At 39.2% G+C, this 72,089-nt stretch overlaps 2 protein-coding genes across 4 annotated transcripts; both read right to left on the bottom strand.

Annotated features, from left to right (window-relative positions):
- Positions 1 to 4,594: 4,594 nt before the first annotated feature.
- On the bottom strand, positions 4,595 to 7,780 carry LOC135081061 (uncharacterized). 3 transcript variants are annotated; one of them, XM_063975782.1, is made up of 6 exons: positions 7,027 to 7,780; positions 6,548 to 6,792; positions 6,276 to 6,329; positions 5,709 to 5,861; positions 5,151 to 5,237; positions 4,595 to 5,031 (listed from the first exon to the last, which is right to left on the bottom strand). In XM_063975782.1, the coding sequence occupies exons 1-6, from the start codon at positions 7,125 to 7,127 to the stop codon at positions 4,733 to 4,735; spliced, it is 939 nt and encodes a 312-aa protein (XP_063831852.1). In that variant the 5' UTR covers positions 7,128 to 7,780; the 3' UTR covers positions 4,595 to 4,732. The 3 variants fall into 3 exon arrangements, with proteins under 3 accessions (XP_063831852.1, XP_063831854.1, XP_063831853.1); XM_063975784.1 differs by lacking the exon at positions 7,027 to 7,780 and adding an exon at positions 6,939 to 6,977; XM_063975783.1 differs by lacking the exon at positions 6,276 to 6,329.
- Positions 7,781 to 52,833: 45,053 nt separating this feature from the next.
- On the bottom strand, positions 52,834 to 56,203 carry LOC135081378 (uncharacterized). Its single transcript, XM_063976098.1, has 4 exons — positions 55,933 to 56,203; positions 54,736 to 54,903; positions 53,201 to 54,363; positions 52,834 to 52,839 (listed from the first exon to the last, which is right to left on the bottom strand). The coding sequence occupies exons 1-4, from the start codon at positions 56,201 to 56,203 to the stop codon at positions 52,834 to 52,836; spliced, it is 1,608 nt and encodes a 535-aa protein (XP_063832168.1).
- Positions 56,204 to 72,089: the final 15,886 nt, after the last annotated feature.

Here is a 72,089-nt window from a genome sequence, read left to right as displayed (position 1 = left end):
TAGCAAATTACACTCTTTATCACTTTTATAATATAATATCAGCCCATAACCTGTTAGAATTAGTTTAAATGAAAGAGTATTTAGTAGTGATGGGCCGACTATGGTCTTTGCCGACTAACCGACTAGCCGACTAATCGGTTTTCAAATTGCCGATTAGTCGGCCGACTAATCGGCAATGCCGATCATTCTAATACCTACTTGTCCGAAGAATAATATCTAGATTTTCTCAAAGAAATATGAATATCTAGATTTCTAAAGAGATAAATATAACTTCTTGAGAAACAAGTTTTCTTTAATATGAGAAAAAATAAAAAACAACATTACAATCACCTAACAGTACCTAAGGTAGATGTCATAATTTTCGACGGCGGAGGGGTCAGAAGAATAAGAATAAGAATAAGAAATTTATTCATAATGTTCATTACATGTCAAATTTTCAATATATTTTGAAGTGACAATATGATCGCCTCCTGCTGGGCTAGGATGCGCGCCGTGATATTATCAAAACGTCAAAATGTATGGGCAAAATTGCGCTTATCGCGGCACACATCCTAGACCCACTGATTCCTTTCCACCCTCCACGGTGATGGTTAGCGAGCTGGGGGCGTGGGGGTACCTACCCCCGCCTGCATAGCACGGACTACCACCACCATCGGATAGGCAGAGCCCGCCATACAGGTGGGCAATTGCCGGGACAGACTGTGATAGTTGATGGCTTTGTCCGGATTCCCATAGTTCTTCACACTAAGGCGATCTCAGAGGTTATTTATTTGAATATTCTTCATCCTTCCGATGAGAGGAGCCCCACATAATCTACCACTTCCCCGTAGCATAGGCATGCAATTCCATGCATTTTCCCCGAAAAAAAGTGTCAAAATTTTTATATGGACAAATTAGAAAGAAAGAAATATTTATTACGATGAACATCACTCAGAGAACAAAAAAATTATACGTAAAAAAGACAGAAATAGCACATCGCATGAAAACACGTGTAAATTAAATTATTTAGTGCGATGGCCAAGTCAATATATTTATGTAAAACGTTAAAGATTTCCTGGCCTGGACTTGGTATTACATGGATCTCACAACTTTTTACCGTAGAACAACTGAGTTGCGAGACTTGGTTTTTTTGACAAGTTTGTTTTTGATGGGATAAATATTACAAGGTACTAAAAAGTGAACTAAGCAGTGCCACCCTGTTACAACAGCGATGCCCATCGCAATGGGACTCCACTCAGCATATGTCGTGGCCTACGGTGGGGAAGGCTACGACGCTGGTTTTTTTTAATTACATAAACTTAACACATTTTTGATAATTTCCTGGTAATTTTAACTAATCTTAACTTTGTATGAATGTATACTGATCGCCAAAATTTTTAATCAAGTGAAACCACTTTTTACTGATTTTTTGCAGTCAAAAGTGGTTTAGATAAACGCCCTTGGTCTACCTCATAACTATCATGGTGATTATGAGTTTATTTCATTCACTTATTTAATTTTGTAATGCGCCGATTATAATCGGCATATTTTGCCGAATAGTCGTCACTAGTCGGCCGACTACAAATGATGCCGAATAGTCGGCTTTCCCGACTAGTCGGCGACTAGTCGGCCCATCTCTAGTATTTAGTTAACTTATTTTATTACGTCTTGCACAGGTCAGGTTACCATAGAGAAGAAAGAATATCCATACAAATGTCATCGAGTCTTCTAGCTGTCATTTACAATTTACACAGTATAAAAATCAATGATGCCAACATAAAATATTATTATTTCTCAACTTTCTTCAGCACGCATCAGTACCTCTAGTAGGAAAAACTTTCGAGTTCGTTTCGTTGCGTATTCAAAGTGTCATCGAAAAATTTTGTATGAAAAATTAAACAGCGCCCCCTAGGGCGGCTATAATATAGGGGGCGCTGTTTAATTTTTCATACAAAATTTTTCGATGACACTTTGAATACGCAACGAAACGAACTCGAAAGTTTTTCCTACTAGAGGTACTGATGCGTGCTGAAGAATATATTATAGCCGCCCTAGGGGGCGCTGTTTAATTTTTCATACAAAATTTTTCGATGACACCAAAGAGCATAAAAGAGTAAGAGACGGCACTCCATAGATATTTTTTGAGCTCACGCACACATATGCATTTTAGAGAACGACCCGCAAATCTTTACCAACCGCACAAACTACAGGCGGAGCTACCAACATAATGCCTTATTTTCTGACAGTATTAGTGACGTTCGTAATAACTTATCGATTATCGATACTTTGCTAGGGTTGTAATTGCATATCGATATCTAGTATAGGAACCTTCAATATTTTAATGATTACTATTTTTATTTTATACTATGTGTAAGTAAAACGAAGTTTTGTAACGTAAATTATTTATTTCGAAATAAAATAGGTATATTACAATAAGTATTGAACATGACATAGCAGTTGTAGGCATGAGGAATTATTGAAAATTGTAACAAAGTACAGAAATGATAATTTTGTAAACTTTTATTTTCACAACTTTTTCTAAGAAAAAATAGGATTTTTATTTATAAACATCTTTAATTTTCTTATCAGCTGATCGAACCTCAGCCTCAAGATTACTTTTCAATGCTTTGTTGCTGTGCTTTTTTACTTTTGTCAGCAAAATTGTTTTCAGTTTTTATGAAGCTGTCATTAATGATTTTACAACTTTTTCTTAGAAAAAGGTAACTTAATATTTTAAACATCTTATCATAAATTTCTTTATTATGTTGTTGACATTTAAACCAACTAAAATTACAATTTGTACTCAACATTAAGAAAATGAATTTTCCAACATTTTCCATATATGTATATCTGGTCGGCAATATGGTCATGATAAAATTGTTTAGCTTCATTTACGGTGGTACATAATTGAATTGTTGGATAAACGAGACTTTTTTTATCATGCCACCATTCGCGAAGAGATATATATGCATACAAATCATTGTCAACAGGAGTTTTCACGCTCAAACACTCTTCACAAATTAAACAAGAACTGTTCTGTAATAGTTTGGCAGCTAAATACCCGCTTACATATACTACTGGTTGGTTTTCAAGGCTACACAAATTTTCAATGGGCTGTTCTAAGTTTTCAGGGTCCGGGATAGACAACACAGGATAAAATTCAGTGTCTGTGGAATCTTGAACATTAATTTTTATTTCTGTTGTTTTTAAATTAGTTTTTAAAGTGTCTTTATATTCCAGCATATGTTTATTGTTGTCTGCTTCACAATTAGCACTTCTGCTATGAGGCACTTTCAGCCCAGTAACCATGCTTGTTTTAAGCGCTGCAGTAAAGTGCGTGATAGTGGGATTTCTATTGGTTACACTGTGTTGCCTAATGATTCCAAATAAGTTTTCCAGAGAGTCTTGGTTAAACTGTCTAAGGTTCATATATTTAAACCCTTCATTCTTTAACTTTTCCCAAATATCGTTTAAGGATTTGATAGATATTTGATATCCCTTTACGCATTTAACATTTTTTAGTATCGTGTTTTCTGCTGTTATAAATTTTATGGTTTTTAACTTATCAGTATAAAAGGTCCAAGACTCAATGTGATTACTTGATGTGGAAACATTTTCCCGGATCCCTTTCTTTACGTCATTTAAAGATGATGGACCATTTGTACAATCAAATAGTTTATCTAACTGTTCAATCACAAATGCTGTATCATTGCAATCAGAAACTTCTTTCCATGCCATCATTTTTAAAATAGCTGCCACGGTATTACTCAGAGCATGCGCAGCATACTTCACCCTCATCTTAGTTTTGAATGTTGGATTTACAATGGTACTATTCAGTTTTTTAAAATTTAAAAAATTTCTGTTGTGTTCTTCTGCAACTACCAAATGCCTCCATTGTGCAATTTTTCCATCGAAAGACATATTTCCACTTTTAAAGAAATTGTTTCGTAATGATTTGAACAAGTGAGGGATGTCATAGATTATAAAAATTTTGTCATTATTTACAGAGAAAAAGTTGCTATCTATGCCTTGTCCACAGTTTCTTTTTAACATGTTAAGAGCTCCTATATTTGTAGATCCCTGATCACAAACTATTGTTAGAACCATAAATCCGATTTCTTTTAATTTTTTGATGATGTCCGATATAATTTTTGCCAGTTTTGCTGTTGATATTGTGCCTTCCACAAAATAGTGCGCAATATATTGTTTGTATTTATGTTTAGCACCCTGTATCATAAACACTAACGCATGGTCTGCAATTTTCTTTTCTCGTCCCATGTTCTCGCCCTCTCCATAATCCACGTAGCCATCCACTTTATCAGCAATTTCGTTACTAATATTATAAATGCGAAAGTAACTCTGTCTGTCTGTCTGTCTGTCTGTCTGTCTGTCTGTCTGTCTGTCTGTCTGTCTGTCTGTCTGTCTGTTACGCTTTCCCGCTTAAACCTCGCAACCGATTTTGATGAAATTTGGCATAGAGATAGTTTGAGTCCCGGGAAAGAACATAGGATAGTTTTTATCCCGGTTTTTGAAACAGGGACGCGCGCGATAAAGTTTTTCTGTGACAGACAAAATTCCACGCGGGCGAAGCCGCGGGCGGAAAGCTAGTTTCGTTATAAATTATCCGTTTCTTTAACGCCATCTCGTCAAATATTAACGAGCAATATTTATTTTCCTTTGGCATACTTGATGCTTTTGCCTCTAACATATCAATTATATTTTTATTTATACCAGGCTCCATTGGTATATTTTTTTAAATCCTTTGGAGCGTTTTAGTGCTTGGTAGCGTAAACAGCTTTTGCATATAGCGGTATGCTTTAGGGGACCGTTTAAATATAGCCAAAGCATATATTTTGTTGGCTAAAGTCCACCTTTTTCCTTGTGACTTTTTTTTGTTATTCTGCACTACATCCTTTACTAAAGATGTCAGCACTTCCGAATCTAACTTGTCTAAATTCACTCTTGACTTCGCTATATTCCTTATTGTTTTTTTTGCATTTTGTAACTGTCGCCAAAGCCTCTTCTCTTTAATTGTAAATGTTGATGAAGTGTCTGTAATAAAAACATTTCCATTAGTAAAAAAAAACAACATAAAAGCAAATTGAATTGAATATTGCTTAATTAATCAGCAATTTTACTTAGTTTTTTAAATTAGGTATGTTTTATCTTACCTTTCATTTCAATGTTTTTCTTAGGTCTTTTATAACTGTGGACTAATATTTCTGCCTGTGCATCTTGATGGCAAATGTTTTTATCATCTGAAATATTATAAATATGCAAATAAGTTTAAAATTTATTTTGTTGTTTTATGAAACATATTATTTCCAAATCAATCAATCATTATCAAGTTTTAAAAAAATGCAAAGACAGGATAATGATAGCTCTTCTCATAAAATATGAAGCGTGGGCCCACCTTCAATAACAATGACATAATATTAAATTAAAGGCATTTAGAGGTTTTAATGTTCTGCATTCTGGATGCGGTCTGCGGGTATGTCAAGACAATCTGTAAGTGGTCGTGATAAGGCAATCAGTCACGTGTGCTTTGCGTTCTTTGTTCGTATCCGCACGGTCAAATCGCATTAATATAAAATGTACAGAAACCTAGAATGTTGTACATATAAGTTCATTTTGACCTGACTGCAGACTGCAGAATGCATCCAGGGTGGCATTCTTTAGTTTGAGGGAAGGCATATTTTAGAAGGTAAATAATTAGTTTGTACACTTACCATGAGTAATGGGTTTATAGGTCATATGTTCTGGTGCATTGGAAGTAGAAGGAAGAGGTTCAAAAGTTGTTTTCGCAGAAATACCAGAATCTGGTATATCCACAGCTCCCAAACATGTTGAATTTAGTTGTTTGGTTGTAGTTGTAAGGGGAACTGAAAGCAGATAATGAAATGTGAATTGGGTAATAAAATGTCATGTTCTTACCCAACTTTAGGGTACAATCAGTCTAGTACATGTCTTGCTCACATTAAAAATTACTAGCTTATAAATATTATTAAACTAGCTGACCTGGCTAATTAATGTAGATTGCCTAAAATTTTTCAAATTGGTCCGGTACTTTTTTTGAAGAATTTGTATTACACAAATTACTAAAGTCCCTCTAACTCAACACACATTCTAAGCTAAATTGTGTTACGATACGAGTGGGTTTACTACAATATTCAAGCTGTGGGGTTCTAACCCGCACTTTAGGCTATCTTGGCTTCGAGTTACGGAGCCGATCAAATACAAACAAACAATTAAATATTTCCTTTTTATATTATTAGTATAATTTTAGATAAACATACCTCGTTCAACTGGATTTGACTTCTTTGGAATGCAATATGAATGATCATAAAGAACTGTAACAAAGTATAGATATAATTAATAATTGAAATTATATATTATTTATTGATAAGCATACAACACATGTTTGTGGTTACAAAGAAAGAACCTTGTTAAATTGCATTCGGTTGGTTTGTTTTGGAAACCAAAAATTAATTAAGACATCTAAATAATTCAGAAAAATTGATAGATAGTAAATTAAATTTAAAAAAAATAATTGAAGTCATCATCATACCTGTCTTGAGGTTTTCTTTATTGGAGTCTTTTACATGAAGAGGAAACTCTGTCAAAACTTCATCTGGCAAGATGGGATTGCTCAATTCCAGTGTTGGAATAGCTGAGTTCTTCAGCCGAGTTCCTTTGGCATTGAAGGATTCAGGAGTGAAGTGCCCACCACAAACAAACTTCAGTTGGTGTAACTTTTCAATAGGTACATATGCTAAGTCTTCTATGCCAGCATTTTTAACCCACATTCGACAACTGAAATAAGAAATACCTATTAGAAAAGAAAAAGAATAACAAACTGAAATTTATTCATCAACTAATTTCTTTTAGTATTGTTATGCAATTCATTTACAGAGTACGAAACAAAATACTGAAATTAAAAATTGGTTATGGTTATTTACTGTATGATTAAAAATATTAATCCCAGCCTTTAAGTTTACACAATCAGTAAAATTATCTTGTAATAAATGAGTGTTATTAGAAACTTACCGGTCAGAATCCAGAGGAAACCTACTCAAAAGTAAGGGTGATCCACCACGACTTCGCCTCTTATTACAAATAACGCACTTCTTGTTGTTTCTACTCTCCATTATCAGTAGAAGCCTAAAATGAAATAGGTATTAATTAAACAAAGCCTATAATTTCTCTCCAACCAGTGTCAATGCCCTGGTTCATGCATTTACCAGTTTTGAAAGTACATTTACATTTTCATCACATAGGGTTGTTTTTAATGAAAAATAGATTTGTAATAGATCTAATATTTCAAGTAAGTAGATAACATACCCATTAAACAGAAAAGTAAATAAGAGTTTAAACTTCTGTAGAAGTTGAAACACAGCTTATTTAAAAGAGTCTCTATCTCACAAAAAACATAACACTGAACAGCAAACTTTATCACGCCCGATACGGAGGAACTTAATCAACTCAACGTAAACGACAGAAAAGTTTATTTACAGTAATATTGCACCAAATCTGAGAAAATAACTTCACACGAATCAATTCGCCGGTTTAAAACTCAAACTCAATTGACAGACATTTTTTTTCATTTGTCAAACTAACAATACTACCAACATAAGGACACTAACAATTATTTTTAGTATGGTGGTATTGATCCGCGGGTTCCCCTGCTATAGTGAAATCAATCCAAAATGCACTTTATTACTTAAGGGATAAGGTTGTATATCAATTGCTACATATAGAGACTAGTTTTTGTATGAGAAGTGTCTACCCACTGGATGACACTTTGAATACGCAACGAAACGAACTCGAAAGTTTTTCCTACTAGAGGTACAGGACGTTAGGCAACCGATGATGATAGCACTCACTAATTGCACCCAAATGTCGCATGTCCGGCTTTTAGGGTAAAATGTCCGGCCAAATGAAGCACATAGTCCGGCTTTTGTGTTTTTGGACCTGGCAACCCTAGTCACCGGCAATCGGCTTCGGTTTGCAATATTATGCAGCACGCAGCAAGCATTTACTATTTTCCCAGCAGTGACCGGGTTATAGTGCAAGGCTCGTGCAACTAGCAGACATCTACAAAATAACGTTATATTGTATGACCTTGCATAATTGTTATTTAAGTCATTTATTATTTATTGAAATACAAAACCTGACCCTGAACATGTTCAGATGAACCTGCTGACAATCCCACAGGATTGTCACTGGGTGCACTTGTCTGCTCGCTGGTGGCTCCAGGTCCTCTAATTCCTCCCCCATGTCTATGGCAATTAGTGTTCCCGGGGCCTATAGGCTTTTAGGCCTAAAATTAAGCCTATTTAGTTCTTTTTTTGGCCATGATAGACTACTAGGCTTTTAAAAGGCTACTCATTATAAAAAGCCTATAGGTTTTAAAAAAACCTGTAGGCCTAAAATAGCCTTTTAGGCTTTATTTCCGACTAAAGTCTTTTTCGAGTAGTAGGCTTATTATGAGGCTATAGCCATTATTCAGGCTATGGCTTCGTATGAATTAAACAAAGTATTTTTGTATTGCATATAATTTCTTTTTTGATATTTTTTTTTTTTATAAAATTTAACTTATTTCTTGCTTTTTAGTTAACTAATTATTACCTTGATGTTACCACCGAAGGTAGGCAGTACATTGAGACCATATTCTTCATGTCTAGTGTAAAATAATATTCCCTACAAAATACAGGTTACCATATCGGCAACCTAAAAAGACCCCCACCTTAAAAACATGAAAGAATACAACTATTGGTCTATTTGTACCTATAATATTTAAATAATTATCCTCCAACTCCTAAGCATTAAGTAGTTTTACCTTCTATCATCAGCTCATCAATAATTATGAGATCATGATTAATTCCAGGAGCGAATACTTGAATAACTTAAAAAGTTTGAAAAACGATATAAGTGCCTATAAAATTTGAGGGTTGCCCTCGATTTCCCTAGGATCCCATCATCAGATCCTGACTTGGTTACAATGGGACCACCTCAGAAGTGTACCCTATCGAACAAAAAAATAATTTTGAAAATTGGTCCACAAAATTGACGGAGTAATCGGTGAACATACATAGAAAAAAAATACATACAGTCGAATATAACCTCTTCCTTTTTTGAAGTCGGTTAAAAATAAATAAAATAGACCTAGCCTAAAGGACTAAAAACCTTTATAGGCTTTTTAGCCTTTCAAGCCTTTTAAATATGCGCCTAGCCTACAAAAAGGCTAAAAGCCTATAGTAATCGGGTGGACAAAAAAAAGGCTATGAAAAAGGCCTAGCCTAAAGGCCTAAAAGACTTTTTAGGCTTTTTTCCCGCTGTAGCCCCTAATTCATAGGCTAGCCTTAAAAAAAAGCCTAAAAGCCTATAGGCCTCGGGAACACTAATGGCAATGTTATGTAGCACTGCCAATGCCACAGTATACAACTTGGCATTCTAGAAGTTGACCGTGAACCCTGTTAGTAAACAGCGGAACCTCTGCTTCCACATCCCGAAACACCTTTCAATGGTGTTCCGGGTGAGGATCTGTGCTCGATTGTACGCTTCTTCGGCTTGTCACTGCGGGTTATTCACTGGAGTGAATAAAAAAAGAGGGCATATCCAGCATCTCCAATGAGCCGCCCACAAAATTCCCCCCTTTCGAATCTCTCCTTGATGGTGCTCTCATTAAATATTCTTGAGTCGTGTGTACCCCTCCACCTTGCCACATTGTCCCTTATCTTCAATTTGGCATCGCATACCACTTGGATATTCAATGAGTAAAACCCTTTTCTATTAATGTAATATTGGCTGGATAGCCCACCAACTTTTTTCATTCGTACGTGTGTACAATCAATGGCACCTATTGTGTGCCGGAAACCACATATTTCACGGAATCCAGTTATAACTTCTTGCTCACTCAGATTTCGGGGCATGTAAATAAAATCCTTAGCTCTTTTTGCCAATGCAAGGGCTACACGACGACATACGTTAGTGACCTTCAGGTTCAGAATGTCCAATTCCCAAAATGTCCAACGGTTTCAAAATGACCAATTCCCGGAATGTACAATTCCCAAAATGTCCAATTCCTAAAATATCCAATTCCCAATATGTCCAATCTACTATTATGATGGGTTTGTTAAATAAGTCCTCATAGCCTTTCTTAAACATATTAAATAAATAACCATACTTAAACCATAAATAATCATTTATTTATTTACAAATTATTCTTTCCTTTTTAGGTCAAAAGAAAAAAACACAAATACCTACTTGTACGAGCATAAAGTGCAGTAGCTAAAATTTTTTTCTACATTTAATACAAATAATACAATTTTTCTATGTTTATATGCCGATTTGCAAAAACTAATCGTCGTAATCGCATTCGTACATAAATATATTAATTACTATTTTTTAAGAAAGGCTATGAGGTCTTATTCAACAAATCCATCATAATAGTAGATTGGACATTTTGAGAATTGGACGTTACGGGAATTGGACGTTCCAGGAATTGGACATTTTGGGAATTGGGCATTCCGGGAATTGGACATTTTGAAACCGTTGGACATTTTGGGAATTGGACATTCTGAACCTGAAGGCAAATATTTATGATGTTTTTTACAAACACGTTGTTTTAGGATATAATTACTTATAGCAATTTTTATTCAAATAATACACTGAATTTAGCAGTTGACGAACGAAAAGCATTTTTAGGAATATTGATAATAATGGAAAACGCAGCGTGGGACGTCCACCCACAGCATCGAAATAAATGAATAACATATTATTATAATCTGAAATTTCAAGTCATTTTAGATCGCAATTAGACAAATTAATTGTCAGGGTTAAAAAATATACCGGATAAATCGGTAAAATAAATTTTAATGATCTATGGGCACCACAGTATTATGTCAAACTTATTTTATTTTATGAAATGTTTATGTTTATTAACTGTTTTAACCAAGTAGTAACTAAGTTATTTACGTACTACTAAGATTTATGATGTCAACATGCCAATTTACCAACCTTTTATTCTCCAATTTGGCTGAGAATGTACCAGTCATATAAGGTACAAATTTCCCTCACGCCACTTACTCTCACGCCACAAATTTCACACCTCCATGTCTCACATCTTTTCATTATAAATATATTGTCCACAAATCATGTAATTTACACGTAGACGTAGACGCTCCGCACACAAACTAATTGACAAATCGCAAGAATACCAACATAAAAACAGTAAATTCGACCTTCGTTCATTCGTATAATGCGATCAAATTAAAATGTTATCATATCTTTAAGATTCAATGTAGAGCGGATACTTTTTAATTTTTTAGGATTGTATGTTTTGTTGCAATGTTGACGACAAAAATCAACCTAACTTATGTTGTATGGAGTGGCGACAACCTGATTAAACCAATTCGGCGTGTTCGAACAAAGTGTTCATCAAGAATGTGTCTACGACGTCCTCGGAGCGTTTGCTAACATACAACACAATGGTTTGTATTTATAATAATTTCCAAATAACAATAATTCGTATTATGGTATAAGCACACTAGTTCATTTATACGAGCATTTCATTTTCTCTGAAGTACGGTGCAGGCGTAGACAGAGAATCCTATATTAGACAACTAGCTAGCGTGCCACCGAGTAAGACAGAACATTAAACCAGATTAAACGGTGGTGTTGCTACATTACAGCATTTACCCGTTCCAAGCAATAAGCAACATTTTTGGGTAGGGAGAGCTTGTCTAATTTGAAATGACACGCGCCGTGCGTACATTCGAAAGACAGTGCATTGCATGTTATTTCAATTTAGACTCTACGCAAATACGTTTCAGCTCGGAATGACAACTTCTCAAAATGACAACCGGGGCGCAAAATGTCCACTGCATGTAAATTGCATGTTATTTCAGTTTAGGATCTGTTGTTTCTAGGTTCAAATTTACATCTAAAAGATCTGGACTATCTGTTCCCCTTGCACCTTCCGTAACCGTATACGCATTTAATTCTGCTTCATACCGAGCTTCTGTGTGTGTTAAATTTTTTTTATTCATCTAAAGGAATACAATTGCCAGAAGTAATACGTTTTACTTCTCCGTGCACTACCAATTTTTTAAAGCACTGAAATTTAAAAGCTGTTGGATTATTATTATTGCCGCTCTTTGAGCGTATGGAGCTAAAAAAATAAGCAAGCAGCAAGAATTTTAGTTTTCCAGTTAGGATGTAGTCAGAATAGATTTCTTTTAAAGATTTTATGCATATAAGAAAACCACGAAATCCAACTTTTCTGCCCGCATGCATGCATGCGTGTGAACCCGAGAAACTTTGTAATTCTTTATCACAAAATTCTATGGCATCAGCAACAGAATTACTAAATACTTGCGCTGCCAGCTTTACTTTCATAATTTGTTGTTTGAAATTAACGTGATAATGTTTCAGACTATTGGCTAAATGTAAACCTTCATTTTCTTGCTTGTAGCACATGCAACTCCTCAATATAAAGCCATTCAATTTTTTCGCCATTTTCACTGGTAAGTACTTTTTTCTGACTCAAAGTATTTCTAACCAATTTTAGCATATGTGCAGGGTCGGGAACGATAAGTATTTTTTGTTCGTTAACTTTAAAAAATGGTGTGATATTTTCTGAAGAATCAAAGCTGCATCCCAATTTATTAACCATTATAAAATTGGCTGGACAGCCATCAAATGTCAAAGATACTACATTGATGTCACAATCCATTAATTTTTCAATGCACTGTTTTACTAAATTGGCTTTTTGAACTCTGTTACACCCATCAATAAAAAGTAGCAAACTGGTATTTTCCAACCATCATTAATACTGGTTACCATGAAGACTAAAGCTCCTCTAGCTAAGGCAGCACTATCGCTATCTAAAGCATCCCCATAATTAACGAGCCCTACACACTTTTCACCATCCCAATGTACATGCTTTCTAATAGCCATTTCGTCCATACTCAGAGCACAATACAACTGCTTATTTTTGTTTTTAGAAATCAATTTGATACAATTTAATGCTTCTGTGGTGAACCCTAGATTTGCATCGACGCTTTCATACCATGAAGTAAGAGTGGACGGATGAGATAAACATGTATTAAAAGGCTCCCTTACATACCTATAAGCAGTGTTGCCAACTCGGATTTTGAAAAAGTCGTAGAACAGATAAGAAAATTACGTAGAAATGGTACAATTTCCATATAGAAAATACGTAGATCTACGTACTTTTTTTTCTGAGTGAAATGAAGAGAGTCGGGGAGGGTAAAAGTAATAAAACGACAATTTCTATTTACCCTAAAAGTAGTAAAGCACTTTTGTTGTGTATCATTTTCAGAAATGTTTTCAGACAAATTAAATTTATACATATATTTGTTAAAATGCATAATATGTTCCTACGAAGGCTCGCGGTTCTTTTTAAGCCACTTTTCGTTTAAAGTAATCCTGTGAGCGTGTCAGTGTGAAGCCTGTTTATTATGTTAGTTTTCATCAAATTTATCGCAGAAAACAGTCGCTCGACATTCGCTCTGCTATGTAGCAATGTTAATAAAATTTGTAAACATTTACTCAATAAAGGAAACATTTGAGACAAATCGCCTTTTCTTTTTGAAATATGAAGGCCTATTCAGACCTAAGCGGTATTCGCTACCGTCTGCGGCAGAGAAAACCCAGTGGGTATGCGGTAATAATACTGTTCGGACCTAAGCGGTATTCGCTACCGTCTGCGGCAGAGAAAACGCTCTAGCCGCGGTACTTGATACTAAATACCTGAGCGAAACCCGCGTGGTATGTACCTCTACCCACAGCGGCAGCGAATATCGCTCAGGTCGCTCTAGCCGCGATACTTGATACTAAATACCTGAGCGAAACCCGCGCGGTATGTACCTCTACCCACAGCGGCAGCGAATATCGCTCAGATTTGAATAGGCCTTTATTTCCTTGATACAAAAGAGAAGAAAAATGAAAAATAAAATAGTAGGGAATATTGGGTACATCCCATCAATAGGTAGTTGTAGGTTACTACAAAGAAAGTTTTATACAATTCATAGCAAATTATTAGATTTCCCTGAATTTTTTTTCCGTTTTTATCGAATGAGCATAAACAGTTTTAATAACTTGTCCAATTAGTTGGACCTTTAATAAAGAAGAAGGATACAAATTTAAGACTTTCGGTACCTATAGAGGAAAGACTGAGCGTTACACTACGGTAAGTAAAACCATCTATTTCAAGTTATAAAATTTTATTAGACGTCACAAAAATAACAATCACTTAACCATTTATGAGAATCACATTAGATGCCACAATCATTTAACATTTTAACCATTTCTAAGAATCGTAATACTATTTTATAAATCGTATGTTTGCGAATTATCTGAAAAATTTGTAATATAAGATAGTACTGTACTCGTATCATTGGAATTGCCTGGTGATTGAACGTACTGGTTAGGAGATGGTGATTGAACGTACTGAATAGGAGATGGCGATGGTGGTTCAATATTATACTGGTTAGATGGCGTAGAACTGGCTACATAAGTTTGCAATGGTTGCGGTCGTTGATATGTTACGGTCAAAGTGATAAATGTGAAAATTATGAATAATCGCCGGTTATTATGAATAATTACCGCATGATTTGGTAAATGTGATTAATATGAGGTCATTTATGTGTGTATAAAACTAAATAGGCGGCTTAGGGGTGTGAAATGTGATTAATTTATCACTTTTACCGCGACTGTCGGTAATTATTCATAATAACCGGTTATTATTAATAATTTTCAATTTATCACATTAACCGTAACAGATACACAGGGAAAGAAGAGAGAGGTTGTTGTAATATGCTGTAACTATTGTTTAATTGAGACGTAGCCTGAATACGCTTGGATTGTTTTATTTGTTTAAAAACTTTAAGAATAGCAATCTTGGCATTAAGTTTTTCTTCTGCGGTTAAATTCCTCAATAAGGGCACGAGAGATAGGGAAAAGTTCAAATCTTCATCTACTGTATGGTCCTTATTTAGTGCTTCTATTAAAGCTTTATCTAAATCTATTTGAATCGACGTTGCATTAGGTTTACTCTTTCGATTAATAGCTGTAGAAGTGGAGGGAGCAGATTCGGTAACATCCTCGTTATTTTCATGAGTAGCTTCTTGATCTGGGCATCCTTCTGATGCTCCCTTTTCCAAGTATGGAAAATAATAACTGTTGAAAGTAGACATATTTACGCCTCTTTGTTGCTGCTTGTCCCGATTTTGTATTATTTTGTAAGTTCAATTCCCGACGAAAACAAGTACGTAAATTCGTCCATTTTTCGTAAATTATTGTTTTTTTACAGATATCTGGCTACTGGAGCTAGTTTCAATGCGTTGTCTTTTGAATATCTGATGGGAGCTTCAGCTTCTTGAGCTATAGGTACGCAAAATTACTAAATCTACGTGTGAGCAAATATGGAACGTACTCCAACCATTGTATATGGAATAAAACAAGAAGATGACTGGATTAAAATTGCTGACGAATTCAACAGTCGCACGAATTTTCCAAACATCATTGGAGCCATAGATGGCAAGCATTTATAAGGATTGTACAGCCAGAACATTCCGGGTCGTCATATTTTAACTACAAAAAGTTCTTTTCTTGCGTTTTAATGGCTTGGACTGATGCAGATTACAAATTTGTATATATTTACGTTGGTTCGTATCGGCTTAAGGGGGGGGCGGTGGGGGCGGTCCGCCCCGGGTGCCAAGCATCAGGGGGTGACACAAGTCGCGCAGATTAGTACTCACTGGCGCATCTGCTGGCAAATCTGCGGTCTATGTCATGATACGGGGGGGCGATTATTTTTCAATCTTCGAATCGGTAGGTAGCCCCAAAATCCTGGGGGGTACCGGGGGTGCCTTAGGACGCCCCGGGTGATCGCCCCGGGTGCCAACCCATGCTACGCCGCCACTGGAATTCATGGGCTCCTAAGAATTTAAAAACTCCGGTATCATGTCAACTCAAAGTACCCAGAGAAAGTGAAGAAGGCTGGTTAAAAAGAAGAAGACCAAAAAAACTGATTGCTCAAGTGACGACGAATATGTTAAGGAAAAAATTCGCTTGGTAAAAATTTTACAGGAAAACGCTGAGAAAGAATCCCGTGTGCGATTAGCCATTCTCGAAGAACAATTAAATCAAGAAAAAATAAAGACCCAAAATCTTAAAGACAGTTAACTATCTTTAAGTTTTGGGTCTTAAATATTTTTTTTTAACTATATTATAATTTATAATGTAGGTGTGATGTAATTTGTACTTATTAATAATAAAAAAATAGGTTGGTTTTGTGAAATATAGTTTTATTTATTGGTGATAGGTACCGTAGAATGGGGTTACTTTGTATCACGGGATGACTTTGATAGAAACTTCCATTTCGTATAAAATCGCAAATTGCGTAAAACGAAACGCAATTTGGTAGCTTTTTTTCTATGTTAGCAACACTGAAGAACTGTCAAATCCTTTTCCGAGCACAAGCTGGAGATCCGCCATTAATTATAAGTAAAAAAGGTAAATATATTGTTATACTCTATTTATGGCTAAATAATTGTGTTGCAAAACTTCATTTATACTTAATTACGTGATGTTATAGTGAAAATTTTAGATAAGCTCCATCATGTGGCCTATAATTCGATTAACCAATACAGTGCTTATTGTTTTTCTAACCTCAAAGTTAATGCAATGACTTGAGTTTTTTTGATGTGGGGTGTCATTGATAGGTTATATGGTGTGAGATTGATCAAATGATCAAATTAACCCCAGAGAGTATACACTTCTTTTTCATATGCTTTCTTTACAAGCTTTAATTGTTGTTTTGCTAAATGAATAAATATTTTGTCATCCAGGAAAATGCCGCGAGTTTATGAAAAAAAACTGGGATCACATGATTATAAAAACTATTCACAAGCACGCATCGATGAAGCGCTTAATGAAATATTGGAAGGGAGGCGTAGCATTAGAGGTGCCGCTGAAACATACAATATACCATATGGGACTCTTTATAACAAATATAAAGGTATGCATGTCAGAAAACCTGGAGCACAGACAGTTTTCTCCGAGACCTAAGAAAATATTCTGTTGAAATCGATCGCAAAATGTTCTGTTACAACGTGCCGGTACAACTTTGATCCACCGCAAGGGCTTCCTCAGCCACAAGTGGTTTCACCTTGATTAGGATTTGAGGGAGTGTTCTCACCTCGTTCCTACCTCCTCAGCGCTGAGTTCTGACTGGGGATATCCCATTACATTACTTGATCTCAGATTTATTGCCAACGCATATTTGGATAAGCAAGGGCGGGTGGTCCCCAAGTTCGAAAACAATCTTCCCGGAGTGGAGTGGGCTTATTCTCTCCTTCGACAGCATAAGGACGAGTATTCTCAACGTGTGGCGTCCAATATTAAAAAAACTAGGGCCTAAGTGTCACCTGAAAGTTTGAATGCATATTTTGACAATTTAGCACCTCTTGTTGAAGGTGTGCCCCCATCAAACATTTTCAACTACGATGAGACTAACATAAGTGACGATCCCGGAAAAAAACAAGGCGTTTACAGGCGTGGGGTAAAATACCCGGAGAAAGTTATAAATCATTCTAAGTGCCACATCGGTGATGGTTTGCGGATCTGCAGACGGTGTCCTATTACCTTACGTTATTTATAAAAGCATCCACCTGTACGACACGTGGAAGGAGGGAGGCCCACAAGGCGCACCATGTTGTCAGAAGATCTGCTGCAGCCAAGGTTCCCGGTTTAATAGGACCAACAGTGGTTGGATAGACAGCATCGCTTTTCGAGATTGGTTTCGTAGTGCTTTTTTGCCTCACGCCAAAGCTTTGCCAGGAAAGAAAGTAATAATTGGCGATAACCTTTCATCGCACATTGATTTGGATGTGCTCAATGAATGCGAACAAAATGGCATTGTTTTTGTTTGTCTTGTGCCTTATTCCACGCACCTTTGCCAGCCTTTAGATGTGGGCTTTTTTAGACCATTGAAAAGTGCTTGGAGAAATGTGCTTACTACCTGGAAACAACAAAACCCCCGTTTATCGACTGTCCCAAAAGACACTTTCCCGCGCTTGCTGCAAAAAACACTGAAAAAAATAGATGCAGTGCAAGCAAAGCCTAATTCACAATTTGCAGAAATAACTCAAGGAGTTCAAAGGAATTTAGTAAGTGCCTTCAAAAGTACTGGAATTTATCCCTTTTCAAGTGAAGCAGTACTAAAAAGACTGCCTGTAGATGAGAATGCCGACCCAACTAATGAAGTTGAGAGCTGTTTAACAAATTATTTGAGGGAGCAAAGATTTGGCGGCCAGTCGATTGCTCCAAGAAGGAGAACGTGATTAAATATAGAGCCAGGTGCCAGCGTATCGACTGCCAACCCAGTAGAGACTGAAGAGAACGTTTCTGTTGCTTTGAATTGTGAAACGGAAGATAGTCAGCCGATTAGTGCTGACGATCCAACTAATGAAAATTACGAAATGGTCCCTGCAGAAGAAGAGAGCAGTGATTTTAGAAATGAACCTTCTGAAGCATATGCTGATTTGGAACTAGGAAGATTTGTTTTGGCGAAGTTTTGGTCACAAAGAGGCAAGAAAACTTACAGATATGTGTGTCGCATTATCGATCTAGACCCACTGGTAGTGGAAGGTTTTAAATCTTTAGGAAATAAAAAGGAATTCAAATTGGTCCGGGATAATATTTTCGGAATTGAAGAAAGTGACATTTTAGCCTACTTGCCAAAACCAAAGCCTTTCGCGAGTCGCGATACTAATGTTGAATGTGTAAAATTTCTTTTTGATATTGATATTGCAGAACTTAAATAATTGTTTATTGATTTTTCTGAATGTCTATGACTTAATGTTTTGATGCATAAGTTTAATCTTGTTGATTTTTTGAAGGATGTTGATTTCTTGTTGAAATTTTGATAATTATTTTATAGTTTTTTGTGAAGTTAAGTTCTTTTCGTTCCTAAAATAAACAAATAAGGCTGATTTAATGCTAAGTAGATTTGTTACCAATATTTTAAGGCATGTATTTAAATGATCTTTTTAAATTAGCAAAAACGGCAAATAAAAAAATCTAAATGGTCATCTATTTTAATGATTGATCCTCTTTCTTTGAGACCAGTGATGCCATATCTACCAACTTTTTGGTAGATCTACCACTTTTCACTTCAGTCTACCTATCTACCACCCTAGACCTAAAATCTACCTATTTTTTTAATTTTCACATATCACCACAATGTCGCATCTATAACCCGACAATAATTAGCCACCCTGTTCTCTTCTTACTACTTAGTCTGTGGCCCAAACGTGAGATGAGAAGCCAAGTTTATAAAAAAGTCTGTGGTAATTATTTATTTCTCTCTCATCTGTGATGATCTGTGTGTCGTTTGGATTTGGATTGTGTGTGTTATGCTTGTTATGTTGCTAACAGTGTTGCCAGAAGGTTACTTTTGTAACCTTTTAGGTTACTTTTGAACTGCTTTGGTTACTTTTGAACTGCTTTGGTTACTTTTAGGTTACACTAATGAAAAGGTTACTTTTAGGTGATTTTTCAGAAATTGTAGATTTAACATTTACAGGTTATTCAGTAAAAAATATTAATAGTGACAATTTAAAAATTATGTCATAAACTGCATTTAAACATGAATTTGGTTTATTGTTTGTTAAAAAAAATGAATTTTAGCGAATGTTTTTCGATAATAAAACGCAAATCCAGGAAACGTTTTTATACGACCGGTCACTTTTCGGTCTTCATGGAATGGTCATTCATTTTCGCTCCGCAACCCTCCCCCCCCCCCCCCCCCCCCCCCGTATGAAGGTTACTTTTTATTCAAAAAGGTTACATTTTTTTATATTTCTGGTAATTTCTGACAAGACCCGACTGGCAACACTGGTTGCGAAATAGAGTGATTTTAATGAATATTTTCTTTGCTCCTCGAAAACTCCGTTTAAACGGTGCTTGCATTAATTAGCGGTTGCGTGGCATGTATTTCTTTTTAATAATGGATTCTGATAGTAAAGAAAATAATAATAATAATAAAGTCCTATAATGCTTCTTCAAAATAGTTATTCTAGTTACAATAATATTCTAGTTACAGTAATGTTGATTGATTGACATAATATTATAAGGAAGCATTTGGAGGCACTAAATAGGCACCATGACCAAAAATATTCAAAATTATGGGAGAAAGATAAGGAATTTGCAGGTTGGCTTCAAGAAAGTACTAAGGGTGAAGGATATTTTTATTGTAAACCATGTAGGTGTGATCTAAAGTGTGCCGGTGGAAGATTTATTTTAAATAAACATGAAAATAGTTTAAAGCATGTAGCATGTGTGAAAGGTGACTTTCTATTCCATGGTTTTATGAATCTTAATTTTTTTTCTAAGTTGAGGTGGTAGATCTACCAATTTTGCATTTTACATTCTACCAACTTCTACCAACAATTGGCACATAATCTACCAATTTTCTAAAATTTGGGTTGGCATCACTGTTTGAGACATAAAATAAATGAAATCGATCGATATTTTAACCTCTTTTGAACTACGCAAAAAAAATTTGAGATGTAAAAATTATATCTGATCGTTACTTGTTGGTCCTCAAAAATAAAAGAAATGAGCACCAAATATTCAATATTGTGATACTTTTTTAAATAATTCGATTTGTATAAATTATTTTTTGTCTATAACAAATAATCTTCAAAATAATTATGTTATGGTACTTATTTTTATTAAGTTGTAGTCAAAGGATGGAAACTATTTAAAGGCACTTGATGTTCAAAGATTTATTTTTTATTAAAAAAGCATACTTAACACGTTCACACTGTGTTAGCGGGTCGAATTGACCTTAGGTGCTGGATGCGTTGGTGCGGGATGGATATATTCGGTCTTTTCAGTAGTACGAAAGATAAATATTGTTTTGCAATTGTTTGGTTAAACACAGTAAATATTTGGAAAAAAAAAAAATTATCAGGTCCTTACGACCCGATGTCGCACTAAAAGTAAACAAATATCGTTTAGTGCTTTTATCGTGTCTAATCGACCCGTTGACAAATGACTTTATGGTCACTGATCACGGTCGAGATCGGTATACTAAGAGAAAATCAACTTTGCGATTTGAAAAAAAAATAAAGAGGTAAAAATTATGATGTCGGGTTCAGGGATGTCAGAAGTAAGAAATTATTTTACATAGCGCCTCTAGTCCCAAACTAAGCAAATCTTGTAATTTAAACAAACATGGCAATGTACCATTCTGCTTGCTTATTGGCCACTAAGCCCTTGGCCAACTCAGTAAACGACCAATGACGGACGATTGTCACTCAACCACAAAGTACCGCGTAAATTAAAAGATATTTTTTAATTAAAAATATTAACCAATAATATTTTTAGTTAGATCAAATATATTTTAAAGTTAAGTTATACATAGATCGAAATGTATTTATTAGGTGATCAATATTAAAAGGCAAACTTGATATAAAAATCATCAAATTAACAAAATTAAAGATCAATAACTAAAAAAGAGGATCAAATATTATTTTTGTTTACCAAATATTAAAAGAGTATGTTAAACATAAATATTATGTTACCTTAAATGAAGATCATTCATAACTTATCTGTAGATCAACTAATATAGACCCAATAATTAATATAAAGATAAAATATAATAAAACACATCATTTATTTTTAAAAGTGCACATACAAAAAAGATCAATTAGTTTTTAGAGGATCAAATAATATTGTCCCATATTTTAATAAAGAAATGTTCATTATTTCTTGAGTTTTACTTGATCAAAGTTACCCCATATAACAAAAATATTAATATTTAGTTAACCCGTTGGCCGATTTTGATTTTTTAAAATTTACTGGCATTATAATCGGAGTTTCTTTCTAGCTACGCAATAAAATAGGGGGGTATCAAAGTAACACCATTTTTCATATAACTTTGATCAGAGAGTTTTTATTTTTTTTCTCAAAATTGAGCTACATTTTTTCACTTATTATTACAGTAATCGAGAGTGCTATAAAAACCGATTTATTAGACTTTTTTTGTATCTTTATACACCCTTAAATGTAAAAGATATGGACCTTCAAAGTTCAAAATTGGCCAAAGTAACCCCATTCTACGGTACCTAACTTATGTATCAAACAAGACTTTGGTAATAATTTGATATTAATGATCTCCTATTGGGATTAACATCTCTTATATTATTATCTAAAGAGCGCTGTACTCTTCCTTGCTGTAATATGTGTTCCCATGGTGCTGGCAGGGCTAGATTTGGGTCATCTAAAGGCATTTCATCCCCTCTCATTTGTAGGATGTTGTGTAATACACCTGTAGCTACTATAATAGGGGGCACATTTTTCAAATTAACTCTAATTCCAAGGCCTAACACTGGAAAGCGCCTTTTCCAAACCCCAAATAATCTCTCAATTGGGTTGCGAGTCCTGATTTGGGATTCATTATATAACGATTCTGCCGGTGTTGCAACTCTATCTAATGGCATCATCATGTAACTTCTGTTCATGTAGCAACTGTCTGCAACAAGCACTGAATCACCATACATTCCCAATTCAAACATTGCATGCCTTCTAGATGCACTGAATATCCGATATCCGTTCATCATGGTTACTTCCTGGCCACCTAACTACTAGGTCAGTTAATATCAACTGGGCGTTACAGATAGCTTGCACATTTATTGACATAATATAGCCTTTCCTATTCCTGAAGGTTTCAGCATGGCTTCCTCCTGGTGATATTATCTTTATATGTGTGTAATCCAATGCACGTATAACTTTTGGAAATTTGGCTATATTGTAAAGTCTATTTGCTTTTTTCTAATGTCTGTATCAGTCTGCGGGAACTTGATGTAATCACGGCTCAGGGATGCTATTGCTGCAGTTACTCGGTGGATAACACGATTAGCCGTTGGTCGACTCACTCCAGAGAAATCACCCATGGTCAGTTGATGACATCCAGTTGCGTAGTACCGTAGAGTCAATAGCAACTGGTTTATAGGTGACAGGGAATTATTCCTGCAATAAAGTAAAATGTTACAACAATACATTCTTAATCAATTACAGATTTGCGTGGATATAATATTGCGATAAAATAATACTTATCGTTGGGAAATTCTAATTTATTCTCTATCAGTTGCAGTATGTTCAGGGCAGAGGGTTTTGACAAACGGAATCTAATTTTAAATGCTTCCTCATCAAATTCTTCGTAATAATTACGACGCACTTGAAAACGCACGGTCGCCTTGGTCTGGTCTCTATATCTTCTAGATTTTTAAGAATGCCTAGTGATCTTGATAGTTATCAATTAATACATTGAACACTGTGCCGGTATGTATTTAAAGGGGGGGAGTACTGTACGGCACAAACACTGACTGCATGTTTATCTATATCATTCTCGCAAAGTCGAAAAAACCCCAACGTCAAACTGGAGAAAAGCAGACATTCAAAATTGGCTGGCGAGCAAAGATATCACTTTCGATGAAAGTGAAATAAGAGTTCAACTTTTGGAAAAAGTGAAATTAATTAAAAATAATTATCAAGCTTATCATATTGATGAATAATAATATGCAAAAACAAAAGATATTGAAATTTTACGATTACCACTGTTAGCGACGCGCCTAAAATTTAAATTCATTCGCGCCTAAAATTTAAATTCATTTGGTTCCGCTACCCGCCGCCCTGCGGCGCCACGCGCGAGGGGGGGCGGGCACGGCGGCGGAGAGGGGAAGGAGCGAACCGATTGTCGAAAAAATTGTCAGTCCTTTTTTGTCCGTCACTCTCAATGTACCTAGTATGTGATTCGTGTGCAATTAAAAACAGTGCAGTTTGAAAAAAGCAGTTTTCATTTGTCATCGCGTCCCCTGGCCCCTACACAAGCAACAACCACCCTATAATTGCGAGCTAAACCCTATTGAATTAATATGGGCTAATATTAAAGGGCATGTCGCACGCAACAATACAACTTTTAAATTGCCAGAAGTTAAAAGATTATTAGTGGAGGCCATGCAAAACGTAGACGCTGAAACTTGGAAAAAATGCATTGATCATGCAATAAAAGAAGAGGATAAAATTTTACAAATTGATGGCAGGGTAGACGAAGCTTTTGAGCGTTTTGTAATAAACGTCACGGATTCTTCCTCCGACTCGGAAAACACATCATCTTCGTCATCCGAAGATTTGTAATAAATATTCTAGACATAAGTTTTTATCTTTATTTTATATAAGACCGAAATAAATGGTATGACAGTGGGTAGGGCTTTGCCCAACATTGGGATACACTATAAGCCACTTGATAATAATGAAATACTTTTTATCCAACACATGGACGCCACGTGTTTGATCCGTATCCCCACGTATGCCCTAACTAAACGGAATAATTCCTGTAAATTTAAAAGAGATAATAATGATAATCTACCAACTTATTCATTATATCGACAAAAATAATTAGCGGGCCGCAATTTATAATGAGTTTAGAACCTCTGATATTTAATTTTTTTTACCAACTCTCGGCGAACAGACTTTAGAGCTGAAACTCAAAAAGTTTTTTTGTCATCAAACACATACGTGTGGGGGTATCTATGGATAGGTCTTCAAAAATGATATCGAGGTTTCTAAAATACTTTTTTCCAAAGTGGAAAAAAGTAGCCTCCCCCCCCCCCCTCTCTATCTTCTAAAATAAGAAAATGAAAAATCTAAAAAAACATACCTACATTACTATAAAAACTACCAACGAGAAAATTGTTTTGAACGAGATCTAGTAAGTAGTTTTTTTAATACCTCGTAAATCGTAAACCGCTTATTACCGCGTAATCTTTCATACAAATAACTTAAATTTAAAAAAAAAACATATACCAATGGTATGGAACCTTTTGTGCGTGAGTCCGACACGCACTTGGCCGGTTTTTAACATGTTAACCAGTAAGCCTGATCACCGGGAAGTATTCATCTCCTGAATTCCTCCTCCTCCTCCTATAAATTATGCGGCTATTAAAAAGTGGGTCCCGCTGACCACTAATGAACTTTTGTCATTTTTTGCCATAATCATGTTCCAAAGTTTAATACCTATACCCGTAGAATCTAAATATTGGCGGCCTAGGTACGATTACCTACTTGAAAATAGGCAGTTTTGTGCCTTCATTCGTTCGAACGAATTGGTAAAAATATTACCCATTATAAACCATCTAAACAACAGCTCGCTATACATCGCAATTGACGAGTCCACTCCACTAATGAACTTTTGACATTTTTTGCCATAATCATGTTCCAAAGTTTAATACGTTTAAGTTTAAACCTAACCTATACCCGTGTAAAAGGCTAATCTGGATATTGGCGGCCTAGGTATGATTTCTTGAAAATAGGCAGTTTTGAAAAAATGATGACTTTAACCGATTTAAAATCATTAAAAAATGCCTCCATTTCGTAATAGACTAAGAGCTAGTGAACGCCAGACCTACGTCCTTTTATAAAAGCTGAAAGTTTAACTTTTACGGTGGCTTTTTCTGTATATTCAATAGACTGTAATTCTACTAACGTTATACCATTAAATCGGATTTTTTTTGTATAATATTTGAGCAATAATAGGGTATTCCACTCTGTTTGGCAAAGTACTATAATATGTTCTTTTCATCGTTAAAAGCCACCAAAAAAAAATATTTCGGCGAAATAAACCCGCTTTCATGCCATAAAAATACTTAAAAAATTTGAATATATTTATTCCCGCGAAAACAGGCTTCTGCGCTGTCCGCCATGTTTATGACGTCATTTCGGCATGTAAACAAAACTTGACGTAGGTAGTTACATCTGCCAACTCCTCAATGCTGCATGATCAGCAACCAATATTCTAGGAATTGTTATGAAGAGTTGACAGAATCCTTTCGTAGACTAAACATCCCGCTGGCCTGCGAGCCGCGAAAGTTCCTTCAGAACATTTAGTCTTAAGCCGCATCTCTAGACGAATAAACGTCTCCTTAAATAAAAATTGTATTTTTTAAAAGACACTCCGGGCAGGCCACAACTTGACTGGCGCAGCCGGTAGGATTTCCGCGACGCGAAAACACTTAACTTCAGTGCGCGCCGGGCACTTTCTTGTTGCCTTAAACGGAAATCCACCGAACAAACAAATTTGTCAACTTGGAAAAGCCTCTACGACCGCACCTGGAGATTATTCGTCGGCAGACTCAACTTCGAATGATGGGCAGTTTGTGAGTAGACCAAAATCGCTATTCCTTTCTATCCTGTCATATTCGATCCTAGATAAGTGTCTGAATCTAAAATTGCGTATTTTTCAAACATCAAAAGTAAGTAATTTTATTTTCTTTGCTAGTTTAAGTTAATGTGAATTTTTGTGTGAAAAACCATATTTGTGAAAGAGAAATCCTAATCACTCATATAGGTAATAAAATAAAAGTATTAATTTATGAAAAGGCGAACCCGATCATAAAGTGAAAAAATTAATTGAAGTTAAAAGAAATTAATTAAAGTAAAAGGAAATTAATTGTGTTTATTAAGTGTTAAGTTTAGTTTAATAGTTTGTAACCTTTTACATATTACTTAGAATTTAATCGCGTTCGGACGTTTATAGAGTGATACAAAAATCGATCACATCCATTGACACCAACGCGAATAAATAAACAAACCTTGGACCGCATCGTTCAGATACCGCGTGAAATGAGTAGTGTCATCCCCGTCTTCAACGGCGATGAAAAATTACTCAACTTGTTTATTCAAAAGTGCGAATATGTAATCAGAACATGTAGAGTAGATGGAAACCCGGACCAAGACCTATACGTATACCACGTAATTACTTCAAGACTAACGGGAAAAGCAGCAACGCTCATTAGCGAGCGCCAAGATATTTCAACATGGACAGAGCTAAAAGCTAGGTAGCACTTGAACAGCACTTCGGTGACCCGCGATCCGAAGAATGCATAGCAATAGAACTAGAAACATTGAAAATTACCAGTAGCGAATCATACCTAGATTTCTGTAACAGAATACAACACGTAAAAAGTACTTTAATTGCAAAAGTTAATTTAATAGCAGATGAAAATTTGAAACGAAGTAAAGCAATAATTTATGACAACTTAGCTATGAATGTCTTTTTATACAATTTGCCCGAGGACCTTCTTAGAATAGTCCGTTTAAAAGGTTGCACTTGCAGCTCATTAAAGAGTGCCCTCAGTATAGTGCTAGAGGAAGTAAATTTCCTTCATCAATATAACTCACGAAACAAAATGCTTAAATCAAATTTCTTTCAACCAAGACCACAACCAATGGTCAACAACCCGTTTACGCCCAATCCAAACACAATGGGATTAAAACAGTTCTTTAATCCGCAACCACAATTTAAATTTGGCCTACAACCAAATAACAATACGCAACAACAATTTAAATTTGGAATTACCCCTAGCAAACAGCATAAAATACCACAACAGCAAAATCAACCGCAGTTCGGTCATAAACCCCAACAAAACCAACAGTTCGGATACCGACCACAAGTGAACCAACAATTCGGATACCGACCCCAACTAAACAATCAACAATTCGGATACCGACCCCAACTAATTAACCAACAATTCGGATACCGACCACAACTAAACCAGCAGCAATTCGGTTACCGACCCCAACTAAACCAACCTCAGCAATTTGGCTATAGACCACAGCTTAATAACCAGCAATTCGGATATAAACCCCCTACACATCAGCCCACTGATGTAACCATGCGTACATTACCCCAGAGACCTCAAGGCTTCAAGCTTATCGAGCTTTATTACCTAGATGAACCCGAAATTTCCGAATACCAGGAATACCCTGAGTATTTCCCTCAAGACCAATATGATCTTGAGCAACCAAATTATTCCGAATACCCAGAAACTTGCGATGACCAAGAATACGAGCATCCAGCCATAGAACAGAATGAAACAATAAACGAATGTGAAAATTTTCCAATACCAGCCTCGTTACAGGACAAAACGTAATACATTTAAATTCAGAAATAAAGCACATTTTAACATTGCCTTACATTAAAATACCAGAAATCGACGCACGCCTGATGATTGACACTGGTAGTGCACGATCATTTATTAGTCCGCGTAAAGCAGACGAATTTTTCGCCTGTCATAAACAATACGAGCCCTTTCAAGTTATCAGCACACATGCTTCAAGTAAACACGACCAAGTCATAGTAGTTCCCCTTTTTCCGACTTTTAACAGTCCAATCTTACACAAATTTTACGTATACGACGTTGATGGTCGATACGACGGTCTCATTGGCACAGACCTTCTTCTGCAATTAAATGCAAAAATCGATATGAAAGATCAAAATATATTATACACTGATACCGCAAACATACCTATAGTATGCAATCCAAATAACCTAATTAAATTGGCCCCGCGTTGTGAGCAACGTGTACAACTTCCGACCAACGTTGTCGAAGGCGAAGCAATTATGGAATATCGTCAATTTTGTGATGGTGTCCGTATGCCAGCCGCCTTAGTAACTTGCAAAGATGGTTATGCAACGACCATCATTCAAAACACATTAGAAAAGGAAATTACGTTATCCATTAACAGCCCATTCATTGTAAAACAATTAGACCAATTAATTCCCATAAATAAATTAGAGCTAAATTACACCAATATAGAAATCGACCAAATCCTTACAGAAAATATTTCCAAATTACGATTAGACCACATGAATCAGGAAGAACGTGATCGCATCTCGAAGCTTTGCTTGGAATATCGCGACATGACATGACAGGCTGTATCTGCGTATTCCTAATGGGCTTTATTTTTTGGTACATATAATAAAGAAACATACACATTATGTGTATGTTATATAACAGAACAACACATTTTGTTGTGCCTCATGAAAATTAGACTCAACAGAACATTTTCGCAACTGGCCGATGATTTTGGGTTGTCATTGTCACAAACAAGTCAAATCTTTCTGACTAAGTTACCATTAATAAGCAAAGCATTGTCTCCTTTTATAAAACCTTTTAGTCCTGTCTCAATAAAACGGAACTTACCTATAGCTTTCCGACATCGATTTCACAAAGTTACCTGTATCATTGATTGTTTAGAAATTCAAATACAGAAACCAACAATGGCAGTACGTCAAGCACTGACATGGTCAGAATATAAAAAAGCTGATACAATTAAATATTTAGTTGCATGTACACCTGATGGACTGATTAGATTTGTTTCTTCTGGATATGGGGGTAGGATAATAGGCGGATGTTTAGCTAGTAGAGAACTGTAAATTTTTAGATAGTTTGGAACCTGGCACTTGTATTCTAGCAGATAGAGGGTTCAAACACATTGAATTCTATTTAAAACAAAGAAACTTTTCTTTGGTGAGGCCTCCAAGTGTCAGTAGGTAGTGGTTCCAAACTAACAAAATCTGAAGTGAGGCTAACTAAACAAATAGCTAGCCTTAGAATTCACATAGAGAGAGTGATACGCAGAATTCGAGAGTTTGCCATATTAAAACCCCATTCAGTTGTTAACTCTAATTTAATTCCTATTCTTGATGAGTGTATTGTAACAGCTTGTGCTCTGATAAATATACAAGATTCCCTAATTAAATAATTGTAATTATGTTTAGTTTATAGTTTTCATCTACAAATATTTTCCTTTAGTATTTTCTTAATCTTGTAGTCATAATTTTGGTTAAGACAATGTTTGCTAATGTTAGTATTTTTTTTAACAACAGTGTGGGAGCACCTGTATACCTACTTGTCGTAATTTTAACTAACATTTAGGTATTTTAAGAGTAAAATAAAAGACTTGCTAATTATTACTTGCTAAAGTACTTTTTTTTATTTTATTTGTACAGTTTCATATAAAATGGGAAAAATATTTCTTTTCCAAAATGAAATAACACTGTGGAGCAGTTCTGACACATATATTTGATCATATGCAATCTCTATAATAGCAGCGTTTTACCTGAAATAAAACGCATATTAAAATACTTACCTCCCTGGAAGCTTTATATTGAGATAGCATTTCCGTTTCCTGTCGAATTTCTATGAATTTCCGTAGTCAATATCCGGTCCAGTGGCGACACCTGGTGGATGGACGCTCACTTTTTGTTATCTTTGGTTGAGCGCGCCATAATTTCCTCATTGGCTCAATTTCACCAGGCAGGAATTAAAGTGAAAGCTTCCAGGGAGGTAAGTATTTTAATATGCGTTTTATTTCAGGTAAAACGCTGCTATTAAATTACTTGACCGTCACTGGAAGCTTTATATTGAGACCTGTTTGTTATCGCCTGGTGATCGCCACTGATTTATTACAACAATAAATAAATTGTGTACCTACGCCAATGTGACTATGATTAGGGTAAAATAATAACACAGCGTTTTTTAAAAAAGAAAACATTTTTTAATCAACGTCATAATATTTTGATACAATAAAATTATAGTGTTTAAATAAATAAACCTTTTTACTCCACTAATTTGTTTTATTACCTTATTATTATGTATAATAAGTACATTTATATTAAATACTCTAATCGATAGGATCAAATAATCGAGTAATATTTTTTGTATTAATATTTTTAATTACCTCACGTTTATAAAACTGTTTAAAGGTATTAGCTGATCGCCAATTTCCACGGGTCAAAATTTCGTCAAGTGGGTGATTCTCTAACCAGCTTTTAGAAGCTACAGCAGACCGGACACTTCCTGGTGTAGCTGTAATTTCGGCTTCTTTGAACAGGGATTTTACCCAGCCTGCTATTATTGTGCGCGAAGCGGGTTTAGCCTGACCTCTCAGTGTAACAAAAAGATTGAATGTTTTGGCAGTATCACGTCTTTCGTGTAACAATGTTATAGTCTTATTTAACCAAAATACTGGATCAAGCCTACGATCTGGGGGCACGGCAGTGCCCCCGCCAAGTCGAGCGCGAAGCAAACACTGCCGTACCATCCTTTACTGGAACCATTTCGCCGTATTTTCAGGCCCCTATTTGAGAACCTCTGGATAAGACCAGAACGCAGAAATTTTCGTCATCTAGTAAGCTATAATCACATACTTAAAATCCAAAATTTCAAGTCTGTAGGTCATTTAGTTCCGAAGTTAAGCGAAAGCAAAGTTTCGCATTTATGACACTCACTCACTCACTGATGATCATCAAAATAGAACTAGTACTTCCCATAAACTCAGAGAGATGAAATTTAGTACAGAGTTAGGGTTTAATGGCCACATAAAGGGAAAACTATAAAAACTAGGAAAATCGAAGATCTGAAGTAACACCACATTCATAATCAATACTACTAGCGCCACACCGGCACCGTGGTGTTCGCCTGTACCGCTCACCGCTAGATGGCGCTAGCACTTTGAGCGTCGATTTTCTGCACCGCGGTGTCCAGATTTTTTTTCCTTTCTAGACCCCCCCGTCGATTAAGTTAAATGTAGTGTAATTTAAATTAGGTTGATTTCGTTTATTATATCGTGAGGTTCGCTAAAGGTTAAGTTATTATTAAAACAATTCTGATTCGTTGTCCATTTTAAAGGTCGCTTTGTAATATCGTAAAAAAAATGTCGATAATATTAAAGGACGACGACGTTAAATAATTATGCCACATTCTACAAAAAGAAGTGAAATCCCACCAAAAACATTCTGTAAAAAACTAGCCAAGTCTCGATGGAGCTGCTTGTTTATCTCTAAAAAGTAATGAAATCTAGACAAAGTCGTGCCAAGTCTATGGTTCTTTACTGCGATTTCTTTATTATTATAGTTAATGTTGTGTGACTTGGCCGTTGAACAATCTTTATTAAGATAATCAATAATCATGCATAAGTATTATTGAAATACGCAGCTTTATTAAGCCTACAATTGACTGGTTATTAAATCAACGTTTTCCAAGTGGCAATATTCCATCGTCAATGGGTAGCGGTTCTGGCAACAGATTGGTGCAATGGTGTCATGGCGCACCTGGTTTTGTACCCTTAAACGGCCAAGTCACACAACATTAACTATAATAATAAAGAAATCGCAGTAAAGAACCATAGACTTGGCACGACTTTGTCTAGATTTCATTACTTTTTAGAGATAAACAAGCAGCTCCATCGAGACTTGGCTAGTTTTTTACAGAATGTTTTTGGTGGGATTATTTTTATTAGAAAGAAGTTTCCAACCTGATTGTCTATAATTAGTACAGTCGGTTTTCGATCCGAATAGAGGCCAGAAGGTGATACTTTCGTCAGATCTGATGCAATGGTTAGGATCAATTTGGAGTAAAGTCAAATCGTGTATGCGACGACCTGAGCAAAGCAGTAATAATATTGCAGCATGACGCGATATTTGGAAAGTATTATTTTCATTCAAATTATAGATTTTTAAGAAATTGATTAATTCATCGACATTCCAAATTGGTGGTTTAGCACATTTTGGTTTGACAAGAGCAATAGACTTTAATATATGTTTCACAAGAACATGTGAGCTTAAATGACTCGACTTTTCAGCATCACATAATGTGGAAACTACAGATTTGTGCAAAAGAATAGTATTATAAGATAAATTATAAACCAAATATAAATCTGACAAAAATTGCGCCAACTGAGAACCTGTGGGATTTTTCGGGTCAATCTTTTTGTTTTTGGACCAATTAAGCCAACGTTTCCAAGCCACTTCGTAGATTTTTAAAGTAGATTTACGCCACGAATTTCTTAGTAATAGTAATTGGTCGTTGTTCCATGTTTTTGTGGCCTCGCTCCACCCCCACATTTCCAAACTTCGAGGACGATGTTCTCGACTTGTGGTGGTGGGAGACCCGTTGCCGTGTCCACTAGATATTTCTGCAGGTGTTTCAGGGTTAGTGGTGGTGCAAGCGCTCTGGTTTTCAGGTCTGCGCGCCAGAAAACCTTCTCCCACCGTGGAACTACCATTAGAAATATTCCTGTCGACTGATTCAAGTGCATCAGGACTTTGGGGATCAGGAATGGAGGTGGAAATACCCAAGCCAGAGGGTAGTGCCATAGATTGCTGAAGGCGTCGTGAAACAGGGCTTGAGGGTCTTTCAGGTCTCGGGACACATAATTGTGGACTACATGAGCCGTGGCTGACGCGAACAGGTCTATCATTAGAATCCCCCATTTGGAAAACACTCTTTCCAAGCAACCTGGGAGAAGATGCCACTCCGGTGGTTGTCGGTGACGTGACAGATGGTCTGCATGGCTGTTGTATTTGCCTGGGATATGATGTATATCGAAGTGTACTTGGTGTTTGTCTAATAAATTCAAAATTTTGTACGTTATTTCTAATAGTGCCACTGATTTCGTCCCGCCTTCCCTCCGTAGATGGGCTACTGCTGTTCTGTTGTCGCATTGAATGAGGATCGACGTGCAACTTAGTGAATGAATTTGACTCTGAAGTGCATATAATATGGCCAGCATCTCTTTTTGATTGGAATGGAGTATTAGTTCCTCTCGAGACCAATTTCCTGACAGGGCCACATTGTTTATCTGTGCTCCCCAAGCTAGATTCGATGCATCTGTGGCCAAAAACGTCGTTGGTGGAGGGTAATGCAGCGGTGTTGACGAGTGACAATTCTGAATCCACCAGGTTAACTCGTGTAAGGTACTTTCTGGTAGTTGATACTTGATCGATGGAAGATCTGGTAATGAGTTCATGAACATTAGAAGTTGACGATAGTGGAGTCGACCCCTTGGAATTACAAAGCTTGCAAAATTTAGTAATCCTATTAGGCTTTGTAGTTCTTTTAGAGACACCTCTCTTTGAGAGAGAATCTGATTCGATTTTTTGATTATGTTGGTGGTCTTTGTCTCTGGCAAGGATTTTAGATTGTCCCAGGTTTGCCACACAATTCCTAGATAAGTTATATTCTGTTGGGGACAAAGTACAGATTTCTCGAAGTTTACTTGCCATCCCAGATTTTGTAATATTTGTACCACAAGTTTTACATGAGTGCGTAATGTATTTGCATTTTGATGTACTATTAGGAAGTCGTCTAAATAAACTACAATTCTTATATTCCAGCGGTCTCTTAGTACTTGGGCAATCCAATTGGTCAAAATGGAAAAGGTTTTGGGAGCTGTGCTTAAGCCGAATGGGAGACACGTCATTTCTAACAATTCTTGGTTGTATATGATGCGTAGGAACCGCCTGTGAGCGTTGGCTATTTTCAGATGGAAGTAAGCTTGAGATAAATCGACTTTGCACATCCAGTCCCTTGGCTGAAGAAGATTTGGAATGCGGTACATGTTTATCAACCGGAATGGTTCGGTTATCACATATTGATTGAGATTGAAAATTGGCCGAGCAGATCCGTCTGGTTTCGGTACAAGGAAGAGAGGAGAAACAAAACTTGGTGTGCGATGCACTACTTTTAAAATGCCCTGTGTTTTCATTATGTTTATGATGTCCGACATTTCTACTGACACAGGTGTTTCGAATGGACTTTTCGTCATACTTGGATAAACAAGCGGAGGCTTTTGAAGGAATGGTATGCGATACCCTTGAATTAATTTCAGAATTATTTTTGGTGCTCCCATTTTTATCCAATGTAACTGGTATTTGACTAACTGACCTGCTCGGAATTGGTTCAAGTCATTGTTTATATTTCTTTTGATTTCCTCTTGATGTGGCATTATTCGAGCGTCCTCCTCGATAATTTCCACGATAGGGCCGCGAGCCTCGGTTGTGAAACGTATTTTTGTTAGTAACATTGTGGTGTTCACATGGTACATTAGATGTGTGACCTCTACAGGTACTTAAATGTTGATAGCCACCCCGCGAGGGTGGGTTATTGCAAGTGTTCATGTTTGAGGGTAAGCCGTGAGAAGGCATATCATGATACACGCATTGAGTTCCACGCGATGGAACTGTTGAACTTCGTGTGCCTTGCCCCCGCGAGGGGCGGCTACTGTTATTTTGATAAGATCTTGATTGTACAGACCCTTCAGCTTTAGGTGGCCAAAAAACTTTACGGACCCCACCAGCTTTATCGAGACACGCCGTGAAAGGCTCACAATCAAATATGTGGGTTTGTGATGGCGGTATTCTATTTAATGAAGCTTTTACAAACGGATCGCGAACTTGTTTTGTAATGCTTTCACGACGCATCTCGATACTTTCAGCTCTGTGTCCACAGACCAATTGCAAAAGATCTGATGAAGTTTTGTGAAATTCGCCCTTAAGGAATAGTTCTTCTACTTTATCACTCAAGTTGTTACAATTAACTTCAGTATTTTTAGCCCAAAAAAGAAGGTTACGAATGCCCTCCTGTAATGATTGTTTTTGTTTTAGAATGCAATATGTGATTGCTGCATAGGACTTGTCAGCATTAGCAAGATATCGTAAATTATCATATGATTTTACCTCATCATTCGCCTCCAGGTCTACAAAGCCCGGGCTATGATTATATAATTTCTGAGTGTCAGCATACCTTACATCTGACCAATTAGGACTACCAAAGCGTTGAACATCGTTTAACATTTTTAAAAAATCATCAGATGTCTTTGGAACTGAAGGCTCCTTTAACTTGGTTTCGATCTCAAAAGTAAAATCTAAATTTGGAATATCCTGAATAGGAGTCTGATTTTCAGTATAATTTTGTTCATAAAGTTCATTACTAACTCCAGAAATAATTGATATATTGTCGTGCTGATCATTATGACAGCGGGCATCGACATTTGAATCAAAAACATGTTTACGAAGTTCACTTATTTCCTGAACTAATTTATCAATTGTGCGGCTGGAATGCCGAGTGCGCTTACTTTTCTTGTGCCGGCGATGCCGCTTGCGTTTGCTGCCTACAGAGGACGAGCTGGAGGAGCTGTCACTGCTGTCGCTGCTTGACGAGCTGCTCCGGTTGCGGCTGCTCCGAACCCGCTTACGAGCTTCGCCACTTGGCCCAGCCACAGCTTGTGGCTCGGTAGACGGCACAGTAGTATGATCCATCACTCTACACAAATAATTTTGTATTACTATATTTGCTTAAAATTTTTCACATCTGTTTACATCTACCCACAAAAATAAAAATTATCAAAACTACGGAAGCATGTAATTAAAAGTTGATCGTTTATTTCACAGTATGTAGGTACTGTATAAATAGATCAAACCTCATTAATTTCACGAACGGCAAAAACCGTTAAAAATGTAGAAATAAAGATTTTTCACTTACTTGTAAGTGTTGCTGTTTGTGCACTTTTATAATTTTTATCACTTTTTCGATATAATTTTCACAACGACTGCGGGGACTGATCGTTGTTTTAAGCACAAGTTACTTCGACGGGAATCAAAACGCCAATGAGGAAATTATGGCGCGCTCAACCAAAGATAACAAAAAGTGAGCGTCCATCCACCAGGTGTCGCCACTGGACCGGATATTGACTACGGAAATTCATAGAAATTCGACAGGAAACGGAAATGCTATCTCAATATAAAGCTTCCAGTGACGGTCAAGTAATTTAATATACACTTTATTGTCCTTTTCGAAACCACTACTTGCGACACAGAAATAACTTTTATTCACTTTTGCACAATACATTTGTACTTGTACTTGAGCATAGTATTGTTTAATGATAGCACCGTCTTTAATATATTTATTTTCAGTTTTTTTGGTACTTGGGCACTTAATTTCAATTGTAGTATTTTTTTCACAAATGCCATCTGGCGAACCTGCAATCATAGGATTGTCTTCGGAAATAATTATTCCACATTTTTCTATTTTTTTCCCCAATTTTTTCTTCACACTTTTTCGCACACTGTCTTCCAAATTTCTGCCTCGCTTTATTGCAGTAGTTTCGATGGTTCTTCCTCCAAGAATGGTGGCAACCAAAGAACCATCAGTGGTTTTACACCTACTGACTTCAAAGCATTTTGAAGCCGTGATTCTCCCATAACGTAACTCATACCATAATTCACTCTTATGTTGGTTTCTAGTTTGTTTCTCAACATTTCTGATATTTATATCATTGAAAACTTTACCTATTAGGTTTAGGAAATCATCACATTTATTGGTGTTGTTACTACACATCAGGTAATGTAGTGACAGTGTATTACTTTTTTTGTAAACAAAATCATTTTCATGCTTTAAATATTGACAAGAAGTAATTTTTCTTTTTTAGATTCAATTAAAAAATCTTCAACTACACTGTCACCTATACTAGTTTCAGCACTTTTTAGCTTCTTTTTTGTCATTTCTTTCGTTGTCATAATTTTTATTGAAGATCCGACCTTTGATAGTGTTGATTTTTTCCAATAACATTGGACTGAAGTGCATGATGGCTCTTCACTTCTATGACACCACATTAAAAATGCTACAGCATGTTTACATCCACCGGCAGACGCAGGACAATCATGGCATGTCACCTGTAGCACATCATCTTCTTGCTCATCTACAATGAGAGTTGCAGAATATGGTTTGGAACGAACTTTATGTTCCGGACATATTGTACACTTTATAGTACATAAAGCTTGGGTCCTTTGTAGTTGCATGTATCCGATAGCATCGTCGCCATACGATTCTCTTGCAGATCTGTGGATAACCAAGTCTTAATTAACATTGGAAAACAAAACATAACCTATAACTTTCCGATATTTTTCTTCAAATAAGGTAATTATATAATAAGGTAATTTCAATAAAAACAACATAATAAAGGTAATACTTACAAAGATGTTTTTATATTCCGGAATTCGGCAGAACAGAAATCTGGATTACATCCATCATCGTGTCGATTTTTGGTAAGTTCGTACTATCTGCTTTTACGAAACCGGCTTCCATTTCGTGTTTTTAGTAGTATTTAACTTATTTCGTTGATATTCAACTGAATAATTTTGACGAAGAGCACTGACGAATAGAATGCGAATAGAAAATAAAAAGTTGTTGACAGATGACAGCGAATGATTATTGCCAATATGACGTCACAGCATGGCGGCTCGTGTTTTTAGTCACGTGATATACAGATTAAAAATATCAATTTTAATTTTAACATAATAAATAAAATCATGTATATTTATTTACGACATAAAATCAGTATAACTATGTTTATTTCTACACAAAGTTCATTGTGTATTGATTTTCATATTTTTTTATTTACCACCCAGAGTACCCTATTAGAAGTATTTTCCCCAACAGCCAGACAGTTTTGACAGTTCCAACTCCTTGCCAGACAGTTTTTTTAGGGTAGGTCCCAAAGCCACGATGACCCAAACTTCATAATTCACCAACATTATATCCTATATTGGGAGCATACGCTGAAAAACTTTCAGCTTTTATAAAATGACGTAGGTCTGGCGTTCACTAGCTCTTGTCTAGTAGATAATTTGACAGTGACACATTTATCGTCTACAAATATCCCGAACAAATTGGTAAAATTTTTACCAAAAAAACGTCCTAAACAACAAATTTAGCTCGCTATACCTACCCGAACAAAACATCGCAATTGACGAGTTTTTATTGTTGTGGACGGGGAGGCTCTCCTTCGCACAACTGATTAACACAGATACCCAAGGTACCATATGAAATTGCTATGCCCTCCTTACCGTAAAACTGTATCAGGATCCAACTCCCCTGTTTCAAGACTGTGTAAGTCATATAATAATCTCAGCGCTGATGTTAATTTGTTTGGCACAAATATTACTAAATTCCGTCGTCAGATTAACCAAATAACCTAACTTAACTAATTATCTAACTATTGTCTATCTTGGCACTCACTAGCTGCCTTGTGGTTGCTTGTTGCTTTGCAATTCAGTTTTTAGACTAAGTACTTACTTTCTTTGAATGGTTTGGTTTATATAAACGCATGCAGTGTTTACCTACTATAATATATTGTACTCTTAGAACATAGTACCTATTAATGGATTTTTTTCTTATATTGTATGTATTATTGTACAATTGTTGGTAAACCAATAAATAAAAAAATAAAAAATAAAACACCAAAGCTGCTCGGGTGGGTATAAAAATTTACGAGCTGTGCGAGTCCAAGTCGGGATATTTGTGGAGGATGAAGCTCTATGCCGGCAAAGGGAAGGTAGTGAGGGCAATAAACAAGAGCCAGAGGGTGCCACCAGCAAGATTGTTTTTGATCTTGTCAGGCCATTACTGAATCGTGGGCACACTCTGGTGATGGATAATTTCTACACCAACTATTAACAATACTTTAGATTAATTATGGCAAATACAGATTACGGATCTATGAATGTCAGTGCTTTAAAAGTGGAGTTAAGAAAAAGAGGTGCAAAATTAAACGGTCTGAAAGAACAGCTAATTCAGAGGTTAGTTTTTTTTATATTTACAAACAATATCTTGTCTAAAGTTGGCTTGTTTATCCAGATTACAGCTGTGTTTTTCGTTTTACAGGCTTCAAGACTATGATAGAAATAATAATTTTTTTGGAAACATAACAGATGGAATAAAAAATGTCGATTTGGCGTATACCGTTGAGTGACCTTCGGACAGTTCATACATCAGCGTAACATCAAAAAGTGTATCACCTGACTTAGATATAGTGAATATTTCTACTTACTTTTTAGAGGTTTACAAAGACAATGTGGGTATGACGGAGTGTGCTGCACAGTTCATAGAAAAGGCTATAATATGATGATAAATGAATATAATTATGGTGGCTCTAGTGACATGTACACAAAATAAATTGCATTTTTATAGGGGACAAGTCCACTCTGAAAACACGAAAGCATTGTCATATTTTATGAGCATTGCTTTTGAATCTGATGGAAAAATTGTTCAATCCATCGGTGAGTGTGCAGCTGGTATGGGACCAAAAGCAGTGTGTAAGCATATAGCTTGTGTATGTTATGCAATTTTACGATTTAAAGAGCATTCTGAATGGCGTATTAAGAAAACACCCACTGAAAACAAACAGATATGGCATGAGCCGACAAAAAAGAAAATGAACTTGTCTCTATGTCGGCAAAGGGAAGGTAGTGAGGGCAATAAACCAGAGCCAGAGGGTGCCACCAGCAAGATTGTTTTTGATCTTGTCAGGCCATTACTAAATCGTGGGCACACTCTGGTGATGGATAATTTCTACACCACTAAATTTTTACCACCGAAAAAATTTTAACAGGTTATGTAGAAACGTGTGAAAAATTTAAAGCAAAAGAAAAATAAATTTTTTTCATAAAGTTATTTTTTTTATTAAATTTTCTTTAATCCGTATTTTACGCGTCACAGCTTTGTCACTCCGCTGCTCGCTAGAGTAGTCGTACGCGCTCGCACGTTGCCTCGGTCTGTCCATCTCGCTCACGCCTCGACCACGCTTCCAGTGTTATTATTACATACTTAGCTAACTTAGACCATTTTGAATTCTAATAAGTGTTACAATATCGTACGTAAATAGTACTAGCGACGCGTGTTTCCATAAATTACCAATTTTAGGAGGAAATTTTGAGTCACTTTATTTAACTTTTTTTTGCACAATTGGGATCAGTATCAATAACTCATTACCCAGAATTTTTTTTTCGGTGATAAAAATTTAGTGGTGCATAATAGCTTTGCTGTCGAGAGCACTAAACCAGAGCTATAAAACTGACACAATGGGCACATTACGCATTCGTATCCCTCCATCCGAGATGACGTCGAGTGATTTGCTGCTGAGAGGTGTAGAAGTTGTAGCAGATATGTTAATAGAAGAAGTTGATAATCACGAAAGGGAAAAATAACGAAGAAAGAGACAAATTTGGACCCGAAAATGGGTTTTAAGACGTAATGAATTCGGTGCATCAGATAATTTTTTACGTGAAACTGAAGGAGAAGATCCAAAAACATATAAAAATCATTTGATATTAAGTAGCGAACAATTTGATTATTTACTAGAAAAAATAGCACCTAAAATACAAAAAGCAGATACCTATATGAGAAAAGCAATACCTGCTAGACTTAAACTACAACTACACTCGGCATCAAATAAATCGCACCTCCCGCGACAAGCACTTATCAAACGTATGCATCCGTACCATTTTAAAGCCTAGTTCTAAACTTCATTTCATTAAAGGAAAATTTTTTACCCCAAAAATGTGTCTTTACAAGGATCCAGAGTCACTTCTTCAAAAAATAGGTAGTTACGCTATACCCATTTTTAATGACTATAAAACTGTTAAGTTGGGATTAATCGCTATCCATCTGTTAAAGAGGACACGTGAGATCTTTATTTGGTTTTATAACCATAAAAATTGGTCTAATGGATCCCAGAGGTGAGCCCAAAGTGAGGTCTATTTTCAAGTCACATTTATGGTATATGTTAATCATTTATTTAGAAATGAAATGTATTTTTCTTTAAGGATATTTATTGGGCTTTCAAATAACACCAATATTGTTGGGGTACCATGATTGTGTCAGAAGAAAATCTTTAAAGTTCGCGTCGCGGAAGGTGCGGTTTATTTGATGTTAAGTGTAGCATTGAGATATTTGGCAACTGGTGATTGTTTTCGCAGCTTAGAAAGTCACTTCAGGGTGCCAAAATGCTCTATATCCCTGTTTTTTCCATCGGTATTAGATGCTATTTATGATGCCTTGGATGAATTTATACAGGTAAGAACAATTAAAACACAAGTCATTAAATTAAAGAACACATCAAGTTATTTAATTAAACAAAGTTTAAAGTAAACTTTATAAAGCTGCAAACTGAATTTCATTCAAGAAACCTTAACAGGTTATGGGCCCAGTTAGGCGAATTGTAAAGTCTGTACAGTGACAAAGTGCAAAAATAGCAAGCACAGGACGCCGACAAAAATGGCTGCTGCATGCCTAGACAAAGTTTCCATAGAAAAGTTGGAGGGCGAATCGAATTGGATCTCATGGAAATTCGATGTTGAACTGCAGTTTACTTTGCACAAAATCAATATCAGTGCACTGACCGAAAAAGGCATAAAAGAACATGACGAAAAAGACGCCATAGCAAAGTTCATAATTGGGTCGTCAGTAAGCAACGAACCCAAGCAGCACATTTTGACATGCAAAACCGCAAAAGAAATGTGGGACACCTTACATGCGGTTTATGAGCAGAAGAATGAACGTCGTCTTGATCTTTTATATTGCGAGTTATTCTCTTACAAGAAATTAAACGAAGATAACATAGCACTGCACGTGAGTAAATTGCAGAGGTTATTTACTCAGTTGAATCATGAATTACAAACTGAGGGCAAGTTGCCAGAGTCTTTATTTATAAACAGGATTTTGAATACTCTACCAACTGAGTTCTTAGAATTTAAGAATGCATGGGAATCAGTGCCGCTCAGTGATAGAAAAGTGAGTATCCTCATGGAGAGGCTGCGCTTGCATGAACAAAGATTAACTGAGACAAATAAAGAAGACACAGAAGCCGTGACTAGCTTTAGTTGTCAAGAATCATAAGCCAAATATGTCTAAGGGACCGATCTGCAATTATTGTAAAAAACGTGGGCATATCAAAAAGAATTGTTTTAAATTGAAAAATTTAAAAGAAGCAAAACAAAGTCAAGCTTTTATTGCTAACAATGCCAATGCCAAAGTGAAGACTGGATTATTGACTCCGGAGCGAGTCACCATGTGACCAGTTACTAAAAAAATTAGGGACTGATGGTGAAAACGGGCATAAGTCAATTCTGTTCCTTCATTCCGACCGCATGTGCTATACACGTTTCGTTCAAAAATTAATAACCGGAAATGAAAGCTCACGTATAGCTTAGTGACATTTTCGTACAACATTTTCGTGAACTAAAACAGCAATGGCGGGCCATGAAAGTAGAAGCAAAAAAAGGAATAGTATTTACAAGAAAGCTTTGAAGGCAACTGGTGGGGGTTGTAAACCTCCAAGTCCTCACCCAGATACAATAAAAATTATGGAAATGGTGCCGCTGGAGTTTGAAGAAGGTACAAATGAGTATGATTGTGATACCGTAACTCAAGTAAGTAGTTCTTTATTAAATGATTGCATTTTGGTTTGGGTTCTCTATAAAATCTTTTTAATAAAATTACATGATACAAATCATTAACTTAATTAAATACTGATGATACCTGTTTATTTTAACTTTTTTCAGGTAGAAAATCATCCAGATCCCAACTTGGAAGTTGAAGATATTGTGGAAGAAAATATTATTGAAATTCCAATGGAGGAAACACGATCTCCTTTAGTAATAATTGTCTTGATTAATCATGAATCAATCTTTTATTTAAATTTCAGTTGAATCTAACTCTTTGTTTATTTTTTAGAAATCTACAAACTCAAACTTACCTAGCTCCAACACCAAGAACAAAGAAATGTAAGGCAAGAACTTATCGAATTTTATTGTCCGATTTGATTATTATTTTTCGTTTAGGTTAACTAGAGTTTTGTAAACGGAGCGATGGGAGTGGTGAAGGCCTTCGAATGGCCTACTCTTCGGCGCGATCAGTTGGAACAGGGAGAACAGCCAAGCGCTGTTCTCATACAATTTGACGACGCATCCATAAAAGCAGATATTAACGGACTTATCAGAATCGAGCCATGTCTCACTGAATTTGTCGGCTTGAGGGAGTCTGGGAAATTCAGCGTAAAATGCTCCCGCTGATTCTTTCTTGGGGTTGTACTGTACACAAATTACAAGGTTGTACTCTAGATAAAGCAGTTATCGATCTAGAAAAGTCATTGTTTGCTAATGGACAGGCCTATGTCGCTCTCAGTAGAGTCAAAACCATAGAGGGATTGTTTATAAGTGCCTCGGATCATAATAAATTACATAAAAATCCACATGACAGTCGATCGTTAGCAGAATTAGATAGATTAAGAAATCTTCCCAGGTCCTCTTAATATATGAAACATTCAATTTATTTATACTAACGACCTCATCCACTAATTCATGACCCATTCGCTGCCATCGACGCAAATCTGCATCGCTACTACGAAATACTGGGAGCTTCATACGGGGAAACCGTTGCTATAAGCGCTACGATCCACGCGCTACGAAATAGTAAAATAGGATATCTCTACATATTACTACATACATATATACGCCGATACATAAGTCAAAAGAGATGTCGTATGTCAACTACCTAGTAGTTCATCAATTTAACTTTTGTTAATATTATGCGCCACAAATACATTTAAACATCAAAATAGTACAAATAATAAAAAGTAAAAAAACTAAAACCCAACTACGACAAAAAACGACGCTGAAAAAGTATAAAACAAGATTTTCAGAATACTGAACTGAACAAAGTTGCTAATGCAGTTGCATAGTAATTTTCATGTTTGGAAAGGCGTAGTCACACGTTACATATACCTACCTACCGTAGCACTTTGACAACGTGTGACTGCGGTTTTCCAAACATGAAAATTTATCTCTACATAGTGAATATTGCATACTTCAGAATAGTATTGTATGACATTATTGTCAATTTACAACGAAGGCATCTTGGTAGAGTCTACTGTGTCCATTTACTTGCAACTTTGGTCAGTCCAGTATTCTGAAAATCTTGTTTTATACTTTTTCAGCGACGTTTTTTGTCGTAGTCAGACCTCATGAGTCTGCATTAGTAAGGAGTGAAAATTCCAAGCCTCGCGCGGATTGGCCAGTGTTGCCTTGTTATGTGAAACGGACGGGTTTCTTAACCTATGCCGATGCTGAAGAGGAATTGTCAATTATGATGCAGCATAGCGACACAGATACCGGCCCCGGAATTTATGAAGCCCAAAGAGAAACCCAGCTCGCAATGTCAGAATTACCAGATTTCAATAACATGGCCGACCAACTAGTAAGTAGTAGCACAGTAGATATAAATCACATTATATACTGTGTCTATACAGTGTGTCCGACCCGTTAGGGCGCAGTAATATGATTAATTTTATCGACAAATCCACTGGAATAAAACATTTTATCCCTACTGTTAAAAAAATACAGCTTCATATTTTAATTTTTTTAGTTTCTGAGTCCGGGTGGATTCATTTATTAAACAAAATCTACCGATGTACAGGACTATAAGTATAAAAGTGAGTTCGTTCGACAGCTGAAAAAGAAAACAATAAGTTGACATCTAAAAGTTTACCAAAAGCTCCCATTTAAATGTCTTAGAAACACTTGAAACGTAAAAAATAAAGTAAAAAATGATGCTTCTTTTTAAATTTTTCAATGTTCAAAAAACCTAGCCAGTCTTTCCCAAAGTGGGCGATAACGCCCCCTTGTGGGCGCTGCAGACTTAAAGGGGGGCGGTAAGAGACCCCGGAAAAAAATCGGGGCATTATGTAGAGGCTTGAGAGGCGATTTATAATTTCATCTACTAGGAGGACTCTTAGACACCGACTGAGCACTTGACTACAAAAATGGGGGTGCTAAAAAAGAATTTATTCTCAAAGTGGGCAGTAGAAAAAATAAGTTTGGGAACCGCTGACCTAGACCGTGAACTTACCTTTTTTTATTTTATTTTTTTAAATCGACAAACGCCCGTTATTCATCAGGCTGAGGTGAAGGTTCCAGCTGTCCAAAAATACATACTGCTCAGTCACATACGAGTCAGTCAGCAGCTCATCCTGCAGGTATGCAAACTATCCCACCGGGAAACTACTCAGTCAGATTGCAGCAACGTAAACAACAAACCATAACATCATACGTACCTCGAAAAATAGACGACAAACGGAAAAACCGCCTCTGTGGTCTAGTGGTAAGACCACCTGCTTCAGACGCAGAGGTCCCGGGTTCGATTCCCAGTGGGGGCAGATTTTTCTGTTCGGTTTGGTTGGTGGTAGGACTTGTTCTAAGTCCGCCTGGCTAGCTACCACCATCTTACCTAAGTCTGTCGCCATAACAACAATGTTAACAGCATTGTTGTGTTCCGGCAGTAAGAGGTAAGATAGCCAGTTCCTCCGTGGTTGAGGATTCCGGGTGAAGCTCGCTTCCACCTTCGGCCTGATCATCACTTACCATCAGGTGAGATACAGGCCAAGAGCTTCCTCGTTGTACATAAAAAGAAAAGTTAATTGATATAAAATTATTGCGAATGATTACGCAAGATTATCAGCCATTTTCTGTTGTGGAAGTTTAGAAGTTTTGTCGAAGCTTTAAACCCAAGCTATGAGTTGCCGAATAGAAAATTGATATCTGGCACTTTGATATCAGGGCAATATCTAGATTGTAAGAGCCAAATAATGAATCGAATCTTTCCAAGCCCTAAAATCCAAGTCAAATGTTAATCAGCATCGACCAATATGCTCTTTAATGTTCGATGAAATTGCCATAAGGCTCCAAAAAATTTGGGATGGTAAAAAATAATAGGCCTGGAAGATATGGGGACGGGTGTTGAATAAGGTGCACCTTTGGCTACGCAAGCTTTAGTTTTTCTTATTGTTGGTATAAATCACCGTTTTAAACTTCCATTAGGATATTTTCTATGTAATGGTGCACTAACTAGTGAACAAAAATGTAATTTAATAAAGTTGTGCTTAATCAAATGTTTAGAATCCGACGTTGATATTGTTTCATTGACATGTAATGGCCATTCTACCAATTTCAATGCGCTAGAATTATTGGACTGCAATTTTGAGCCAGGTGTCCTTAAAATTACATTTTGTCACCCAGTAAATAATTCTGAAATTGCTTGTTTCCTAGTCCCAAGCCATATGATGAAACTTTTAAGAAACTTTTTTTTATGCAGAACAAGGCAGGTATAGGTTAGAGTCGAAAAGAGAATTTGTAGATGGTGATGGAAATATAATTACAAGAAGATGAAGGATTGCACCTTGCTAATAAATTGACTAAAAACACGTAAATTTTTAAAATAACATAATGAAAATGAAGCTTGCTACACAAGTTTATAGTAAAAGTGTCGCTGACGCTATAAATACATGTAAAGAAGTTCTAAAATTAGATAACTTTCAAGAAACATAGGCAACCGTTCAATTTATAAGAAAAATTAACATGTTTGATATTATATTCAATTCTAAACAAATGAGACAATTAGATTAAAAAAAGAAACTATTTGTAATGATAATAAATTTTTCTATAATTAATGTTTTTTCATACTCTAATTTTTATCTTTATCTGATCGTCATGAAATCATTAAATCTGGGTATTAAGATTGTTTGCTAACTGCACTTTTGAATGTTTGTATTATTTGAATGAATAAATAATTAAGGCGATTATCACACTGCACCGCGCGCAGAAAATCCCGCGCGCAGAAAATGTGTGCATAAAATTTAAAGAGTTAAAACCCCGAACCCTTTTAAGGATGATCGCCTGGTCAGACTTGGTATCTAAACTTTCTGAAAAGACATTCTGAAATATCAGTTAGATCAGCAGAAGGAATCAACAAAGCTCGCGCGAGGGTGACTGAAGAATCTATACGATTGTGGTTCCGGGACCTTAAAAAGATTTTTTAGCGCAAGAACGACACTTGGACCTCACAGATTGTTTACGCTAAAAATTAACATGAACCCTAAAAATTACAAAAAAATACGGTTATGTTTTTAATCAGGGTTCGAAAATATCCGATATTTATGATATATATCCGATATATATCGGATATATATCATAAATATCTGATATTTATGATATTTATCAGATATATATCTGATATATATCATAAGGATATTTTCGAACCCTAGGTTCGAAAATATCCGATATATATCCGATATTTATGATATATATCCGATATATATCGGATATATATCATAATATCAGATATATATCCGATATATATCGGATATATATCATAAGGATATTTTCGAACCCTGTTTTTAATATTAAAAAGTAGTATCATCATTAATTGAATGTCATACAAATGTCAGAAAATGATTACGAATCATTGAAATAGCACAAACATAGGTACATTAGATTCAAACAATGTCAATGATACATAATGTCATATTTTAAGAAATTTTTAAATGTCAAGTACAAAATGTCAAAAAGATTTTTCGGTCAGGAATTCACTGACTGTGTAATACATCTTTTGTTTTAGGAATTCTAATAAATTCAATTGTAGCAGGAGAGGAATGTCCACATTTTGAACTAGGAACTATAAATATCGTCTATAAACCTCTCGAAAACCCGGACTCTCCACATATCCCAGAAACCCCAATCACCCCAGATGGTTCAGCAACACCCAACGCTACAACTGCGTCAATTTCACCAGGATTTAGTGATAGGTTGACACCCGATGACGGTACTGATGCTTTTGTTCAAAATGTTAGGCCAACGAAACGAACTCTTCCAATTGAAGAATCAGAAGACTGATGCTTCTTTGGATTTTATCCCCAAAAAAACGACCACTACCTCGCATGAGCGAAGATTCAGGAGAAGACACCATATTTTAATTTGTCTACAGAAGTATACCTATGTCTGAACTGTAGGCATTATTTGAATTTTTTTGACCTCCTTGTAAGTTGTTTTTTGTTTTTAATCAATCAATAAAAACTCGTTTTTTCTTAACCGTAATCATACGGTTAAGAAAAACGAGTATTGGTTACTATAAAAGGAAGTATTTAAATGATTATCATGTTTAAACTGTTTTAATGGTTTATTTTTGTTCCTTTCTGTGGACTAATCGATATTTTCTGTAGACGTGATTTTTTGAAAAGGCTGTTTTTTTTTTCATAAACAATAAAGAACTGACCTATGCTGATAATTTAGAAGGTTGATAGTAATAATTTTGAAATAAATGCCAAATTTGAATCAATTCTGACTTTTTTTTATATTTTTTTTGTCTTCATTTTGAGTATGACCCATTTATTATTTCAGCTTTTCGAAAGCACCACCAATGCTGGGAGCGACGTGGGCACCCAGACTGACGACTGCGGAAGTCCGCAGCCACAGCTCACCAGCCGGTCGGGTCCAGCGAATCGGTGCGGAGCGGGCGTTATGTCGATTCAGATATCGACATGACATGGAGCTCCACAAGTTCCATTTATTTTTAAGTAGTTTTAAGTAGCTTTATTTTTAAGTCATTTTATTTTTAGTGTTTTTTATTTAATAACAATATTAAAAGTTTTAATAATAACTTATGTTATTATTTAACGACCTTACAAAGTGGTAAATGCAAAAATAAGCTTACCGGTCAAAAACAGCGCAAAAAGCTAAGGAGCGCAAACAGTGCACTCATCCGGCGTGTAGTGGTTGTACGAACTGTGTATAAACAATCGTGAAATTTTCTAAATTGCGCCTATAATCAATTTGAACCACTTTATGTTAGTGATGGACTATGACGATATAATAATTGACGTCACTATATCGTTTTATCTACCGGTGCTAACATGGCATCCCAAAAATTATCATATCATCTGTCAAAATGTGATAGTGATATTTTTTTTTTGTGATAAACCATGGGAAACCCTAACATGGCAGCTTAGTTGTATCATATTTTGACACTTCTACGTAATCTTTATAACGATTGTTATCGTCGTCAGTGCTTACCCACGATAAGGAAAAATATAACTTTTAAAAAAAATAAAACCGACTTCAAATGCGTGAACACAAAAAAAACTAAAAATTGAAAATATTGCGTATAAAAAAGTTCATCCCCAATTTTCCACCCTTGGGGGTGAAATATTTTCTTCAAATTCGCATGAAACCACCCTTTTGATAATACCTATTCAACAAAAAAATAATCGTTCAAATTGATTTATAATCGGCGGAGATATTGCGTATAAAAAAGTTCATCCCCAATTTTCCACCCTTGGGGGTTGTTTTTTCTATTATTAAATTTAAATGGGACCACCCTTGAGGTATTACCTATACGCAGAAAAAAGATTTGTTCAAATCGGTTCATAATTGGCGGAGTTATCGCGTAACAAACATAGAAAAAAAAAAAAAAAAAAAACATACGGGTCGAATTGAGAACCTCCTCCTTTTTTGAAGTCGGTTGAAAATCATCATGCCAGTGCCTTATTTTAACTCACAAATTTCGATATACGAGGCACGAGAAGCCAGAAAATTACAAAGAAAGAGGATCCGGGATATCTGTGATCCCTTCGATATTGACGATGCCGAATTCCAATATCTATGGCGTATTTCAAAGCAAATAAGGGAAGACTTGGAGCCGCTAAATGCTCAGGGCATTCCTGTACATCTGAAGGTAAGTCCATAAAATCGTCAATCTTCAAATTGACTACAAGAACTATCATAACAAGATGACACGATGAAAAACCGGTACCAATTAAGTAATTGTTATATTTTAGGTTCTATGTTGTGTCCAATTTCTGGCAAATGGTGGCTACCCGTGGCAGATTGGGCAGGACCATAGTCTTTGCCAAGCCCAGACCACCGTAAGCAGATTTTTAAGCCAATTTTTGAAGGCATTATACTTAAGGTATGTACTTAGATACATTCATGTACTTCTTCCAAATAGTCTTTATTTATGAGCTTTATAAGAAACTTAATAAGAAACACATCCTCAAAAGTGTCTAACTTCTATTGAAACCTTACCGTACTAAATACTTAATACATTTATTACAGACTCTTTTCTGAAAAGGTTCACTTCCGAGGTTCAGAGCCTGCCCGAAGAAGTGTGGCAGCAGGCTTTGAAGAAAAATACCGTGGGGTCGGAATTTTAGGGCTCATTGACTGCACACACTTAAAAATCTTCCCTCCACCTGGGCCAGAAGGCGCACAGTACAAAAATGTACGAAAAGGAGCACATACACTCAATGTGCAACTGGTAATGATTATTGCAATAAATTATTATGTCTGCTTCTTAAAGAAAATTAAAATCCTTAACTACATAAATAAAATTCTTGTCTAACAAACAAAACTTCATAACGGCTTAACCGATCCTTATGAAGTTTTGCTACTTATCAACATTTACTTTGTATTACAGATAGCCGATTCAGAGTGCAGGATTTTACATGTCAATGCTAGGTAGGTACCCAGGGAGAGTGCATGATACATTTATTTGGGCTCATAGTAATTTAAAAAGTAAAATGAAGAGATTATATGATGGAGGAATAGGAAGTTACTTCTTTTTGGGTAAGTCTTTCGAGATAGTAATGAAAATCCGATTCAAGTTAAAATCATAACAATTTTTTTTTATTTAACAACCAGACTCGGAATGGCATGATGGCATTGCCATAAACCCTTGTAATATGTAATTAACTAATTCAACAGTTATAAATCATTTATAATTAATTATAACAATCAATGTTCAGTTTAAACATTCTTATCATAATATAACATTAAAAAAATTTACAACAAACAAATGTGACATTTATTTTAATCACTGAATCAATAAACATCAATATTTTTTTTATATGAAGCTTTATTATATAATCAGTCTTAAGCATTATTATTCAATCACTCTCATAAAAACAACGCAACTAGCACAAACTAGCTGCTTAATTAAAAATTAAATAAACGTAGCAATAAATATGATTAAATAACATGGATAAAATGCCAAAATATGGGAAAAATTTAAATGACAGAAAGTAATTGGAATATATTTTCTAAATATGGTAATTTCTCGTATATGGCAACTTTCCGTCGACTCACACAAACGTAAGTCTCCGCCATTGTTGTGCTTCACTCAAAACTTAGACCACACTCCGTCCGCCTTTTTTTGTGAAAACATAACATTTCACATGTAAGTAAGCCTAATTTATATTATATTTCTTATGGTTTACCTATGAGACTGATTTTCAGGACACACTGTATAAAATGTATGTATTTCATCAATGTTAAATATATTTTGAAATAAACAATTTTATAATAGATTTACATAAACTTAAAATTACTTACAAACTAAAATTTAAAAATTACTAATAATAAAACTATTTACAAAATAAAAATGTATAATTTTAAAATGATATTGGTACACACCCGTTATGCTTACTGTTGAGTGAAACAAACAGAAGCTAGTTTGACACTGGTTTATTTTTTCTTAATAATTATGTAAATCTATGGTAAATCTATGGTACAAAAAAGTATGTAAAGGTTTATAAAAAAGGTGGTCGTGAACATGGCCCCCGGCGGTGTAAGCACCAGGTTTAGGGTGAAACGACCAGCTTGGCCAATTTTTTTACGGGCCTACGCAGGACACCCCCTTTAGTTTGAACATCCACTACCCTACTAATACCCTAATTTTACTCGTCTGACGAAAGACAAAACAAGAGTGGAGTCCCACAAGGGAGTGTATTGGGACCCACTCTATTCTTATTATACATAAATAATTTATCTGACATAACAAATCATAAATGTATTCTATTTGCTGATGACATTACAATAATTATAACCACTGACAAAAAAAATAAATACAATTAAGGACCATGAAATTGACATAAACAATACTTTACATAATACTATCCAATGGCTTGACAACAATAATTTGACAATTAACCTGAATAAAACTAATTACATACAATTTAATCAATCCAAACACTTACAATATAATTTTAATTTAAATATAAATGTTGGAAATGTAGCAATCAAGAAGGCATCCGAAACAAAATTTTTAGGTATAACAATCGACCAAGACATTAATTGGAAGGCACATGTAGATGATCTCTGTAAAAGAATCAATCGGTTTGTATATGCATTGAAACAAGTTAGGAAAGTGACTAATATATCAACAGCACTAGTGTCTTACCATGCCTATGTTGAATCGATTCTGCGCTACGGCCTCATAGCGTGGGGAAATAGTACAGATTTTAATAGAGCCTTCATCGCGCAAAAAAAATGTATTAGAGCTATAGCTGGGTTACCATCCGACAAATCTTGTAGACCCTTATTTCTAGAGTTTGGTTTGTTACCACTACCGTCTTTGTATATTTTAGAAATATGTACTTTTGTCAAGAAGCATTTTACTTTGTTCAAAAGAGTCTGCGATATAAATTTGCGAACCCGCAGAGACCCAGATAGACTTGTCCTGGAAGTTATACCTAGATCTGAGAAATATAACCGAAATTGTGTAGCAATGTGTGTTAGAATATATAATAAAATACCAAAAAGTATAAAAACATTAAATTCTAGCCAATTTTCAAAAAAAAATGCGTGGATGGCTTAAAAGTAAAAACTATTATAGTGTCACAGAGTTCCTTAATGACCGAGAGTTTTGAATATAATAATTATGTAACAATATTTAGCACTAATGTATGTATCTTTAACATGACTGGGTTTTTTGGCCCAAAATTAATATTTGCATGCTTCGTGTAAGCAAAACATGACTGAACATTTTTCTGTGTAACATCTGTATATACCGTGTTTTAAGCAAATAAATGTATTCTTATTCTTATTCTTATTCCTAACTATCCGATCCTTGCCGGGGTAAGTAGCAACGATGCGGCCACGTGGCCAGCAACGCCTGGGTAGAGTTCCGTCCACTATGACCACCAGATCGCCAATGATGAAGCTCGCGGAAGCCGTCGGTGAAGAGCGGCGAGGGACTAGGCTGGGCAGGTATTCTTTGGTGAAGCGCTGCCAAAAATGGTCGGCCAGACGCTGTGCCTTCCGCCACTGTGCCCGGCTGGACAGATCGGTGTCGTCGAACGGCCGTGTTTGCAGATCGTACGAAGGGGTGCCGATAAGGAACGTAAACGGCGTAAGCGCCTCCTCTGCATCGGGTTCCGTTGACACGTGAGTCAGCGGCCTAGAGTTAACTATAGCCTCTGCTTCAAGGAGTAGGGTGTGGAGTGTCTCTTCTCTGGGTGACTGTTCTTTCAAGGTTGCGGATAGCGCAGACTTGACGTTCCGTACCAATCTCTCCCAGCATCCACCCATGAAAGGAGCCGACGGCGGGATAAATTTCCACTGTATCCGCTTGGTGGTCGCGAACTCATAGACTTCCGCTAACATCTTAGAGGCCCCAACGAAAACCGTCCCATTGTCAGAATAGATGCAAATCGGGCAGCCTCGACGAGATATGAAGCGGCGTAGGGCCATTATCGCAGAGTCCGCTGACAGGTTATCGACGATTTCCAGGTGAACTGCTCGGACAGTCATACAGGTAAAGAGCGCGACCCATCTTTTCGCATGCTTCCGGCCGATCGTGACATTGAGAGGGCCAAAATAGTCCAAACCGACGTAGGAGAATGGGCGCTCATAGATGGCCATCCGCACGTCTGGTAAGTCGCCAATGGGCGGCGGCACAGGTCTAGCCTTCCATACTCTGCAACGCTGACATCTTGAAGCAACTTGTTTGACGGCAGATCTCAGGCCGATGATGTAGAACTTCTGGCGCATTTCGTTGACGACGAGTTCATTGTTTGCGTGAGCGTATCGTATATGGTAGTCATGAATCAACAGTCTTGTTATCTGATGCTTTCCATCAAGGACAATTGGGCGGGACTCAATGGCATCTGAAGCGGATGTGCGACCGGATAACCGTAGAAGACCGTTACAGACGAGCAAGGACACGTTCTTAAGTTTACTTAATCTAGAAACGGGGCGTCCTGCGTTAACACAATCAAGCTCTTCGGACAATGAATCGCGTTGTACAGACATGAGTAAATGATGCTCTGCCGAGTTTAAGTCGTCGGCTGATAAAAGAGGTAATTTTCGATCGCAACGAGGCGAGTTTAGAAATAATTTACAATTTAGAGGTAATAAGGTCCTAAACATTTTTGCCGACTGGTGTGCTCGAGCTGTGGCTCTGAGCAAGCAAATCCATCGGCTGAATCTCCGATGGTCTGCGACCACAGGCGAAAGAGCCGGGGATTCTGTAGAAGGTACAACCAAGCATTCAACCATTTTTATTTCACTTGTGGTTGAAGAATCAGTGTAAAGCGGTTCGCGGGGCCACGTAGCTTCCGGTGAAAGAAGATAAGTCGGGCCAGTGAACCAACGTGAATGTAGAGAGAACTCCGCTGTATCGCGCGTGGCGTCGTCAGCAACATTTAAGCCACTAGGAACATATCTCCAAGACTGTACATCAGTAAGATCCGAGATCTCGGCTACACGAAAGGACACGAATGGCTTAAATGTGCAGGCGTCGCCACGTAACCATTTCAGCACTGTAATCGAATCAGACCATAGAAACGTTTTAAAAGGCTTATTTTTGTGAGCCTCAATAATGTAAGCAGCAAAACGCGCGCCTATCAACGCCGCCTGAAGTTCCATTCTCGGAATAGTCGCTGGTTTTAGTGGCGCGAGCCTAGCTTTGCCTCCTATAAGCGCCAATTTGACTGAACCATCCGATAAAACAAATCGCCAGTAGGCAACGCAAGCGTAAGCTAGCTCGCTAGCGTCGCATAAGACGTGAAGCTGACTTTCTATAACTTGCTTTCCCTCCGAATAACATCTGGGAATAGCGCTCCCTGATACGATCTCAAGTTCCCGGAACCACGACTGGTATTTTAGAACTAACCCCTCAGATAATTTTTGATCCCAATCCAAACCTAACTTCCATGTCTTTTGGAAAAGAATTCGACCCTTTATAATAAGAGGCGTTATCAACCCTAACGGATCGTACACCGACATAAGCAAAGACAAGGCAGAACGTTTCGTAAGCGTTGGGGGAAATTTCGGGATGGACTTAAGAAAGGACAAGGAGTCATCGCCAACAAGCCAAGTCAATCCCAAAACTCTAATGCGCGATGGAGAAGATGGACCTAACCCTACCTCAGAAGCTTCAGTGGCGCAGAGGTCTAAAGGTAATAAGGTAAGAGCCTCAGCATGATTGGAGACCCAAGATCGCATTTCAAATCCTGCAGCCTTATGGACGGTGACTATTTCCGAAGCTAAGCTAGCTGCCTCTTCTACACTATCAAAGCTTTCAAGATAATCGTCCATGTAATGATTTTCTATAATGGACTGAGCAGCTTTCGGATAAGAATTCTGAAATTCAAGAGCATTTTTGTTTTTCAAGTAGAGTGCTGTACACGGGCTAGACGTTGCTCCAAAAATCATAGAAGACATCCTATATTCTAAGAGAGGGGACTGAGGGTCATCCCTCCACAAAAAGCGCTGAGCGTCGCGGTCCTCAGGTCTAATTTTTACTTGTGGGAACATCTCCCTTATATCCCCCGTAATAGCGATCTTACCTTCTCTGAATCTCATGACAATAGCAAGCAGGGGTTGCAGCAAGTCTGGACCTGATAATAGCATAGAGTTCAGGCTCACCCCGTTACATTTCGCTGCCGCATCGTGCACCACACGTAACTTCCTTTTGTGTGGGTGTACGACCCCAAAATGCGGGAGGTACCACGTGATGTTACCAGTTGGTGGTCCAGAGCAAAGCTCCGCGTATCCTTTGTCAATCATACCCTGAATGTTCTGTTTATAGGAAGTCGCGTAAGTTTTGTCTTTAGCCATTTTAGATTCGAGACTTTGAAATCGGGACAGCGCTAAGCGCTTACTGTTGGGGATGATTTTAATGTTGTCCCGCCATAGAAGACCAGTTTGGAAGCGACCAGAGGTTAACCTCACCGTAGTCTCATCTAGAATTTCTATAGCACGTTTATCGCTAGCCATCATTACCAGCTGTCGGCAGAAGCGCACATACATTACAGACACTATCCCAGGCTCCCGTCGACTCACTAGTCCAGGTGCCAATATCGGTGAGACTGGCAGGGACCCCTACAACCATAAATGTCATTAAGTCAAACAACAGAAACGTGCTCGCAACCTTGTCAAAGGTGATGCGACGTATTCCCAAGCGCAGGCGGAGACAGGCTAACATTTTTAGTAGAAAATTGGCAACCGCTATGCGCGGCATCGGCAAGGCGTTGGAACGGATACCATCTTGGGTCAGCCACGCGGCAGGGATTTCGGTCCCTTGGGTCTTCTCAGGGGTACAGCACCTATCCACTCTCGACCTAAACGTAACGATAATACACCCAATACAAAGGCTCGCCTCCTACGAGCGCTTCTTCATAGCGATGTCCTCGCTACTGTTTAGCCAGTGTTTCCACGATGAAAACATCCGTTCAGAGGTGCTAGCTGCACACAATCCCGACAGCAATATACGAATAGGCATGCGTACTCTCAATCCAGCCGATGTCCTATTCGATGTTCACCTGGCTGTAGCAGGTGACACTCTGCGTGCGTGTTCACCTTTCTTCAAAAATCAGTTCCTCGGTATGGACAGAGAGTTGCTCCTGGAGATGTTATCGGTGCACTTTGATACATCCCTGCTTGTTGGAGACACGCTCTTCTACAACGGGCCAGCCAAATATATCATCAGCGACTATACGGCTTACTTCGACGACGTCTTCCCCCGGTTTTCCCCGTACGCATACCACGCAGATTCCGCACGCGAGAAAGGGGCCATGGATAAGGTGGCCGCATATAACGAAAACTTCTTGCGAGTGCGACGCGAAACCACAAACACCACCGTTCACCGTGTCAAGCGGCAGTCCTACACTTTCCATGGTGGAGAGAGAGTGGAGTCAAGACGTGGGTCCATGCCCACCATAGTTTTGGATTCTGGATCACCCTTCACGATGAGCGTACAATACCTATTGAACACGCCTCGACTCAGGTACGAATTTGACATATTACAGGCATCACATTACAACACCTCCTTCTCGTATTACAAATCGCTGCGCCAGTTCGCCACCTCTGCTTCACTAGATTTCAATGATGCGACTTCCCACTCGGCCTTCAGGATACTGGGAAACATAACTCTGGTGGAGATCATCCGCGGTATGAATCCATTTGACGTTTATGCTCCAAGGCTCAACATCATCCGGGAGCTGATAAGCGGGTATGACATGCGAGCGGACATATTAAATTTACGCACAACCTCAATTAGAATAAACACGCCAATGGAGTATGCGAGTATACCGAGCTTGGTCGGGCTCTTCTATGCCATCAAGTACCCCTCAGACAGGGCAGGGTTTGAAAAAATCAAAAACATGGACGTGCCCACCACCACCATGAAGACCATAGGATCGAGTTTATACCAAGCCAGATACTCCCGGGTACCAATACTGTTGATCGCTCAGAACGAAGTCTCCATGAATAAAATCAAATCTATGTTCGTGGTACATGTGAGGGTACTGGAAGATATCAAGACTTGGGCTCTGTACTCCCCAATAATGTTGACGACGTCCCTCACAATGATTTCAAGCGGCGCATACTCGATATGTGTCTCAAAGACCCGCTTACATTCTTCAAAATACAGCCTTTTTGGGGAATCCTCAGACGACCTGGGGTGGGACAATTTGTTCACAGAGGCTTGTGATCTAGCCACTATCCATGTAACGTACGACAGCGACCCCTCCGAAATCTTGGGGAATCAGAACCTGCCGGACCGACTCAAGTCGTTACTTTCCTTAGAACCAAAGAGCTCCTACATCCCACCCAGTGGGGGCCTGTATGACCCGATACTTTCAGAGGTGATATCTATAGTAGAGCCATCGCACGGACCAGAACTACTCGAGGGAATCCGAGGGAATAAAGATGAGGGCAGTACCCTGCTTGCCAAAGACATTCCAAGCTCAGGTAGCGCGAGGGCAGCGGCGGTTCTGTCTGGGCCTGTGCACCTGCTGACGCGATCGGAGCCCTTAGTAGTCGAGCATCCCACTTCTGACACCAAATTATGTTGAGTGAAACAAACAGAAGCTAGTTTGACACTGGTTTATTTTTTCTTAATAATTATGTAAATCTATGGTAAATCTATGGTACAAAAAAGTATGTAAAGGTTTATAAAAAAGGTGGTCGTGAACATGGCCCCCGGCGGTGTAAGCACCAGGTTTAGGGTGAAACGACCAGCTTGGCCAATTTTTTTACGGGCCTACGCAGGACACCCCCTTTAGTTTGAACATCCACTACCCTAACTATCCGATCCTTGCCGGGGTAAGTAGCAACGATGCGGCCACGTGGCCAGCAACGCCTGGGTAGAGTTCCGTCCACTATGACCACCAGATCGCCAATGATGAAGCTCGCGGAAGCCGTCGGTGAAGAGCGGCGAGGGACTAGGCTGGGCAGGTATTCTTTGGTGAAGCGCTGCCAAATGGTCGGCCAGACGCTGTGCCTTCCGCCACTGTGCCCGGCTGGACAGATCGGTGTCGTCGAACGGCCGTGTTTGCAGATCGTACGAAGGGGTGCCGATAAGGAACGTAAACGGCGTAAGCGCCTCCTCTGCATCGGGTTCCGTTGACACGTGAGTCAGCGGCCTAGAGTTAACTATAGCCTCTGCTTCAAGGAGTAGGGTGTGGAGTGTCTCTTCTCTGGGTGACTGTTCTTTCAAGGTTGCGGATAGCGCAGACTTGACGTTCCGTACCAATCTCTCCCAGCATCCACCCATGAAAGGAGCCGACGGCGGGATAAATTTCCACTGTATCCGCTTGGTGGTCGCGAACTCATAGACTTCCGCTAACATCTTAGAGGCCCCAACGAAAGCCGTCCCATTGTCAGAATAGATGCAAATCGGGCAGCCTCGACGAGATATGAAGCGGCGTAGGGCCATTATCGCAGAGTCCGCTGACAGGTTATCGACGATTTCCAGGTGAACTGCTCGGACAGTCATACAGGTAAAGAGCGCGACCCATCTTTTCGCATGCTTCCGGCCGATCGTGACATTGAGAGGGCCAAAATAGTCCAAACCGACGTAGGAGAATGGGCGCTCATAGATGGCCATCCGCACGTCTGGTAAGTCGCCAATGGGCGGCGGCACAGGTCTAGCCTTCCATACTCTGCAACGCTGACATCTTGAAGCAACTTGTTTGACGGCAGATCTCAGGCCGATGATGTAGAACTTCTGGCGCATTTCGTTGACGACGAGTTCATTGTTTGCGTGAGCGTATCGTATATGGTAGTCATGAATCAACAGTCTTGTTATCTGATGCTTTCCATCAAGGACAATTGGGCGGGACTCAATGGCATCTGAAGCGGATGTGCGACCGGATAACCGTAGAAGACCGTTACAGACGAGCAAGGACACGTTCTTAAGTTTACTTAATCTAGAAACGGGGCGTCCTGCGTTAACACAATCAAGCTCTTCGGACAATGAATCGCGTTGTACAGACATGAGTAAATGATGCTCTGCCGAGTTTAAGTCGTCGGCTGATAAAAGAGGTAATTTTCGATCGCAACGAGGCGAGTTTAGAAATAATTTACAATTTAGAGGTAATAAGGTCCTAAACATTTTTGCCGACTGGTGTGCTCGAGCTGTGGCTCTGAGCAAGCGAATCCATCGGCTGAATCTCCGATGGTCTGCGACCACAGGCGAAAGAGCCGGGGATTCTGTAGAAGGTACAACCAAGCATTCAACCATTTTTATTTCACTTGTGGTTGAAGAATCAGTGTAAAGCGGTTCGCGGGGCCACGTAGCTTCCGGTGAAAGAAGATAAGTCGGGCCAGTGAACCAACGTGAATGTAGAGAGAACTCCGCTGTATCGCGCGTGGCGTCGTCAGCAACATTTAAGCCACTAGGAACATATCTCCAAGACTGTACATCAGTAAGATCCGAGATCTCGGCTACACGAAAGGACACGAATGGCTTAAATGTGCAGGCGTCGCCACGTAACCATTTCAGCACTGTAATCGAATCAGACCATAGAAACGTTTTAAAAGGCTTATTTTTGTGAGCCTCAATAATGTAAGCAGCAAAACGCGCGCCTATCAACGCCGCCTGAAGTTCCATTCTCGGAATAGTCGCTGGTTTTAGTGGCGCGAGCCTAGCTTTGCCTCCTATAAGCGCCAATTTGACTGAACCATCCGATAAAACAAATCGCCAGTAGGCAACGCAAGCGTAAGCTAGCTCGCTAGCGTCGCATAAGACGTGAAGCTGACTTTCTATAACTTGCTTTCCCTCCGAATAACATCTGGGAATAGCGCTCCCTGATACGATCTCAAGTTCCCGGAACCACGACTGGTATTTTAGAACTAACCCCTCAGATAATTTTTGATCCCAATCCAAACCTAACTTCCATGTCTTTTGGAAAAGAATTCGACCCTTTATAATAAGAGGCGTTATCAACCCTAACGGATCGTACACCGACATAAGCAAAGACAAGGCAGAACGTTTCGTAAGCGTTGGGGGAAATTTCGGGATGGACTTAAGAAAGGACAAGGAGTCATCGCCAACAAGCCAAGTCAATCCCAAAACTCTAATGCGCGATGGAGAAGATGGACCTAACCCTACCTCAGAAGCTTCAGTGGCGCAGAGGTCTAAAGGTAATAAGGTAAGAGCCTCAGCATGATTGGAGACCCAAGATCGCATTTCAAATCCTGCAGCCTTATGGACGGTGACTATTTCCGAAGCTAAGCTAGCTGCCTCTTCTACACTATCAAAGCTTTCAAGATAATCGTCCATGTAATGATTTTCTATAATGGACTGAGCAGCTTTCGGATAAGAATTCTGAAATTCAAGAGCATTTTTGTTTTTCAAGTAGAGTGCTGTACACGGGCTAGACGTTGCTCCAAAAATCATAGAAGACATCCTATATTCTAAGAGAGGGGACTGAGGGTCATCCCTCCACAAAAAGCGCTGAGCGTCGCGGTCCTCAGGTCTAATTTTTACTTGTGGGAACATCTCCCTTATATCCCCCGTAATAGCGATCTTACCTTCTCTGAATCTCATGACAATAGCAAGCAGGGGTTGCAGCAAGTCTGGACCTGATAATAGCATAGAGTTCAGGCTCACCCCGTTACATTTCGCTGCCGCATCGTGCACCACACGTAACTTCCTTTTGTGTGGGTGTACGACCCCAAAATGCGGGAGGTACCACGTGATGTTACCAGTTGGTGGTCCAGAGCAAAGCTCTGCGTATCCTTTGTCAATCATACCCTGAATGTTCTGTTTATAGGAAGTCGCGTAAGTTTTGTCTTTAGCCATTTTAGATTCGAGACTTTGAAATCGGGACAGCGCTAAGCGCTTACTGTTGGGGATGATTTTAATGTTGTCCCGCCATAGAAGACCAGTTTGGAAGCGACCAGAGGTTAACCTCACCGTAGTCTCATCTAGAATTTCTATAGCACGTTTATCGCTAGCCATCATTACCAGCTGTCGGCAGAAGCGCACAGACATTACAGACACTATCCCAGGCTCCCGTCGACTCACTAGTACAGGTGCCAATATCGGTGAGACTGGCAGGGACCCCTACAACCATAAATGTCATTAAGTCAAACAACAGAAACGTGCTCGCAACCTTGTCAAAGGTGATGCGACGTATTCCCAAGCGCAGGCGGAGACAGGCTAACATTTTTAGTAGAAAATTGGCAACCGCTATGCGCGGCATCGGCAAGGCGTTGGAACGGATACCATCTTGGGTCAGCCACGCGGCAGGGATTTCGGTCCCTTGGGTCTTCTCAGGGGTACAGCACCTATCCACTCTCGACCTAAACGTAACGATAATACACCCAATACAAAGGCTACGAGCGCTTCTTCATAGCGATGTCCTCGCTACTGTTTAGCCAGTGTTTCCACGATGAAAACATCCGTTCAGAGGTGCTAGCTGCACACAATCCCGACAGCAATATACGAATAGGCATGCGTACTCTCAATCCAGCCGATGTCCTATTCGATGTTCACCTGGCTGTAGCAGGTGACACTCTGCGTGCGTGTTCACCTTTCTTCAAAAATCAGTTCCTCGGTATGGACAGAGAGTTGCTCCTGGAGATGTTATCGGTGCACTTTGATACATCCCTGCTTGTTGGAGACACGCTCTTTTACAACGGGCCAGCCAAATATATCATCAGCGACTATACGGCTTACTTCGACGACGTCTTCCCCCGGTTTTCCCCGTACGCATACCACGCAGATTCCGCACGCGAGAAAGGGGCCATGGATAAGGTGGCCGCATATAACGAAAACTTCTTGCGAGTGCGACGCGAAACCACAAACACCACCGTTCACCGTGTCAAGCGGCAGTCCTACACTTTCCATGGTGGAGAGAGAGTGGAGTCAAGACGTGGGTCCATGCCCACCATAGTTTTGGATTCTGGATCACCCTTCACGATGAGCGTACAATACCTATTGAACACGCCTCGACTCAGGTACGAATTTGACATATTACAGGCATCACATTACAACACCTCCTTCTCGTATTACAAATCGCTGCGCCAGTTCGCCACCTCTGCTTCACTAGATTTCAATGATGCGACTTCCCACTCGGCCTTCAGGATACTGGGAAACATAACTCTGGTGGAGATCATCCGCGGTATGAATCCATTTGACGTTTATGCTCCAAGGCTCAACATCATCCGGGAGCTGATAAGCGGGTATGACGTGCGAGCGGACATATTAAATTTACGCACAACCTCAATTAGAATGAACACGCCAATGGAGTATGCGAGTATACCGAGCTTGGTCGGGCTCTTCTATGCCATCAAGTACCCCTCAGACAGGGCAGGGTTTGAAAAAATCAAAAACATGGACGTGCCCACCACCACCATGAAGACCATAGGATCGAGTTTATACCAAGCCAGATACTCCCGGGTACCAATACTGTTGATCGCTCAGAACGAAGTCTCCATGAATAAAATCAAATCTATGTTCGTGGTACATGTGAGGGTACTGGAAGATATCAAGACTTGGGCTCTGTACTCCCCAATAATGTTGACGACGTCCCTCACAATGATTTCAAGCGGCGCATACTCGATATGTGTCTCAAAGACCCGCTTACATTCTTCAAAATACAGCCTTTTTGGGGATTCCTCAGACGACCTGGGGTGGGACAATTTGTTCACAGAGGCTTGTGATCTAGCCACTATCCATGTAACGTACGACAGCGACCCCTCCGAAATCTTGGGGAATCAGAACCTGCCGGACCGACTCAAGTCGTTACTTTCCTTAGAACCAAAGAGCTCCTACATCCCACCCAGTGGGGGCCTGTATGACCCGATACTTTCAGAGGTGATATCTATAGTAGAGCCATCGCACGGACCAGAACTACTCGAGGGAATCCGAGGGAATAAAGATGAGGGCAGTACCCTGCTTGCCAAAGACATTCCAAGCTCAGGTAGCGCGAGGGCAGCGGCGGTTCTGTCTGGGCCTGTGCACCTGCTGACGCGATCGGAGCCCTTAGTAGTCGAGCATCCCACTTCTGACACCAAATTATGTTGAGTGAAACAAACAGAAGCTAGTTTGACACTGGTTTATTTTTTCTTAATAATTATGTAAATCTATGGTAAATCTATGGTACAAAAAAGTATGTAAAGGTTTATAAAAAAGGTGGTCGTGAACATGGCCCCCGGCGGTGTAAGCACCAGGTTTAGGGTGAAACGACCAGCTTGGCCAATTTTTTTACGGGCCTACGCAGGACACCCCCTTTAGTTTGAACATCCACTACCCTAACTATCCGATCCTTGCCGGGGTAAGTAGCAACGATGCGGCCACGTGGCCAGCAACGCCTGGGTAGAGTTCCGTCCACTATGACCACCAGATCGCCAATGATGAAGCTCGCGGAAGCCGTCGGTGAAGAGCGGCGAGGGACTAGGCTGGGCAGGTATTCTTTGGTGAAGCGCTAACAAAAATGGTCGGCCAGACGCTGTGCCTTCCGCCACTGTGCCCGGCTGGACAGATCGGTGTCGTCGAACGGCCGTGTTTGCAGATCGTACGAAGGGGTGCCGATAAGGAACGTAAACGGCGTAAGCGCCTCCTCTGCATCGGGTTCCGTTGACACGTGAGTCAGCGGCCTAGAGTTAACTATAGCCTCTGCTTCAAGGAGTAGGGTGTGGAGTGTCTCTTCTCTGGGTGACTGTTCTTTCAAGGTTGCGGATAGCGCAGACTTGACGTTCCGTACCAATCTCTCCCAGCATCCACCCATGAAAGGAGCCGACGGCGGGATAAATTTCCACTGTATCCGCTTGGTGGTCGCGAACTCATAGACTTCCGCTAACATCTTAGAGGCCCCAACGAAAGCCGTCCCATTGTCAGAATAGATGCAAATCGGGCAGCCTCGACGAGATATGAAGCGGCGTAGGGCCATTATCGCAGAGTCCGCTGACAGGTTATCGACGATTTCCAGGTGAACTGCTCGGACAGTCATACAGGTAAAGAGCGCGACCCATCTTTTCGCATGCTTCCGGCCGATCGTGACATTGAGAGGGCCAAAATAGTCCAAACCGACGTAGGAGAATGGGCGCTCATAGATGGCCATCCGCACGTCTGGTAAGTCGCCAATGGGCGGCGGCACAGGTCTAGCCTTCCATACTCTGCAACGCTGACATCTTGAAGCAACTTGTTTGACGGCAGATCTCAGGCCGATGATGTAGAACTTCTGGCGCATTTCGTTGACGACGAGTTCATTGTTTGCGTGAGCGTATCGTATATGGTAGTCATGAATCAACAGTCTTGTTATCTGATGCTTTCCATCAAGGACAATTGGGCGGGACTCAATGGCATCTGAAGCGGATGTGCGACCGGATAACCGTAGAAGACCGTTACAGACGAGCAAGGACACGTTCTTAAGTTTACTTAATCTAGAAACGGGGCGTCCTGCGTTAACACAATCAAGCTCTTCGGACAATGAATCGCGTTGTACAGACATGAGTAAATGATGCTCTGCCGAGTTTAAGTCGTCGGCTGATAAAAGAGGTAATTTTCGATCGCAACGAGGCGAGTTTAGAAATAATTTACAATTTAGAGGTAATAAGGTCCTAAACATTTTTGCCGACTGGTGTGCTCGAGCTGTGGCTCTGAGCAAGCGAATCCATCGGCTGAATCTCCGATGGTCTGCGACCACAGGCGAAAGAGCCGGGGATTCTGTAGAAGGTACAACCAAGCATTCAACCATTTTTATTTCACTTGTGGTTGAAGAATCAGTGTAAAGCGGTTCGCGGGGCCACGTAGCTTCCGGTGAAAGAAGATAAGTCGGGCCAGTGAACCAACGTGAATGTAGAGAGAACTCCGCTGTATCGCGCGTGGCGTCGTCAGCAACATTTAAGCCACTAGGAACATATCTCCAAGACTGTACATCAGTAAGATCCGAGATCTCGGCTACACGAAAGGACACGAATGGCTTAAATGTGCAGGCGTCGCCACGTAACCATTTCAGCACTGTAATCGAATCAGACCATAGAAACGTTTTAAAAGGCTTATTTTTGTGAGCCTCAATAATGTAAGCAGCAAAACGCGCGCCTATCAACGCCGCCTGAAGTTCCATTCTCGGAATAGTCGCTGGTTTTAGTGGCGCGAGCCTAGCTTTGCCTCCTATAAGCGCCAATTTGACTGAACCATCCGATAAAACAAATCGCCAGTAGGCAACGCAAGCGTAAGCTAGCTCGCTAGCGTCGCATAAGACGTGAAGCTGACTTTCTATAACTTGCTTTCCCTCCGAATAACATCTGGGAATAGCGCTCCCTGATACGATCTCAAGTTCCCGGAACCACGACTGGTATTTTAGAACTAACCCCTCAGATAATTTTTGATCCCAATCCAAACCTAACTTCCATGTCTTTTGGAAAAGAATTCGACCCTTTATAATAAGAGGCGTTATCAACCCTAACGGATCGTACACCGACATAAGCAAAGACAAGGCAGAACGTTTCGTAAGCGTTGGGGGAAATTTCGGGATGGACTTAAGAAAGGACAAGGAGTCATCGCCAACAAGCCAAGTCAATCCCAAAACTCTAATGCGCGATGGAGAAGATGGACCTAACCCTACCTCAGAAGCTTCAGTGGCGCAGAGGTCTAAAGGTAATAAGGTAAGAGCCTCAGCATGATTGGAGACCCAAGATCGCATTTCAAATCCTGCAGCCTTATGGACGGTGACTATTTCCGAAGCTAAGCTAGCTGCCTCTTCTACACTATCAAAGCTTTCAAGATAATCGTCCATGTAATGATTTTCTATAATGGACTGAGCAGCTTTCGGATAAGAATTCTGAAATTCAAGAGCATTTTTGTTTTTCAAGTAGAGTGCTGTACACGGGCTAGACGTTGCTCCAAAAATCATAGAAGACATCCTATATTCTAAGAGAGGGGACTGAGGGTCATCCCTCCACAAAAAGCGCTGAGCGTCGCGGTCCTCAGGTCTAATTTTTACTTGTGGGAACATCTCCCTTATATCCCCCGTAATAGCGATCTTACCTTCTCTGAATCTCATGACAATAGCAAGCAGGGGTTGCAGCAAGTCTGGACCTGATAATAGCATAGAGTTCAGGCTCACCCCGTTACATTTCGCTGCCGCATCGTGCACCACACGTAACTTCCTTTTGTGTGGGTGTACGACCCCAAAATGCGGGAGGTACCACGTGATGTTACCAGTTGGTGGTCCAGAGCAAAGCTCTGCGTATCCTTTGTCAATCATACCCTGAATGTTCTGTTTATAGGAAGTCGCGTAAGTTTTGTCTTTAGCCATTTTAGATTCGAGACTTTGAAATCGGGACAGCGCTAAGCGCTTACTGTTGGGGATGATTTTAATGTTGTCCCGCCATAGAAGACCAGTTTGGAAGCGACCAGAGGTTAACCTCACCGTAGTCTCATCTAGAATTTCTATAGCACGTTTATCGCTAGCCATCATTACCAGCTGTCGGCAGAAGCGCACAGACATTACAGACACTATCCCAGGCTCCCGTCGACTCACTAGTACAGGTGCCAATATCGGTGAGACTGGCAGGGACCCCTACAACCATAAATGTCATTAAGTCAAACAACAGAAACGTGCTCGCAACCTTGTCAAAGGTGATGCGACGTATTCCCAAGCGCAGGCGGAGACAGGCTAACATTTTTAGTAGAAAATTGGCAACCGCTATGCGCGGCATCGGCAAGGCGTTGGAACGGATACCATCTTGGGTCAGCCACGCGGCAGGGATTTCGGTCCCTTGGGTCTTCTCAGGGGTACAGCACCTATCCACTCTCGACCTAAACGTAACGATAATACACCCAATACAAAGGCTACGAGCGCTTCTTCATAGCGATGTCCTCGCTACTGTTTAGCCAGTGTTTCCACGATGAAAACATCCGTTCAGAGGTGCTAGCTGCACACAATCCCGACAGCAATATACGAATAGGCATGCGTACTCTCAATCCAGCCGATGTCCTATTCGATGTTCACCTGGCTGTAGCAGGTGACACTCTGCGTGCGTGTTCACCTTTCTTCAAAAATCAGTTCCTCGGTATGGACAGAGAGTTGCTCCTGGAGATGTTATCGGTGCACTTTGATACATCCCTGCTTGTTGGAGACACGCTCTTTTACAACGGGCCAGCCAAATATATCATCAGCGACTATACGGCTTACTTCGACGACGTCTTCCCCCGGTTTTCCCCGTACGCATACCACGCAGATTCCGCACGCGAGAAAGGGGCCATGGATAAGGTGGCCGCATATAACGAAAACTTCTTGCGAGTGCGACGCGAAACCACAAACACCACCGTTCACCGTGTCAAGCGGCAGTCCTACACTTTCCATGGTGGAGAGAGAGTGGAGTCAAGACGTGGGTCCATGCCCACCATAGTTTTGGATTCTGGATCACCCTTCACGATGAGCGTACAATACCTATTGAACACGCCTCGACTCAGGTACGAATTTGACATATTACAGGCATCACATTACAACACCTCCTTCTCGTATTACAAATCGCTGCGCCAGTTCGCCACCTCTGCTTCACTAGATTTCAATGATGCGACTTCCCACTCGGCCTTCAGGATACTGGGAAACATAACTCTGGTGGAGATCATCCGCGGTATGAATCCATTTGACGTTTATGCTCCAAGGCTCAACATCATCCGGGAGCTGATAAGCGGGTATGACGTGCGAGCGGACATATTAAATTTACGCACAACCTCAATTAGAATGAACACGCCAATGGAGTATGCGAGTATACCGAGCTTGGTCGGGCTCTTCTATGCCATCAAGTACCCCTCAGACAGGGCAGGGTTTGAAAAAATCAAAAACATGGACGTGCCCACCACCACCATGAAGACCATAGGATCGAGTTTATACCAAGCCAGATACTCCCGGGTACCAATACTGTTGATCGCTCAGAACGAAGTCTCCATGAATAAAATCAAATCTATGTTCGTGGTACATGTGAGGGTACTGGAAGATATCAAGACTTGGGCTCTGTACTCCCCAATAATGTTGACGACGTCCCTCACAATGATTTCAAGCGGCGCATACTCGATATGTGTCTCAAAGACCCGCTTACATTCTTCAAAATACAGCCTTTTTGGGGAATCCTCAGACGACCTGGGGTGGGACAATTTGTTCACAGAGGCTTGTGATCTAGCCACTATCCATGTAACGTACGACAGCGACCCCTCCGAAATCTTGGGGAATCAGAACCTGCCGGACCGACTCAAGTCGTTACTTTCCTTAGAACCAAAGAGCTCCTACATCCCACCCAGTGGGGGCCTGTATGACCCGATACTTTCAGAGGTGATATCTATAGTAGAGCCATCGCACGGACCAGAACTACTCGAGGGAATCCGAGGGAATAAAGATGAGGGCAGTACCCTGCTTGCCAAAGACATTCCAAGCTCAGGTAGCGCGAGGGCAGCGGCGGTTCTGTCTGGGCCTGTGCACCTGCTGACGCGATCGGAGCCCTTAGTAGTCGAGCATCCCACTTCTGACACCAAATTATGTTGAGTGAAACAAACAGAAGCTAGTTTGACACTGGTTTATTTTTTCTTAATAATTATGTAAATCTATGGTAAATCTATGGTACAAAAAAGTATGTAAAGGTTTATAAAAAAGGTGGTCGTGAACATGGCCCCCGGCGGTGTAAGCACCAGGTTTAGGGTGAAACGACCAGCTTGGCCAATTTTTTTACGGGCCTACGCAGGACACCCCCTTTAGTTTGAACATCCACTACCCTAACTATCCGATCCTTGCCGGGGTAAGTAGCAACGATGCGGCCACGTGGCCAGCAACGCCTGGGTAGAGTTCCGTCCACTATGACCACCAGATCGCCAATGATGAAGCTCGCGGAAGCCGTCGGTGAAGAGCGGCGAGGGACTAGGCTGGGCAGGTATTCTTTGGTGAAGCGCTAACAAAAATGGTCGGCCAGACGCTGTGCCTTCCGCCACTGTGCCCGGCTGGACAGATCGGTGTCGTCGAACGGCCGTGTTTGCAGATCGTACGAAGGGGTGCCGATAAGGAACGTAAACGGCGTAAGCGCCTCCTCTGCATCGGGTTCCGTTGACACGTGAGTCAGCGGCCTAGAGTTAACTATAGCCTCTGCTTCAAGGAGTAGGGTGTGGAGTGTCTCTTCTCTGGGTGACTGTTCTTTCAAGGTTGCGGATAGCGCAGACTTGACGTTCCGTACCAATCTCTCCCAGCATCCACCCATGAAAGGAGCCGACGGCGGGATAAATTTCCACTGTATCCGCTTGGTGGTCGCGAACTCATAGACTTCCGCTAACATCTTAGAGGCCCCAACGAAAGCCGTCCCATTGTCAGAATAGATGCAAATCGGGCAGCCTCGACGAGATATGAAGCGGCGTAGGGCCATTATCGCAGAGTCCGCTGACAGGTTATCGACGATTTCCAGGTGAACTGCTCGGACAGTCATACAGGTAAAGAGCGCGACCCATCTTTTCGCATGCTTCCGGCCGATCGTGACATTGAGAGGGCCAAAATAGTCCAAACCGACGTAGGAGAATGGGCGCTCATAGATGGCCATCCGCACGTCTGGTAAGTCGCCAATGGGCGGCGGCACAGGTCTAGCCTTCCATACTCTGCAACGCTGACATCTTGAAGCAACTTGTTTGACGGCAGATCTCAGGCCGATGATGTAGAACTTCTGGCGCATTTCGTTGACGACGAGTTCATTGTTTGCGTGAGCGTATCGTATATGGTAGTCATGAATCAACAGTCTTGTTATCTGATGCTTTCCATCAAGGACAATTGGGCGGGACTCAATGGCATCTGAAGCGGATGTGCGACCGGATAACCGTAGAAGACCGTTACAGACGAGCAAGGACACGTTCTTAAGTTTACTTAATCTAGAAACGGGGCGTCCTGCGTTAACACAATCAAGCTCTTCGGACAATGAATCGCGTTGTACAGACATGAGTAAATGATGCTCTGCCGAGTTTAAGTCGTCGGCTGATAAAAGAGGTAATTTTCGATCGCAACGAGGCGAGTTTAGAAATAATTTACAATTTAGAGGTAATAAGGTCCTAAACATTTTTGCCGACTGGTGTGCTCGAGCTGTGGCTCTGAGCAAGCGAATCCATCGGCTGAATCTCCGATGGTCTGCGACCACAGGCGAAAGAGCCGGGGATTCTGTAGAAGGTACAACCAAGCATTCAACCATTTTTATTTCACTTGTGGTTGAAGAATCAGTGTAAAGCGGTTCGCGGGGCCACGTAGCTTCCGGTGAAAGAAGATAAGTCGGGCCAGTGAACCAACGTGAATGTAGAGAGAACTCCGCTGTATCGCGCGTGGCGTCGTCAGCAACATTTAAGCCACTAGGAACATATCTCCAAGACTGTACATCAGTAAGATCCGAGATCTCGGCTACACGAAAGGACACGAATGGCTTAAATGTGCAGGCGTCGCCACGTAACCATTTCAGCACTGTAATCGAATCAGACCATAGAAACGTTTTAAAAGGCTTATTTTTGTGAGCCTCAATAATGTAAGCAGCAAAACGCGCGCCTATCAACGCCGCCTGAAGTTCCATTCTCGGAATAGTCGCTGGTTTTAGTGGCGCGAGCCTAGCTTTGCCTCCTATAAGCGCCAATTTGACTGAACCATCCGATAAAACAAATCGCCAGTAGGCAACGCAAGCGTAAGCTAGCTCGCTAGCGTCGCATAAGACGTGAAGCTGACTTTCTATAACTTGCTTTCCCTCCGAATAACATCTGGGAATAGCGCTCCCTGATACGATCTCAAGTTCCCGGAACCACGACTGGTATTTTAGAACTAACCCCTCAGATAATTTTTGATCCCAATCCAAACCTAACTTCCATGTCTTTTGGAAAAGAATTCGACCCTTTATAATAAGAGGCGTTATCAACCCTAACGGATCGTACACCGACATAAGCAAAGACAAGGCAGAACGTTTCGTAAGCGTTGGGGGAAATTTCGGGATGGACTTAAGAAAGGACAAGGAGTCATCGCCAACAAGCCAAGTCAATCCCAAAACTCTAATGCGCGATGGAGAAGATGGACCTAACCCTACCTCAGAAGCTTCAGTGGCGCAGAGGTCTAAAGGTAATAAGGTAAGAGCCTCAGCATGATTGGAGACCCAAGATCGCATTTCAAATCCTGCAGCCTTATGGACGGTGACTATTTCCGAAGCTAAGCTAGCTGCCTCTTCTACACTATCAAAGCTTTCAAGATAATCGTCCATGTAATGATTT

The sequence above is a fragment of the Ostrinia nubilalis genome, chromosome 19 (genome assembly GCF_963855985.1).
Source record: "Ostrinia nubilalis chromosome 19, ilOstNubi1.1, whole genome shotgun sequence".
Lineage (NCBI taxonomy): Eukaryota > Metazoa > Arthropoda > Insecta > Lepidoptera > Crambidae > Ostrinia > Ostrinia nubilalis.
Note: the sequence above shows the minus strand (reverse complement) of the source record. Positions and strands in the feature narration are given on the sequence as shown.

What these genes read in the sequence shown, in the direction of transcription:
- LOC135081061 (XM_063975782.1), bottom strand. Translation starts at nt 7,127, where the DNA reads ATGGAGAGTAGAAACAACAAGAAGTGCGTTATTTGTAATAAGAGGCGA. An exon ending in TAAAGAAAACCTCAAGACAG is followed by an intron (nt 6,330 to 6,547) that starts GTATGATGATGA and finishes ACTTTGTTACAG; the next exon opens with TTCTTTATGATCATTCATAT. An exon ending in CTATAAACCCATTACTCATG is followed by an intron (nt 5,238 to 5,708) that starts GTAAGTGTACAA and finishes ATAATATTTCAG; the next exon opens with ATGATAAAAACATTTGCCAT.
- LOC135081378 (XM_063976098.1), bottom strand. Translation starts at nt 56,203, where the DNA reads ATGGCTAAAGACAAAACTTACGCGACTTCCTATAAACAGAACATTCAG. An exon ending in TGTCATGAGATTCAGAGAAG is followed by an intron (nt 54,904 to 55,932) that starts GTAAGATCGCTA and finishes ATTCGATTACAG; the next exon opens with TGCTGAAATGGTTACGTGGC. An exon ending in GGAGTTCTCTCTACATTCAC is followed by an intron (nt 54,364 to 54,735) that starts GTTGGTTCACTG and finishes CATTGTCCGAAG; the next exon opens with AGCTTGATTGTGTTAACGCA.